Consider the following 72089-nt stretch of genomic DNA (forward strand, 5'->3'; position numbering starts at 1 on the left):
ATTCCTTGATGACGGTCAGAAATAAGACCAATTCCTTGTCGTTCACAAACTACATGTGTCCATAATAACTTGAGAAACCATGACCAAGACTCAAAACTCTCACGTGCAACTAAAGCATATGCAAGTGGAAAAATATTTCCATTCGCATCAATTCCAACCGCAATTAACAATTTGATATCATACAAACCATAAAGATGTGTGCCGTCGATAGAAATGACCGGCCTACAACTTTTGAAACCATCAATGCTCTGTTTAAAAGCCCAAAAAAGAAATTTAAAAATTTTCTCACCTTGCATTGTTGTAGAATGATGCTCCCACTCAATAATAGTGCCTGGATTGAATAATTGTAGTGCAGCCATGTATCGAGGTAATGCCTTAAATGAACTTTCAAAATCACCATAAACCATTCGAAATGCTTTTCTTCGACCTTTTTGAGCTTTTCTGTAACTAGGAGTGTAGTGATGTTTTCCTTTGATAATTTCATGGATCATCTTAATATTTATGTCCGGATTTTGCATAACATATGGTATTAATGAAGTGGCAATCATGTTATCATTCAAATTGAAATGATCCTCCTTATAGTTATCTGTAAGACAAGTATGCGGTTCAATCATTTTTCCTGTCTTCCACATACCGCTTGAAATCTCTCTAAACCGAATCATCCAATCACACCCTAACTCATGACGCTTGCAAATAACTTTCCAACTTTTACTTTTGGATTGATCACAAAGAAATTCTTTTTGAATAGCAAGACTATATGCTCTTACTGCAGATTTCATTTGCATCTTATTCATAAATAACATACCTAGTTGCATATACAAATTAAATTAATCAACATGCAATAAATAAATAAATAAACAACTATAAAATATTTAGTTTTCAACAATCGAACCTGACTGGATATGTTTAGGATTGTTTGAATTCCAAAGTGCCGTTCGAATGGAACCGTCATCTCTCGTGTACATAAAATCTTCTGCATTTTCGTCAGTGTGATCTAAGTATGGAATCGCTGTAGAATGATAATTAATACTTTGATCTTCAACGGATGCATTAGGTGCATTATCCACATTATCATCATCGCCGTCATACATATCATCACTGTCTGTTAATTCATGCTCGGAAGGTTCATCATTGTGCAACTCACCAACTCGTTCATCACCCATAACATTATTATTTACAATTTGTGTACAATAACTCACTGGATTTTGAATTTGATCATACCTATAAAAATAATAATATAAATATATTACATATAAGAAAAATAATTTTTAAGAAATAAGAAAACATTACTTTATTTACCTATTAGTTGAATTCGATGAGAAACAATTCAAATGACTGAAATTTTGGCTAGACTCTCCCATAATATTCAAATGTTTTTACCTAAAATTGTTGGTAGATTGGAAGATTGAAAGTAATATGAATATGAAGGATAAGTTCCAATTTATAGAATTGAAAGTCTCATGTACTATTTACATGTGAACTTCTTCAACTATTTACGATAAAAAAACAAATTTTACTATTGTCACGTGATCCTTTTCACTTTATATATATATATATATATATATATATATATATATATATATATATATATATATATATGTAAAAGTATATATATATATATATATAAAAGTATATAATTTTGTTTTTAAAAAAAAATTAAATAATTTTTCTCATTTAATTTTTTATTTAAAAAAATTAATTATTTAAATTCAAATATTATTTAAATTTAAATTCAATATAATATCTTTTTTTAGAAAGAAAATATATTTACTTATTTTTAATTTTTTAAAAATAATGTATATTTTCTTATAAATTATATACATAAGTTAACATTTTTTTAAAAAAAATTTATTTAAAAAATTGCTCAGCGATTTAATAACAAAAAAAAAAAATTTAAAATAAATCGCTGCCTAGGCAGCGATTTATAAAAAAAAAAAAATTAATATAAATCGCTGCTCTCTAGCAGCGATTTACAAAAAAAAAAATTACTTTTGTAAATCGCTGTTTATATTAAAAAAAAATTTTGTTTTATAAATCGCTGCTAAGGCAGCGATTTATATTGGAAAATATATATATATATTTTTTATAAATCGCTGCACTGGCAGCGATTTTTTTTAAAAAAAAAATTTCTTCATAAATCGCTGTCAAAGCAGCGATATACCTTATTTTTTAAAAAAAAAAAGAAAATTAAAAAATAATGTCAAATGTAAGAAGAAAAATTTTGAAATCGCTGCTTGAGTAGCGATTTCATTTTTTTAATTAAAAAAATTTTTTTTGGCAAAATCGCTGCCTCAGCAGCGATTTTTCTTTTTCAGTTGAAGTAAATCGCTGCGTCGGCAGCGATTTTACCGTTTAGGTTTATATAAAATTTTATATACCGTTTTGGAATTTTTGTTAATATTTTCTACCCTTTGAGTTTCGGACTCCTAAAATATGCAAAAGCTGAGAAATAACAATAATGGGCTAAACTGTTGAAAATAAAATAATCGAAACAATGTCAATAGTGAAAACAACTTACTACTAGTGTCTAAGGAAGTTTATTGGGATGTAATCACACCGGCAAGGACTTTTACTTCTAAATATAAAGAAGAGGTCAGACCAACATTTTACAAGATCGTAGAAGCTGATATTCAACACTCGTATTCTATTTTCCGTTGTTTCTTTTTATAAATATCATAGGAGAAGAAAAAAGTTCACGTAAGTTGAATCCTAGGATAGATAAATGTTATCTGACTTGTATGATTAACTTTGCGTTTAAAATTAAGTGCCCAGAAACGAAATTCACTTGCCAACTAATTCGAGTTTGAATTGGAGAAGAAACGATCTAAATAAGAAAGTAGATCCATGAAGGTATGTAGTTCTTTCAAAACAATTTAGATTGAACTATAAACTATAAATTATAACTAAAGTTTAGTATGCGAGAAGGGCGACTCACTTTAAAAGTTTTCTAAAATTTTGAATTGACTTTAATGATGATTTCAAGTTGATACTTCACATACAAAACTCTTATAACCATCAACTAACACAACTACTTCCAATTCATGAATATAGATCCAAAAAAATTCATATGAAAAACTCATTGATTTCATGAAGTTTTGGCGTTCTTTAGATCCAAAACTCTAATCCAATTTTCTGCTCTAAGCAAATAACAACCAACTCTATTACAACTCAGTGTTTTTCAAGCTTTTAAACTAAATTTCACCATCCAAAAAACATAAAAAAAAAACTAAATTTCACCATCCAAAAAAAAAACTTTTCTTATGACTTTTATAAATTTGCATTTATATATTCAAAGCACACACATGCTAATATTATCTATAGTTTTATCATCATTGTAATTTTTTTTCTTGCTTAGACCTAAAATATAGAAAAGTAGATTAAGTTAATATCAATTAAAATCTATCTATGGGTGGGATCTAGAAGTTGTATAGTTTTACAAGGATATTGCATTAGCTTTTAGACACAAATGTTAAATTAGAAAAATAAGATATATATTGCTGTGGTTAATTTTTCTTTTCAATAATAGTTTAGTAAATTTATACTAGTCAATTAGTTGTTATAGCTTGAGTTTATTTTTATTATTCATCATCATCAATTCTTGGTTATAATTACGTTACTTACCTTTTTGATTTGTATAAGAGTATGTAGCTGTTCCTTTTCCATATCTCTTTCTCATAATCATTTACCTTAATTTCTCCTTAAATCCCTCAACACAAATTGATTTCAAAATTTAACAAATTCAATTTTTCCTTGTCAAATCATACAGTTTCTTCCCTTTTTGTGGTCTCATTCTTTTCCTTTTGGTTTGTATTTGTATATGACTACAATTTCATGTGAATTTTCTGATTTATAATTAGATACAATCAAATTTATGGATGAAGAATCATCCAAAATAGCTTTGGAATATATTATGACAAATATATAAGTACAAATCAGCTGTGAATTATACACATATATATATTTAAGTATAAATCAATTGTCACTTCTCTTTTTATACAATTACAAATAATAATAGCTTATTGACAAAGACAATAATTTTATGTAATCAATTATATATATAAACACTTATTTCGTAATTAAAAAAAATAGAATATGTGACTTATACATATACAAAATATACAAATATAAATCAGACATGTCACTATTCATTTTATACAATTACAAATATAAATAGCTAATTTATACGGACTCTAGTTCCACATAAACTACCATCATCAATCAATTATACATACACAAACACTAATTCCATAAAAAATAAAGCCGACAAATACATATACAAATTCAAACCACCTTTGAAGATCTTTTTATAGAATTATGTAGGAAAATAACTAATTTATATAATCACCAATTCCACATAAACTACACTCTATCAATGAATTGAATCAATCAATAATAATTTATACAATAACAAATAGAAATCAATTTATACATTTACGTAAAGAAAGAAAGTCATATTGGGTGTGAAAGTCTAAAGAGAAATTGTTGTATGAATTAAGAGGTTGTTTATCTTTTCCCAATCGAAGTTACCGTTATTTTCTTTTTAAAAGTTTGAATTTTCATTTTGTATAAAAATAATAGCGAATTATATAAATATATTTATCTATAACCATTAAAATTATAATTACAACATGTAAATATGTAAATTATAGCTAAAAGCCCTAATTAAATTTATTTTTGTGGCTATGTGCAATCTCCTATAAATATAAGGTAGTTTAAGCAAATTTTACATGTTCTAGAGAGGTTATTAATTGACTTTGAAGTTCTAGGTATTAATTAACAAAGAAAGAATTAAGTGAACTTTTTTTATTGTCACGTACCTATTTTTTAGGTTTGACTTTTTAAAGTTTTTCGTTATTTAGATTTTTGTTGTAGGTTATTCAATTTAAAATGTATTTTTGAAGGTTAACAAATAGTTTTTCTAGAAAAATAGGGGAAACTTTCATATATATCCATTTAAAATAATTAATTATTTTCTATAACTATAGTTTGATAATTACAATTTGTAGCTACATGTTATTTGGAGGAGAGAGGCGAGCGAGACTAGGAGAGAGAGAGAGGAGAGAGGAGAGAGGAGAGAGAGAGGGGGAAAAGAGTGAGAGAAATGTGAATTGTATATGTATATTGGTTAGAAAATTGTATATTATACACATGTAATTGTATATATGACAAGAGAGATTGGGAGAGTAAGGAGATAGGCGAGCGAGACTGGGAGAGAGAGGAGAGAAGCGAGCGAGATCGAGAGATGCGAGCGAGAGAGGACAAAGAGTGGGAGAGAGGTGAACTGTATATGCATATAATTGTATATTATACATATACATTTGTATAAAAGGCAAGCGAGATTAGAAGAAGGAGGAGAGCGAGCGAGATTGAGAGAGGGAGGAAAGAGGCGAGCGAGAGAGGGCAGAGAGTGAGAGAGAGGCGAATTATATATGTATATAGACTAAAAAATTATATATTATACATAGTTATTCGTATATCCTGGCGAATTATACATATACAAACATGACTAATTATACAAACTCGAAGTCAGCCCACGTAATTAATGTATAATGTTAGTCGCGGGTGGTAATTATAGCAAATTATAGCTGTGATGAGTAATTAAATAGTATAAGTTTACTTATCCGCGAAATTTTCCCAAAAAATAATCACCATAATTTTGACTTTTGGTGTCACTAACTATTTGTGGCATTTAATTTTGCTTTTAATTAATAGGACCCGTTTGGTAGGTGATAGTATTTAAAATAATTCATAAAATGAAATTTAATTCATCAAATGTATTGTCAATTTACTTATTTAACTAAATTAATGGATTAATTGTACATTATACGAAGTTTTATTTTATTCTAGAAAATAGAGGAAAACTAATTCAAATTTTAAAAATTCCTCAAATCATCTTTCTAAATTTCTCTTGTAATTTGATTTCCTTTTTATGTATACTAATATACGTATCCGCACCTTGTGCGGAAAGTTCAAATATAATAAAGTTTCAATTTAAAAAGAACTAAAAAACATATATTATTGAGTAATGGAATCGATACTTATGCTACTTAATAAAATCATCATTTATAGATGAAATTGAAACCTAAAAATTATAAGAATGACTCTAGTTTTAGCTACTACATATAATTTGCGAAACATTTTGCAATCCTGTAAAATAAAATAATTTTAATTTAATAAAAAATACTTTCATAAAATAAAGATGTATAAAACAATAAATTTCAATGACAAATACTCAACAAAATATTATAATTAAACCTATATATATATATATATATATATATATATATATATATATATATCACATAAAAATAAAATATTTTCAGTGTAATAAAAATATGAGAGATAAGAAGAACAGATCATGTTCTGTTCCTTTTATTTCCTATATACGTCTCTTCTTTTATTTTATAACTTTTTTTATTTTTTTTAGCCTTTTTAAAAATATATTGTAGAGTTTATTATTAATTAATATTATAGCTTAATAGTGACAAATAATGTTAATTAATTGTTTTAAAATTCTTTAAAATTAATTTTAAATAGATGATTAGTATATTATTTTTAATATTAATAGAATTGAAAAGTTATAAGCATTATCAACATGTTATTATTAGTGAAACGTGAAAATATATATGGAAATTGATTGCAAATCAACTCTAATTCAAAATTTTTAAAGTATTCTCTTTTTCTAAAGTTAATTTCATTCAATATATCCCAACATATTTTCGCTATAGAAAATTTTAGGATTCCTTTATGTTATAAGTTTTACATATGAAATAATCTAGCAAACAAGCAAGATTACATTCATTTATTTTTCAGGTTGGAAGTGCTTAAATAGAAATTGATGTTATCAATCAAAAAATGTTGTCAATTTTAAAAAGATTCTAAAATAAACGAACAAACGCTTACAAATATTTTTAATTTTGTATTAGAAGTAAAAAAAACTGAGTTGCATCAAAAGAATTGATAGTGTAGCAATGTTTAAAAATTAAAAGATTAAAACATGTTGATTGGGCACATGTTTGAGCATATGGTTATTAATTGACTCTCCAGTAAAATACTTTAGAACTTCTCTTTCTATAATTATAATTTACATATATAATTTATTACAAACAATGTATAAGGCTTATAATTACAATCATATAATTTAATTAAAATAATAATGTTATTGAAAGTAACTGAAATTTATTTGTTGTTCGTCTTACTCATGTTCTCTTTATTTAACTTGTTGCGCAATTTAATCCAGAACTAAAGAGAGATTCTTTTAGAAAATTTATAGGTTCGTATAATGACAGTTTTATGGACGTGGAAGTAAAAAAGTAATGGAATTATAATATAATCAAATCTAATAGTTTTAATATGAAATTACAATCTATTTCTAACAAGTTTTTAATGATATTAATTTTTTAAATTATAAAAGCCGGATATAATAATTGAAGCTCGGATACATTAAATATTGTCTTGTCTACATTAATATGTAGCTTGGATACATTAAAACTAGCTCGGATTATAATATGTAGCTAAGATGCATTAAATAAAGGCTCAGATACATTAATATGTTGCTCGAATACATTAAAACTAGTTCGGATATATTAAACACTGATTCAAATACATTAATATGCAACTCGGATACATTAAAGAAATAAGAGATTTTGAAAACTTTTAAAAGTAATCAGGGATAGAAATAAGTGAAACAAAATGTGTGTACTTCTGTAATTTGTCCTATAATATATGAACTCCTAATTATTTTAATAATAATAATAATAATAATAATAATAATAATAATAATTAATAATAATAATATTAATATTAAAAATAATTTTTTTAAAAAAAAATAGTTTTGTTTTTCTTTTGCACCCAAGTTGCCTTTTCTATTTCTTTTCTTTTTAATCTGTTTTTTTTTCTAATGTAACATCTCACAAACTGAAATAGTTAGGAAGAAGTTTAAAAGTTGAAATAGTCATTTTTGGAAATGAAAAATTTGGAAAAAATCATTTAAGTTAGGAAAAGTGAGTTTTTGGTCAAATTCAAACGGTCATAACTCCTAGATTAGAATGAGTTAGGTGTATTTCGAAATTTAGTTGAAAAGTTTTTGGAATTATCTTTCCAATGTCGCGTAGCTTACGCAATTCCGAGTTCGTATGAGTAAGTTATGCCTTTTGAAAGTTGGGTTGTTGGATTAAGAAAAGTCTAAATCCGAAAATTGAAAGGGTAATTTAATTTTTCCTACCTAATCTAATTCATTTTTAGGAGTTTAATTGGGGTAAAGTCAAATTTTAGTTAGTTTTAGAAAAAGTTAACTTCACGCTAGGGCTTGGAGAGAAAGGAGAAGAGGAAGAAAGAACATTCAAGATTCATCGAGATTAACTTGTGGATTTCGTCAGGGATGATCCCTACAAGGTATGTGAGATCAATAGCGTTGGGTTAGTTCACACCACGCTCCAATCATGATATATTCCAACGAATTTAAGTTCTTGAAAGCTTAAAATTGAGTTCTTGATGGGTTTGTTGATGTTCCATTAAATTCTTGTTGTGTCAAATTCGTTAAGGAGTTGTTTCATCCTAATCCATTATTTTAGGTTCGATTTCAAGTATAATCTGATGCATATTGAGGGTTTATACGATTCTTAGTGTTTGGGGAAAGAACCAATGGAGTTAGGGGGTTTATAGCTGAAAAACAAAGAAGAAATTTCGTTTGTCGAAATTTGGATATGCCTCCACGTGGCGCTCCCACTTTCCATATTTGAAAATTTATGTTTTGCATCGCGGAGCTGACACGGAGTTTCCTACCTCAAAAACTGTTTTCGAAATCAAATTTTAACTATTTCTCCGCGTCGCGGACCCATCTTCAGATTTTGATTTTTCGGTCTTTTCTCATGTTTAGTTATCTAATTTATTTCTAAATAACATGAGATCTTTCCAATCACAAATAACAATTCTTGAATCCATATTCAATTCAAGAATCAGCTAAGAATCAAGTCAAGAGAAATCAAAAGTCAAGTTAAGGAAAGTTCATAAAGCTTTTCAAAAGTCTTATACAACGTTTTAACTTTGTTTTAATTTTTGAGTTCAGTAAAGAGTAAAGTTGAAGTTCATTCTTCAAAAGTACATGGGGACTAAGTACTCCCAAAGAGATTTAAAATGTTTTAACATTTAAGTAAGACGGGAAGCTGAGATTTCCAAAGAACTCTGAGGCTAGTTTTCAGAAAAGATTAAATCGCTTTCTAAATGAAGCAAGAGAGAAAACCTTGATTTCCACTATTTTTTGAGCACTAATCTTAAATCACAAATGAAGTGTATTTTTAAACATAAGAGTGTAACGACCTGTTTAGTCGTTTTGAGCAGCAGATTTTATTTCTGGAAAAACTGGCTGAGACGACGGAACCCACGACGGAACGTCATGGACACGACGGACCGTCGAGGGTGTCTCGTTCCAAAATACTTAGAATTCTGGAAATTGGGTACTGAAATCGACTCTCTGAACTTCGTAACGGAATGGAAGGACGAACCGTCGTGGGCACGACGGACCGTCACAGACGCTTTAATGGAATGGAGTCTCTGAACTCTGTGACGGAGCAGTAGGACGGCCCGTCGCAGGCACGATGGCCTGTCACAGGCTGCATAATCCCAGGCGGGGTCGGATTTCTTTAAATGTTTTAAGGGACGTTTTGGACTATTCCTGCTATAATTATAAATTTAGTGGGTTAATGTTAATAATTTAACTACTTGAGGATTAAAAGAGATAACCTTGAATTAATTAATGGGTTAATTCACCATCTTTTATACTTAATTATATGCTAATTAGGGTAAAAGAAAGAGAGTTTGAATAAGAAAAAGAAAAGAACAGAAAGAGAGGGAGAAACGATCTAGAGAGAGAGAGAGGAGAAACGAAGAAGAAAGCAAAGATTTTGAGGATTAGCTTGCTTGATCACAATTCTTCGGTGGAGGTAGGTTATGGTTTTTATACTATTCGTAGTAAACTCTTAATAGCGAATGATATGTATTGGGTAGTGTTGTAAACCCTTCTATATGCTTAATTATGTGTTTGCATGTTATGATTATATAATTGTGATAAAATAAGCATGATGAAGCTATTGAATCCTAAATCTTGAAAAAGAAACCCTAATCTACTTTGTTAATGATGATGCCTTGGTATAAAAGAAGGCTTGATGAACGAAAGTAGTGAGATTAGGGGATCGGGTGCCACGTTCCGGTACCAGGATAGTATATGAGGATCGGAGTGTCACGTTCCGACACCAGGATAGTATATGGATTGGGTGCCACGTTCCGGTACAAGGATAGTATATGGATCGGGTGCCACGTTCCGGTACCAGGATAGTATATGAGGATCGGAGTGTCACGTTCTGACACCAGGATAGTATATGGATCGGGTGCCACGTTCCGGTACCAGGATAGTATATGAGAATCGGAGTATCACATTCTGACACCAGGATAGAATATGGATCGGGTGTCACGTTCCGACATCAGGATAATATGATGAGGATCGGAGTGTCACGTTCCGACACCAGGATTAGTAAAGAGAATGAATCTTGAAACATGTTAATATACTCAATTTAATGAACCTAATTCCCAAATGAGTATGATGGGGAGGCGTGAGTCCTCATTGATGAGCTTGGTGTTGCGACCAAGGGTTATGGTAATTGTAAATGCCGCATGTTGAGTACTGTAGTTGATTTTATGATATTATCTGATATATACTGTTTTCTATTTTGAGTTGGCCGATGATATCTACTCAGTACCTGTGTTTTGTACTGACCCCTACTTGTATGTTTTCTTTTTGATTATTTGTGGAGTGCAGCAAACGTGCCGTCGTCTTCAACTCAACCGCAACTCTAGCCAGTCTACATTATTCCGGATTTCAGGGTGAGCTAATGCTTCTAGCTTGGACTGGATCTTCCTCTTCATGTCTTGATGTCTTGAAGTTCCGGCATGGACTAGCCTTTTATGTATTTTAGCTTCTTAGATACTCTTAGATTAGTAATTTGAGGATAGATTTTCTTGTGATGATGACTTCCAGATTTTGGGGAATAATAGTTGTTGAGTTTTTAGAAGTTTATTGAATTGATTTTCATTAATGAGTTTAAGTCTTCCGCATTGTATTTTGTTCATTATGTTTGAAATGATGGGGTTTAGATTGGTTGGTTCGCTCACATAGGAGGATAAATGTGGGTGCCAGTCGCGGCCCGATTTGGGTCGTGACAAACTTGGTATCAGAACATTAGGTTCGTTGGTCTCATCACACAAGAATGAGTCTAGTAGAGTCTTAAGGAACGGTAGGGGGACGCCTTTACTTTTCTTTGAGAGGCTATAAGACTTTAGGAAAACTCCATTCTTTCTTTTCTTCTTTCGTGCTATTACTTGGATCCAATTGGTATCTAGGTGATACAAATTGGTATCTGACCATCTTCACTCTATTTCGAAGATGGTTAGAACTAGAGCAACAACGATTGCGCCAACACCAACATCGGCAAGACAAGAAGCGTCTGAGCCAGCCACTGGGGCTGTAGCTCGAAGAGGAGTAGTGATAAGAGGTCGTGGGAGGATGTCCTCTAGAGGAAGAGGACGAGCACCTAGCCCATCTGGTACTAGGGCGGTGACTCCTCCACCAACTGAGGAAGTGGTAAGAGAGGGCGAGGATGGGGAAAATGAACAAGTACAGAATGAGGGATTGTCACCCCAACCTACCCCAGAGATGATCAATAAGGTTCTTGCTTATCTTAGCGGGTTATCTGACCAGGGCCAGACACCTCCAGTGTTTTCTGCACCAGCACCTCAGGTTCCGGAGGTACAACATGCAGCTACTGTGGCTCCCCGCATGGATGCCTCATTGGAAATAGGCACATTTCCTCGTCTGACTACAGGGCCTATAATGACAAATGATCAGCATGAACTTTTCAGTAAGTTCTTGAAATTGAAACCTCCAGTATTCAAGGGTGCTGAATCTGAGGATGCCTATGATTTTCTGGTTGACTGTCATGAGCTACTACACAAGATGGGTATAGTAGAACGGTTTGGTGTTGAGTTTGTGAATTATCAGTTTCAAGGGAACGCCAAAATGTGGTGGCAGTCACATGTTGAGTGTCAACCAACAGAGGCACCACCTATGACTTGGGCATCATTCTCTAGCTTGTTTATGGAGAAGTAGATCCCCCGGACTTTGAGAGATAGTAAAAGAGATGAGTTCTTGAGCCTAGAGCAAGGTAGGATGTCGGTTACTGCATATGAGGCTAAGTTTTGTGCATTATCCAGGTATGCCACCCAACTTTGTTTCAGTCCACAAGAGCAGATTCGCCATTTTGTCAATAGGTTGAGATCAGAGTTGCGAATTTCAGCCTTACAGGTAGCGGCTACAGCGAAATCCTTTCAAGAAGTGGTAGACTTCGTGATAGAGGTAGAGGGAGTGAAGCCAGATGACTTCACCATGGCATCGGCATCAAAAAGGTTTCGTAAGGGAGGTGAGTTTAATGGTTCTTACTCTAGAGGACAGGGTTCAGGAGGTTACTCAGTCCGACCAATTCAGTCTTCACTACAGACTGTAGTTGGGGGTCCACCTCAGACCGGTCAACACTTCTCTGAGAGACCTATGCTTGAATCCAGAGAATGTTATGGATGTGGGGAGACTGGACACATTAAGAGGTATTGTCCAAAACAGAGTTACAGACCTCAAATAGTCAGAGGTAGAGGTGGTCATGGAAGAGGCCGTCATTCTGGAGGGCGTGGTGGCCAAGGTAATGGTGGTCACCAAAACGGCCGGGGTGACGGACAAATGGGAACTACTGCAGCGCAACCTGGAAGAGGCAACGGGCAGACAGGTGATAGGGCCCATTGTTATGCCTTCCCTGGGAGATCTGAAGCGGAGACATCTGATGCTGTCATCACAGGTAATCTTTTGGTTTGTGATTGCATGGCTTTTGTATTATTTGACCCTGGATCCACATTTTCATATGTATCTTCCTCATTTGCTACCGGTCTTAAATTAAATTGTGAATTGCTTGACATGCCTATTCGTGTTTCTACTCCGGTGGGTGAGTCTGTGATAGTTGAGAAGGTGTATAGGTCTTGTCCTGTGACTTTTATGGAGAGCAATACTTATGTAGACTTGGTTATCTTAGAAATGGTTGACTTTGATGTAATTCTGGGTATGACTTGGCTTTCCCCAAATTTTGCAATCTTGGATTGTAATGCAAAAACTGTGACGTTAGCCAAGCCTGGGACAGATCCGTTAGTGTGGGAGGGTGACTACACTTCCAATCCGGTTCGTATCATCTCCTTTCTTCGTGCTAAGAAAATGGTTAGTAAGGGTTGTTTAGCATTCTTGGCACATCTCAGGGATGATACTACCCAAGTACCTCCAATTGAGTCGGTCTCGATAGTTCGCGAGTTTTTAGATGTGTTTCCTGCAGACCTTCCTGGTATGCCACCGGATAGAGATATTGATTTTTGCATCGATCTGGAACCGGGTACTCGCCCCATTTCTATACCCCCTTATAGAATGGCTCCCGCGGAGTTAAGAGAGTTAAAAGCCCAACTTCAAGAGTTGTTGAGCAAAGGCTTCATTAGACCAAGTGCATCTCCTTGGGGTGCTCTGGTGTTGTTTGTGAAGAAGAAGGATGGGAGTTTTCGGATGTGCATAGAATATCGGCAGTTGAACAAGGTAACTATTAAGAACAAGTATCCCATTCCTCGCATTAATGACTTGTTCGATCAGTTACAAGGTGCTTGTGTCTTCTCTAAGATTGACTTGAGATCCGGTTATCATCAATTGAAAATACGGGCAACGGATGTGCCAAAGACTGCTTTTCGAACTAGGTATGGGCATTACGAATTTGTAGTAATGTCTTTTGGTCTTACGAATGCCCATGCTGCTTTCATGAGCTTGATGAACGGGATTTTTAAGCCATATCTGGATCTCTTTGTGATCGTATTTATTGATGATATATTGGTATACTCAAAGAGCAAGAAGGAACATGAGGAGCATTTGAGAATGGTATTGGAAATGTTGAGGGAGAAAAAGCTTTATGCAAAGTTCTTTAAGTGTGAGTTTTGGATAGATGCAGTGTCCTTCTTGGGGCACGTGGTTTCTAAGGATGGAGTGATGGTGGATCCTTCTAAGATTGAGACAGTGAAGAATTGGGTAAGACCTACTAATGTGTCAGAAATAAGGAGCTTTGTCGGTTTAGCTAGCTACTACCGTCGATTTGTCAAGGGATTCTCTTCCATTGCTTCCCAATTGACGAACTTGACTAAACAGAATGTTCCATTCGTATGGTCGAACGAGTGCGAAGAAAGCTTTCAAAAACTCAAGACTTTGTTGACTACTGCACCAATCCTTACCCTGCCAGTGGAAGGTAAGAATTTCATTGTCTATTGTGATGCATCCTATTCGGGTTTGGGTGCAGTGCTAATGCAAGAGAAGAACGTAATTGCTTATGCTTCAAGGCAATTAAAGGTGCACGAACGTAATTATCTGACCCATGATTTGGAATTGGCTGCGTTAGTGTTTGCCTTAAAGCAATGGAGACACTATCTATATGGAGTTAAGTGTGAAGTATACACGGATCATCGTAGCCTACAGTATGTCTTTACTAAAAAAGATTTGAATTTGAGACAGAGGAGATGGATGGAACTACTGAAGGATTATGATGTTACCATCTTGTATCATCCAGGAAAGGCTAATGTTGTGGCAGACGCCTTAAGTAGAAAGGCAGGGAGCATGGGAAGCCTAGCTCACTTACAAGTTTCTAGACGCCCATTAGCTAGAGAGGTTCAGACTCTGGCTAACGAATTTATGAGGTTAGAAGTAAATGAGAAGGGAGGATTTTTGGCTTGTGTGGAGGCGAGATCTTCTTTTCTTGACAAGATCAAGGGAAAACAGTTTGATGATGAGAAACTAAGCCGAATTCGGGATATGGTGTTACGAGGAGAGGCTAAAGAAGCAGTAATGGATGAGGAAGGTGTTTTGAGAATTAAGGAAAGGGTATGTGTGCCCCGTGTTGATGATTTGATCCACACTATTCTTACAGAGGCTCATAGCTCCGGATATTCTATACATCCTGGTGCAACCAAGATGTATCGTGACCTAAAACAACACTTTTGGTGGAGTAGAATGAAGCGCGACATTGTTGATTTTGTTGCCAAATGTCCAAATTGTCAGCAAGTAAAGTATGAAAACCAGAGGCCCGGAGGAACACTTTAGAGAATGCCCATTCCTGAATGGAAGTGGGAAAGGATTGCAATGGACTTCGTGGTTGGTCTTCCAAAGACATTGGGGAAGTTTGACTCCATTTGGGTGATTGTTGATAGGTTAACTAAGTCTGCTCACTTCATTCCGGTCAAGGTGACTTACAATGCAAAGAAGTTAACCAAACTTTACATCTCGGAAGTGGTGCGATTGCATGGGGTTCCACTCTCCATTATATCAGATAGAGGTACGCAGTTTACTTCTAAGTTTTGGAAAACATTGCATGCGGAATTGGGTACTAGGTTGGACCTTAGTACTGCGTTCCATCCTCAGACCGATGGTCAGTCTGAGAGAACGATTCAAGTGTTGGAGAATATGCTTCGCGCATGTGTGATAGAATTTGGTGGTCATTGGGATAAATTCTTACCCTTAGCGGAGTTCTCCTACAACAATAGCTATTACTCAAGTATTGATATGGCCCCATTTGAAGCATTGTATGGGAGGAGATGTAGGTCTCCCATTGGTTGGTTTGATGCATTCGAGGTTAGACCTTGGGATACTGACCTTTTGAGGGATTCATTAGAGAAGGTGAAGTCTATTCAAGAAAAGCTATTAGTGGCTCAAAGCAGGCAAAAAGAATATGCCGATCGAAAGGTTAGAGACTTGGAGTTTATGGAGGGTGAGCAAGTCTTGCTGAAGGTGTCGCCCATGAAAGGGTTGATGCGGTTTGGTAAGCGAGGTAAGCTAAGCCCAAGGTATATTGGTTCATTTGAAGTTCTGAAGCGCGTGGGGGAGGTAGCTTATGAATTAGACTTGCCCCCAGGATTGTCAGGGGTGCATCCGGTATTCCATGTGTCTATGTTGAAAAGATACCATGGAGATGGAAACTACATCATTCGTTGGGATTCAGTTCTGCTTGATGAAAATTTGTCTTATGAGGAGGAGCCTGTTGCTATTTTAGATAGAGAAGTTCGCAAGTTGAGGTCAAGGGAAATTGCATCTATCAAAGTTCAATGGAAGAATCGACCCGTTGAAGAAGCCACTTGGGAGAAAGAGGTTGACATGCAAGAAAGATACCCACATCTGTTTACAGATTCAGGTACTCCTTTTCGCCCTTATTTTTCTTCTTGTGATCGTTCGGGGACGAACGGTGGGTAAATTGGTATCTATTGTAACGACCTGTTTAGTCGTTTTGAGCAGCAGATTGTATTTCTGGAAAAACTGGCTGAGACGACGGAACCCACGACGAAACGTCGAGGGTGTCTCGTTCCAAAATACTTAGAATTTTGAAAATTGGGTACTGAAATCGACTCTCTAAACTTCGTAACGGAATGGCAGGACAGACCGTCGTGGGCACGACGGACCGTCACAGACCCTTTAATGGAATGGAGTCTCTGAACTTTGTGACGGAGCAGCAGGATGGACCGTTGCAGGCACGACGGCCCGTCACAGGCTGCGTAATCCCAGGCGGGGTCGGATTTCTTTAAATGTTTTAAGGGACGTTTTGGACTATTCCTGCTATAATTATAAATTTAGTGGGTTAATGTTAATAATTTAACTACTTGAGGGTTAAAAGAGATAACCTTGAATTAATTAATGGGTTAATTCACCATCTTTTATACTTAATTATATGCTAATTAGGGTAAAAGAAAGAGGGTGTGAATAAGAAAAAGAAAAGAACAGAAAGAGAGGGAGAAACAATCGAGAGAGAGAGAAGAAACGAAGAAGAAAGCAAAGATTTTGAGGATTAGCTTGCTTGATCGAAATTCTTCGGTGGAGGTAGGTTATGATTTTTATACTATTCGTAGTAAACTCTTAATAGCGAATGATATGTATTGGGTAGTGTTGTAAATCCTTCTATATGCTTAATTATGTGTTTGCATGTTGTGATTATATAATTGTGATAAAATAAGCATGATGAAGCTATTGAATCCTAAATCTTGAAAAAGAAACCCTAATCTACTTTGTTAATGATGATGCCTTGGTATAAAAGAAGGCTTGATGAACGAAAGTAGTGAGATTAGGGGATCGGGTGCCACGTTCCGGTACCAGGATAGTATATGAGGATCGGAGTGTCACGTTCCGACACTAGGATAGTATATGGATCGGGTGCCACGTTCCGGTACCAGGATAGTATATGGATCGGGTGCCACGTTCCAGTACCAGGATAGTATATGAGGATCGGAGTGTCACGTTCCGACACCAGGATAGTATATGGATCGGGTGCCACGTTCCGGTACCAGGATAGTATATGAGGATCGGAGTGTCACGTTCTGACACCAGGATAGAATATGGATCGGGTGTCACGTTCCGACACCAGGATAGTATGATGAGGATCGGAGTGTCACGTTCTGACACCAGGATTAGTAAAGAGAATGAATCTTGAAACATGTTAATATACTCAATTTAATGAAACTAATTCCCAAATGAGTATGATGGCGAGGCGTGAGTCCTCATTGATGAGCTTGGTGTTGCGACCAAGGGTTATGGTAATTGTAAATGCCGCATGTTGAGTACTGTAGTTGATATTATGATATTATCTGATATATATTGTTTTCTATTTTGAGTTGGCCGATGATATCTACTCAGTACCTGTGTTTTGTACTGGCCCCTACTTGTATGTTTTCTTTTTGATTATTTGTGGAGTGCAGCAAACGTGCCGTCGTCTTCAACTCAACCGCAACTCTAGCCAGTCTTCATTATTCCAGATTTCAGGGTGAGCTAATGCTTCTCGCTTGGACTGGATCTTTCTCTTCATGTCTTGATGTCTTGAAGTTCCGGCATGGACTAGCCTTTTATGTATTTTAGCTTCTTAGATACTCTTAGATTAGTAATTTGAGGATAGATGTTCTTGTGATGATGACTTCCAGATTTAGGGGAATAATAGTTGTTGAGTTTTTAGAAGTTTACTGAATTGATTTTCATTAATGAGTTTAAGTCTTCCGCATTGTATTTTGTTCATTATGTTTGAAATGATGGGGTTTAGATTGGTTGGTTCGCTCACATAGGAGGATAAATGTGGGTGCCAGTCGCGGCCCGATTTGGGTCGTGACAAAGAGCTAATATATTTATAATATTTTTGGGAGTAGTAGTGAGCACCGATATGGGATGAGCTTGAGTTCAGATAACTCATGTCTCTATAAATCATGTAGCCCCCATGGGTAGAAAAGTGTCATACTTTTTAGATGATTCCTTTACTGTTTTTTAGCATATATTAGTGGATCCACTTTGTAGTTCAAGTTCTATACTGATGGCAAGGCAACATGAAGTAAAACGTTGTTTCATCACTATAGCTCTTAAGTGATGATTGTTAGTTAGTCCTATAACAATATTTTGTATTCTTATATACATCCTTTTATTTCTATTTTTATGTATAAACAGAGCTATCATTGTATTTCTAAATAGACTTTTCTTTATACTGCATTTATTTAAATTGCTTTATTTTGAGATAAGTTCAATCATGTAAAGTTGAATTGAGCAAAGTAAGTTCTTCATTTTCTTTCAAGCCTATATTTGTGTTTTAGCATTTCAATTCGCATACTCGTACATTCAATGTACTGATGTCAGTTGACATGCATCGTATTATGATACAAACACAAGTAAGTAGGATCAGCATTCGACACACAGTTGATCTAGTGAGCAGTTCAAAGTCAGTTGGTGAGCCTCCTTGCATTCTGGAGGATCCATTTTCATTGCTTTCTAGTTTTAGTTCATAAGGATGTTGTGGAGCTTGTCCCAACATCCATCTTAGTTGTTTTAGAGGTTTCATAGACAAATAGTTATAGTTCTTTAGTCTTATTTATTTCATTTGTATCATTTGAGACTTGAGTTGCCATTTTGGGTTAGATATTATTTTATTAAGTTATTACATGAACTTATCTTTGTTGAGGTTAAGTCTTCCACTAAGTAAGTAAGTCAGACCAAGGGTTCACTTGGGTCAACAATGGTTCTCGAGTGAAAGTCACGTCCGTGGTGTAGGCTCGGAGTGTGGCATTTAATTTATTTCATTTTATATAGGTAAAAAAATAAATATCTAATTAAAATAAAAATAAATGCAAACGTAAAAGCCACACTAACGCAATTTGCGGAGAAAAATTGAATTGTGTAATCTTAATTTATATATATATATATATATATATATATATATATATATTGATTATTCTTTATCTTTTTTAAGTGCTTAAAAAGTAATGTTTATTATATATTATTTCCTTTTGAATTAGTTATGTTTTGTCAAAAATGATTATGTAGGAGAATTTATGATTAAATATATTTTTTTCTTATTTTTTATGCGATATAATATTTTATTTTGTTAAGTTTGAGATTCGTTTTAGGACTAGTAATTTATTTGTTATTATTTTTCTTAACTCTTGTCTATAGGATGAAATGAAAATATCCAGAGATGGAGATAAATGAATTTTGAGCTACATATATTGATTGTTCTTTATATTTTAGGTGTTTAAGAAGTAATGTTTCTATTAGAGCTGTCAATATGGGCTAGCCCACCCCCATCCGGGTTAACCCATACAGGTGTTGACATTTTACGGGCCAGGTCGAGCTAGCCCATTTTTTGTGTGGGTCAGAAAATGACAGACCCAGCCCTAAATTACGTGGGCTACAGGCTTGCCGGGCCAGCCCACTTTTTAAAAAATTATATTTTTTTATAATTATTAAATTAAATTATAAATTATGATTTAAAAATATTATCATAAATATCGAAACAATATTATAGTATGTTAGGCCTCATTTATTTGCACTTAATGTGTCACGACCCAAAATGAGCCGCGAGTGGCAACCACACTTATCCTCCTATGTGAGCGAACCAACAAATCTAAACTCCAACATTTACCGGTATATCAATTGTAATGAACAAAAAATATAATGCGGAAGACCCAAAACTTAATAATATAACCAATAATAAGCTTCTAAAATTTATCACTTATTATCCCCAAAATCTGGAAGTCATCACACCAAGAACATCTATCCTCAAATTTCTAAATCTAAGAGTATTTAAGAAGCTAAAATAAGTAAAAGAGATGGTCCATGTCCGAACTTCAAGACATCAAGACGTGAAGGAGACAATCCAGTCCGATCTAGGAATAATAGCTCACCCTGAAATCTGATATGTTGAAGACTGACTAGAGTTGAGGACGAGTCGAAGTCGATGGCATGCTTGCTGCACTCCACAAATAACAAAGAAGAAAATTACAAGTAGGGGTCAGTACAAGGAACACGTACTGAGTAGGTATCATCGGCCAACTCAAAATAGAAAGCAATATATACTGAATAATAGTATAAAATCAACCACAATACTTAACCGGTGACAACAACAAGTACAAGAACCATTGGCAACAACACCAAGCACGCCCATGAGGACTCAAGCCTCCACACCATACTCATTTGGGAAATAGGTTCTTCGAATTGAGTATATTAACATAAATCAAGATTACTTCTCTTTATTATTATCGTGTCGGAACGTGACACTCGATCCCCTAATACTACGTGTCGGAACGTGACACCCGATCCCCTAATACTACGTGTCGGAACGTGACACCCGATCCATTTATCTCATTATTTTAGTTTCATCAAGCCTCTTTTATGTCAAGGCGTCATCTTAATAGAGAGGGCTAAGATTGAAGATTCCACAATCACAACATACAAACACACAATCAAGCATATAGAAGACTTTACAATACCACCCAATACATATCAATCGCTATTTAGAGTTTATCTATCACATAGAAATAAACCATAACCTACCTCCACCGAAGAATCGTGATCAAGCAAGTTACTTCCCAATGCCTTTGCTTTCCTCTTCGTTCTCTCTCTCTCACTCGTTCGTTCCTTCTGTTCTCTTTATTTTTCTTGTGCAGATTCTTTTTCTTTTACCCTAATTATCATATAATCAATTATAAAAGATGATAAAAATAACCCACTATTTATTTCAAGGTTATCTCCTTTAACCCCCAAGTAAATAAATTATTAAACTTACCCCACTAATTTCATAATTATAATCATGAATAGTCCAAAACACCCCTTTAAAACTTTTAGCAGAAATTCGACCCAGTTGGGGTTACGTAACTTGTGACGGCCCATCGTATCTGCGACGGTCCGTCCTGCAGATCCGTCACAAAGTTCAGAGAGTCAAATTCAGTAAAGAGGTTTGTGACGGTCCGTCGTACCTACGACGGTCCGTGCTGCAGTTCCGTCGTGAAGTTCAGAGAGTTGATCCAGTACCCAAATTTCCAAGTTGAAGTGTTTTGGAACGGAAATGCTCGACGGACCGTTGTGCCTATTACGGTTCGTCCTACCTATCGTCGAGGGTAATGAGGAGACCAGCAGAAGAAATTATACAAGTATGGGACGACGGAGTCCATCACGGTCCGTCGTTCATGACGGTCTGTCGCGTGATCAGTCGACCCAGTCAGTTTTTATCAAAATAATTCTACTGCTCGAACCGACTAAACAGGTTGTTACATAATGGGGTTTGAATGTTAATCATTCATATTTGCCTCATTTACTGTATTTGTTTTTAAGAACTGAATCTTAATTAGTCATATTCAGTTCATTAAATTCGTTTGTTTTATTTTCTTATAAGCCTCTTAATGGGTCTAGATATATCTGAATGAATCAGATCTGTAATACACCCTTAACACTATTCATACTAAAAAATAAGACTCCTATCTTAATTCAACTAAATCACAACAACTCATAAAAGTTGTTTTCTTATTTAATTAATATTTAATTACATATTTGCCATAATAATTTCTTTTATTCATATTAACTTAATATACATCTTTTACTTTCATAAATTAATCAATATATTTGAATTGATAAGCACTCTCATAATATAATATTTAGCATGGTTTCAAAAAAAAAAAGTATTAGTTATTTGATCGATAACAATAATAAATTTCTAAAATAAAATATTTTTCTAAACTATATATTTACTACTCTATATAAACTATTTTAAATTGCATTATATTAGATTCTTAAAGTATTTGAGTGTAAAAAATAATCATATTAATGATGTAACTTGATGAGTTCTTAAAAGATAAATCATATTATTTTGTTACGGTAAAAAAAGTTCAAATTATTATTTTATATGAAAAAAAACTATTTTACTAACAAGGTTTTGATAATATTTTATTGATATAACGTTTAATTTCATATGTGCATTCATATGTTGATTTTAAATTGTCCCAATAATTTAGTGTTTAAATTCAGAGACAATATTTTAATATTCAGATTTACACATTTAGATCTTAATGCACATCCTAATATTTAAATGCGTATTCAAATTCAGACGTCTTAATCTTAATAGAAACAAATGAGACCTTAATGTCACTACTTGTTAATCAAATTCACAAATAAAATTATATTTATAATATTTAGGAAAAATGCACAAGTACCCCTAGACTATGACCGAAATTCCAAAGACACAACTTATTAAGGTCGTATTACCCCCCTAATTTTTATTTTTATTTTATAATTTTGTGTATCTCTTTGGCTTACGTGACATCCAAATATCTGTGACGCGCCTCAATTGCATGGAGTCACATAGAGTGCCACATAAGACAAAAGGTGTATAAAATTATAAAAAAAAGTTCAGGGGGTAATAGGATCTTAGTTTAGTTAAGGTGTGTCTCTGAAAATTTGGTCATAGTCTAGGGGGTACTTGTGCATTTTTCTTGATATTTATTAATTCTTTTTCAACTAAAAGTATAAATATCTAAATAGAAATATTAAACCTAATTGTTTTGATTTTGGACTCTCTTTATTTTTAAATTTTAATATTATATTATATTTTAATTAATTTTTATTAGCCCACGGGCTTGCCCTACCGATATTTCTCAAGCCCCCCAAATGAGCAGACTTATTCTGGCCGGGCTAAAAAGTCCTTTTCTTAAATGGGCTCCAAAAATCTTAGCACAGCCCTATTAAATCCTGGGTTAGGCCAGACCGACCCAACGGAGCTAGCCCATATTGATGACTCTAGTTTCTATATATCATTTCCTTTTGAAATATTTATGTTTAGTCAAAAATAATTATATGTGTTTAAATGCAATTTTCTCCTTATTCTTTATCTTTTTCTTCTACTGGTAGATAATTTTTTAACTTATTTAATTAGTTTTTGCTGATTATAGGAGATATATTTACAATGAAAATGGTTAAACATTCTTGCATAATTTGAATTTACAAGGAAAATAATTTGATATGTCTAGTATAATTACAATTCTTTCTTTGTTGAAATCATACATTTAGTTTTATTTGTTTGTGTTCATGAAGATAGAAATCCAATTTTTTTTTTAAGAAAAATATTTAGTTTATTCTCTTTAGTCCTCTATATGATTCTTAGATAATTTGTTTATATTATACCGAGGAGTTCTCAAGTTATTTCAAAATTGCGATTAATTTATAATTTTAAAAATATAGTTGGTTTCCTTCCTTTCTATTTACTTATAATAAAATATTTTTCTCAATAACTCTAAGTTGTTTTTCTTTTTATTTTCTATAATTAATATTCTTTATTAGTGTAATAATGTAAAAATATTAATTTTATTATGTTACAAACAAGTTCAAAGCCATATTATTAATCCTCTTAATTACCATGACTCTTTATTCTTAGAAATTTATTATAGTAAAAGTAATATTCATTTAAAATGTGAAATATACTTTTTAATATTTTTGTGTTTAAGTCAAACGAAATTAAGAGAAACAGGAATTTTTTATGTATCATTTTTTTGAATCTTTTTGCATAATTAATTTTCTCTTTTGTTCTCTTTTGCGTTATTTTTAAAATTTACATTTTTTCCCCAATATATCCCAAAAAATTTTTGGATATCTAAACCTAAGTATAATGATAATAATGATAATCATATATGGAATTTAACTAATTAACATTGTTATTTTTCATCATTTAAATATGTAAAATTTTTTTAATTTAAAATTTAATTAGTAAAAAGTTATTAATACAAATATTAGATTAATTTAATATTGTACAATAAAATAATTAAAACATGTGATGATTGGGTGATGACGAGGACAAGTAATAGTAATTGTGGATAATGATTAATAATATTGTTGGCTAACTATATTCATAAATACTAACTATTAATAGAAATCCGAGTTATACATTGTCAAAAAATTATACTAAGTGTCGCGCCCCATTTTCGCAGAAAACGGGTTTTGTGCACGACCTAACAACTCTTTTGGGATTTTTGAGTTTGGAGTCGCCACCTAACGAATTAAGGCGCGTTAGGGCACCTATCTAACCTAATTAAGTCTAACTAAGGTCAACGAGCCAGAGATTAGGGTAAGGGTTCTAATTACCTCGAGGGGAAGGCGTTAAGCATCCCTCGAGGTCCACAAGTGTGGGTCCCGGCCGTATCTCATGCAATCTATGTGGGGATTACAAGTAGCAAATAGGTCACTTCATTTATTAATTTATTTAAACTCGCTAAGTGATAACAAATACAAAAAAATTAATACTATTTTCATTAATTTGAGCATGCAAGGTAGGTGATAGCAATAAATAAACAATCAAGTTTTATTTTTATTTAAGCATGTGATACTATGTTATAAACTAAGTTTGTAATATTAGGCAATTAATATGTGAGAAAGTAAAGTTTTGAAAATTGAGCAAGTTTTGAATATGAAATTTTTTATTTAAAAAAAAATGTTTGTTTCTTTGTACGGATGACGCCACGATATGGTTGATCGCGCTCCTCCACCATAGAAACAATTTTGATTTGAGGTCGGTCTAAAAAAAATAGTTTATGTTTTTGAAAAATGATTTAAAAGATTTAGTTTACACGTAGGCACATAAACATTTACATATAAATGCACATAATTTCTTTTGAAATTCATGGGTAGGTGGTACTTCCGGAGACGCGTCAGGTTTAAAAAATTGGAACTAGACCTCGTAGTTCCTTTGACTTTTCCACTAACGATAGGTTAGGAGATAGTGCTTATAATTTATTTTTTAAAATAAACAAAGTCATAATCAATCCAAAATTTTAAAGGAAGATTGAATAATGACTTTTTTTTTTAAAGAAAATTATGTTGCAAGGTTTTGATATGAAATATTTTTAAAATCTAAGTAATTTGCTAAATGCATAAAATGATTCTAATTTAGTAAAAAAAAACATGTTGCATAATGAATGCGGAAATCTTCAAGAAGACAAATAGGATTTCTAATGATATTAACTAATTTTAGGGGGAGGGCACAAATATGCACAAACAAATTTTGTTAAAGATTATTTACAAGCCTATAGACATGATTTCTAGGTGTTCAAAAGAAGGAGTAACACATATGCATGCTTTTTGTGAATCTAAATGATATGAACAAATTAATCCTTATTCTACAAAATGATGCTAAAAGTTATAACATTGTTAATATTTTATCGAAAAAAATGATTTTCGAAAAGAGTTCGTTTTATTTTAAAGGTATTTTTGACTTTTAGGAGTCGCCACTTAATTTTTAAGAAAAATCAAGAAAACTTTGTTTCTAAACAACTTAAACAGAAAAATTGTTTTGAAACATTTTAAGGGTTCGAGATTCCTATTAGTATCTTAGGAAGGTGTTTAAGGCACCTAAGATACTCCGCTAACTTACGGTTTCCGGCGATTAACTTATTTGACTATTTTGTTTTAACTTTTACAATTTTGAAATTGAACTTATTAAAGATTTCAAATAGACGAACTTTACTAATTTGCAATTTGTTTTTGAAATTTAAATTTTACATGAACCCTTTAAACTTAAGCAACTTTCAAGTTTAAATCTTTAATCATTTTGAAGTTTCAATTTTTATTTTGTTGATAAAGCAAAAGGCGTTCGATGGGGTTTGGAGTTTTTCTAACCCTAAACTAACGGCGTTCAAGCAAACACGTCAACAAATAGTAAAGAGAGAGAGGGAAAGAGATTTGGGTCCAATTTCGGTTCTGTTCGCCTTGACCGAAGTTTGGACCCACCGGCTTTTGGGTTTTCACCCCATTTTTACCTGTCCTAGTCTAATCATACAAGAATAACTACAAGGAAATAAAACGACAAGGGCTTAGGCCCATTACAAATAAAAAAATACAAGAAAATAAACATAAACAAATTCTTCGAATTCGCCTTCTGTGACTTTCTCCCAATCTTCATGGCATTTGACCGTCTGTCTTGATAGTTGACTCGAAATAAGGAACTTTGAGCCTTTATGGCTCTTTCGAATGCATAGAGGAAGAGGAATCTCAAATGGACTCGAGATGATGTCACACACAAAAAAAGAACAAGAATAACATTAGTAGGATGAATGGCAGCCTAAAGAGATATAAAAAGAAAATGCATTTTGAGATTATGATATTTACTCAATCGAATGAACCAAACAACACATAAAAGGAAGCACACTCATATTGAAGCATATAAGTCTTGGGCATACAAGCAACAAACTATCATGAAGGAAAACAAATGACAACCCATGGGTTGATACTCCCTCCATTTACTTTTCCATAACCTCACACGTATCTTATGGATGAAATAACTGGCAGCAAACTTTAGACAGCAACAATAATATGTGCATACACTTATGAAAAACAGCCTAACAAAGTATCTAAATGAACGATAACAAATAAGATACAATAACTCCCTTAACAGTGGCAAAAATAATCGCTCAAACAAGATATTGACCTCTTATTCCATCTATTCAACTCGAAATGCACAACATTACTCATATCCAGAACAAACAGAAGATAAATTAAGACGAGGGAGACGACTTGAGAGCTAAATGAGCTATAACCGCAAAATATGGAGAAGAACAAACAAATAACAATCTTGGATTAAAATACAACGTCCAAAGGCATCCATTACCCTCACACATATTTAACACATGTTTAAGGCTAAAACAGAAGAAGAGTAATCGATCTAACTCTTACTAATGAAAAAAAAGGACAAATAAGAACAAACATTTTTTTATCACACGAGTTTTAAAACAGTCGCGAATATACTGACAAAGAGAGGATCTATTTGAGAAGCTTAATAGATAAATATATGAATCCAAATCAATAGAGAGAATCAGATTTTACAACACTAAGAGATTAACCAGAAAGTGAAACCATTTATCGACTGAACCCCAAATCATTTCTTGTGGAAACAAGGTCATGGGTCGGCTGGTTATAGAGATACAGAACCAAAATAACTAGACATAACAATCAATATCAAACTTCGAAGATGAACATTCACAAACGTCGCACTTATGCTTATTGTCTAAAACCAAAACTCAGCAGAGAACAAGATTAAAACAAGTGTTCGAACCAAAGAACCAAACATTTTTACTAATAGACCCTGTATCGAGTGTTGGACAAACACAACATGCCACAGTGAAATCGGATATGAGAGGAGGCAAGATTACCTTTCTTAGAGCAGCGAAGTGGGACGACGATGAGCAGCGGGAGACTTCAACACCGGAAGGCGGTCTTAAGGATTCCCACGAGCAGAAACAGGGGTGACGGAAAGCAGGAAAACCGAGCAAACCTAAATCCTTCCATTGTTTTGGAGCTTCTCAACCAGAACCCAAAAGAGAAAACAAAGAAAAACCCTTGTGTTGTTATGAAAATGAGCTTGGAAGCAGATGAAATCTTTAGGAAGGAAGAAAACTCCGCTGTATTTATCGATACTATAGGAACAGAAATCCAGCCAAGTTTCTTCTTTCACCACAATTTTCCCCACCCAGATTTCCAACCCAAAACTTTTTAGATACGAAATTTCCCTTCTGTGCTTCTATAACAGACGGAAAAGCAAAAATTTCTCTCCTCAAGATTTTTCCCAACTAAATCGTCCCCCCTTTGTTTGAAGGAAGATGGGGTTTAAATAGGAAAACAATTAGGGTTTCGAAGGGAAAGCGGGGCATGCAAAATTCGGCCCATTTTGAAATTCAAACATCGAATCCCTTTCAACAGAAACGGCTATGCCTTTGTGTGTAGTTATTTGATTACTTTGACAGGTTTCAAACTTGAAGTTCAAGTTGAATACTAAAGATCATATATATAAATTTATTTGGGGGATCGTCTAGGGGAGGGGGATTTATATTGCTTACTTGTTCATTAAATTTTTAGAAATCATGCCTATAGGTTTGTCTTTAATCACCTAGAATTATTGTTTGTAGGTGTTATAATCCAATCAATTGTTTGATGCTTTGTTAATAAGTCTAAAAAATAATAAACTAGATTCCATTAATTTTTAATGTTAAAATAAAATCATAATAATTTAGTAGGCTGATTAGGTGTTTTAACAACTTGAACTTCAAGTTTGAAACCTGTCAAAGTAATCAAATAACTACACAAGTAATCACACTTATTAGTCAAGGTGAGACAATATGCAATTATTTAATGACGAATTCTGCATATAAAAAAACCAGACAATAGCTTACACAAATGTGTGAATGTAAAGATAGTATAAATGTTAAAAATACTAACCGGTTAAGCAAAACAAATTGATTCAACTTTTAAAGTAGCAAAATAGCAAAGAAGAACACTTGAATATTTACCGGATTCTCAATGTATTGTTAAAGTAGCAAGAGAGCAATGAGAGAAGGGAGAGTGATGAGAGAAATTTTGATTGAGAGTGAATAAGTGTGTGAGTTCATGACATAATGAAGGGAGGGGGTCTTATTTATATAGCAAGGAGGGGGAAACAAATAAGGAAAATAAATATTTAAAGGAGTCAATTAAATATATTGTTTTCCTTATTGAAAAAGAGGGCCAAAATCAGATTTTAAAAAAAAATATTTCATTACCAAATATAAACAAGTAAGAATAAATTAATAGAGTAATATATTTTTTTCCTTAAATAAAGAAGAGCCAAACCAATATTATTCTACCATATATAAGCAAGTAAGAAATCAGTCAATTTTGAAGTAAGGAAAGGAGGATCAATCAATGATATTTCCTTATTTCAAAGGAGCCAAAATCATTTTTATCTTACCCAAACAAAATTTTTAATAAAGACGAATGAAGTAACAATCAATACACATAAATAAGGAGATATGTTTACGGAAAGACAATATCACAACTCAAATCAAGAACGGATACAATTCGTCATTTTTTTTTAAAAAAAAAAATTTACAATATAAAAACAAATAACAAATTAAACAGATCCTAAATACATTAACAACTTAATTAAGCGGAGACAAGTCACAAGCCATGAAATTCCATTTTAACATTCTTGAATCAGAGTCACCAAAAAATTAGCTAAGGGAACAATTTTATCATTCCAAATTATCAACCTTAAATCAAGAACCAACTAAATCGATATCATAAAACCATAACACAGTAACGACAGAAGCATGTAACATAGATATATATTGACATTCCAAGTCACAATGAATACTATTTTGAAAACACACAATATCATAAAATTTGCGGAGTAAGATTAAGATAAGATAGTAACTAAAATTGAGACTGAACTATGCATAGCCAACTTACAAAATAAAAGAAGAACAAAGACAAAAAAATGAGGTATAATTTAAAAGAAATGTACCCGGACGGATCTTGTTAAAAATCCGTCTTTTAATCCCCTTGAAACTTTCGAAAACATCGCTGGAGTTCACTTATTTGCTAGCTGGTTTTCCTGCTCATCTTTGCCGGAGCTGCTGTCGCTAGTGGCTGCTGTCCGGTCGAAGATGCTGCCTGTCTCTGCAAAAAAAAGAAGAGGAAAAGAAAAGGAGAAGAGGAAGGGGAAAACGGGAAGGAGAGAAGGAGCGAGAGGGAGAGGAGAAGAGGGAGGAGGGGATTGACGGGAGAGGGGAGACGGGTGAAGGAAGAGGAACGAAAGGGAGAGAGACACGCTGCCAGTGACTTTGGGCTGGTGGTTGACGCCGCTCGCTGCTCGTCTGGTGGCTGTCGCCGGCCAGAGCTGCAGCTGTTGGCTGCTGCTGGTTCACGCCGATGGAGCCTGTCTTCGTCGGAGATGAGAAGAGGAGAGAAGGGGAGAGGGAAGAGAGGAAGAGCGACGGGAAGCTGCTGCTTCCGGCGGCTGTTGGTTGGTCGGAGAAGAGGGGGAAAGAAGACGAGGGAGGTGGAGAGAGGGAGAAAGGAGGGAGTGGAGGCTGCCAAGGAGAGGGGGGAAGAGAGAGGAGGGTTGGCGGCTTGGAGAGAGGGGGGGAGGAAGAGAATGAATTAAAATTTTAGGTTTTAGGGTCTTTTGGTGTTGAAGAAAGAGAATGGGAGATTTAATCACAACCATCGGTTTAGATAGAGACGAAGGGTTAGGATTCGATCTAGGATTTATTAATTAAATAGACGGATGAGATCAAAAGATGATTTCTTGAAATTAGATGAGTTAGATACGGAGTGGCTAAAATTGCAATTAAAATTGGCTAGAATTGAAAGGAAGAGATGGCTATGATTGTAATAAAATTTAATTGGAGTGGCTAGAATTGAAAGAAATTAGAATAAAATAGGCTAGAACTTAAATAATTTCTAAAATATTTTGTATAATTGAAAATCATTTAAATTTTAAAACATTTGAAATTCATTAATAATTTTAATAATATAATAATATTTACAATAATTTTATAAAGTAAATGATACTAAAATATATAATTTTGAGAAAAAATTGACTAAAACTTTAAAACTTTAAGTAAATTTTAAAATACGTATTTAGTCGAATATAATCCTAAAAATGGTTAAAGATCGGTCAAAATTGGGTGTCAACACTAAGAATATAATTAAAAAGATTACAAATAAGCATAAAAGAACGATCAAATTTCAAGTTTACATAAATATATATATTAAAAAATTTCAAATAAAAAAAGAAAAAAATGATCACAAGTTTACATTTTAGTAGTTCTAATATTACCTAATTCTTATTACCTTCTCTTTTTTCTCTATGAAATTTAATTTTAATATTTAACTTTTCGAAGTTCACATACATTTATTTCTTATGAATTTCATATTTAATATAAATATTTTTCATAGCTTCTCTTCTAAAGTTATTAACAAAAAAATCCTTTTATTTAAGTACTTATTGATATTGATATGTAATTTCATTTTAATTCTTTTCATAACCGCGCAAAGAGCGGCTAAGTACACTAGTTCAATATAATTGAAAAACTTAAGAGGGAAAATCCTCCCCCCCCCTCCAAAAAATTAATAATAATAGTAAATGTGATTCCTGACCTATGAAGGGTGTCACATCAGCGGGCTTATGTTCCTGCTTTATATTAATATATATATTTCAAAAATAATTTTAATAATTAATAAATTCTGTTTTTATCGTGTTGACACGTAGGTATTTTTACTTCTCATATTATATATATAGATAAGTTCGAATGATTATAAATATTTTTTTAATTCTCCAAATCCATTTAGTGTAATTTGATGATTTCACTAATATTTATTTTCCATTTTTTGGGGTTTTTCTTATTTAATGTAGTTCGTCGATTGATTACTTGAACTATTTTTTTTAAAAAAAAAGATTAAGGTATTTGAACAATTTAACTATCCTTAAATTTAGGTCAAATTTCAAAATATATTTGATCAACAAGAAATTAGAAATAACATCATGACATTAAGGATCTCAATAATGATACATCACACCTCATAATAAATAACAATCCTCAAATATTAGTATTTAGACTTTAACCATTGGTGACCTCTTAAAGTCGACACATATTTTCACTTAGACACCTTAAATAAGTTTTGTTCATTTTAAACACCTTATATCAAGTCTTATTATGTTATTTTAACATTTTTGCTGATATGATATGATGAGTATAATACAATTATAAAAAGTGTGTGAAGGCATTTTAAGCCAATTTTTATTTTTTTCCTTCTTCTTTCCTATTTTTGGGCCACCATTTTCCCTTACCTTAAGGTTCTTCACTGGTGAAAAGTGTTGAGAGTGATTTTAGAGTTTATTTAAACTTCTCTATGTGGATAGTGGATTAAATTTGATGGTCAAATTGGTAAAGAATTTTATTGTTAAATCATAATAGTTCAAATTATATGGTTGAAAGTCATCATTACGACTTCACTAACAATTTTTTTTCTAGATTTGACAATTGATTGAGTATAATTTGACCTCAATTATTATCTCAAATTCTTTATTAAAATGACAGTCCTTAGTTTAGAAGAAGAAAAAATGACCACTTTTTTAGTTTATAATGGAATCATCCTACTAATAAAACTAAAAAGCATAAAGATACGACGGTTGGCGGAGAAGACAAAGAGGGTTGGATTTAATTTGTTAGAGAAGACGACAAGGGTTGGGGTGGGTGGGTGGGGGGAGTTCTGCAAAAGTAATTTTTTTTTAAAAAAAATAATTTAGTCCTCTCTAATAATTATTTGGGCAAAAATGTCAGGTGTCATTGATTCATTGACTAATTTTTAGTTTTATTCAAAATTCATTGTTAAAGATTTGTCTTTGTGTCAAATGATAAATGTCCTTATTTAATTTTGTACTTTGACACGTCATCAACGAATGAGTTACACTCACTTTAAATTTTTTACTTATTGTGAAAAAATGTCAAAATGACACAATAAACTTGAAATAAGGTGTCTAAAATGAATAAAATCTAGTTAATGTGCCCAAGTGAAAGTTTGTGCCAGCTTTAGGGGGCCATCAATGAGTTAGACCTATTATTTAATTCGAATAGTCAAATGAAATAGAAAGTCCTATAAAAAAAAATATCTTTCGAAGGTTATTTATATTGACTCAATTATATAAAATAGAAAATTTCATAATAATTCAAGTATAATACGAAAGAAATCTTTTGTAAAGTTTTAAATCAAACCGAAAATTAGATGAGAATCATGAATCAAACACTTAATAAAAAGTAATATTCACATTACTAATCCTTACTAATTTCTACATTACTAATTTATGCATTACTAATCCCTACATTATTGATATTTGTACAAAACAGCCCCTTAATTTTAAGTACATTTTTTATCTTAATTTTTTTTTCTCAATAATATCTCATTCAGAAGATATGAAGAGGGTAGGAACTTGGGTGAAATTTATTTGAAGGTTCCCCAAAATAGTTTCGAAGTTTCTGAAATGTTCTTTTCTCCATCTTATTTCTGCAATATATATTTTTTCCCCTTAAATTACTCCATTCTTGTTTGAACCCAAACACACCCCTAAAAAATAGGAAAACAGAACACAAGAAGGCGCTCAAAACCCAGTGTCACTCAATTTCTACCATTGTTAAAGAGCTTTTCGGCGATGACCCTTTGATCTTATCCTTCAATGGAGCTTCGTCCCAGACACAGGCAACCATTTTCTGGCTTTACAGAAGCGGAGGTGCTTTACCCATTTCAAAATTTTGTTTTTCTTGGTCCCATTTTATTTTTTCTTAAAAAAACTTTTTTTTAAGTTTGGCCTTACTGGGCATTCGAGACAATTGATCGTTTATATGTATGTAAAATTTTCTGTTGCAGTAGAATAATCAAAATATATACGTCTCCCTTTCCAAAATTGTATTAGAGAGCATGCAGAGTTAAGACATAGTAGTAATATTATTAGAATAGATGAAAGGTTTTTGGATGATGTATGACATAATCAGCAATTTTTTTGTGAACCCTTTTTTTAGAAAAGAGCTTATAGTTGTGTCATGTGTGTTTTGTTAAAAGTGTTTGAAACCCCTATTTCTTTTTTTGGCTTAACTTGAAGATTGTATTTATTTCTCTTTGGGAGTCTTTATAAGCTGTCTTATTAATTGGTTTTATGTATGCGTATTGTCTGGTCTAATTCATGAAGATGGTTGAACATATTCTATACTGTGCTGCACTCAAGGGTGTGGCTTAGTGGTCAAAACTTAGACTAGGCAATTCTTCCTCTATGTCCTGCCCTTGGTAGACAAGAGGTACTTGATACCTGTTACTGGTGGGAGATGACAAGTGTACCGTAGAATTAGTCGAGGTGCGTGAAAGTTGGCCCCGACACCACAATCATAAAGAAATAAAAAACTCTATAGTGCCCTGTGGAACTGAACAAAGATTGATGTAGTTAGGGTTTGTTTGGTAGCTGGTTAGAATTGTGCAGGTATAATTTATCATATTATTAAGTTGCTTCTTAACTAGCTACCAAATGACCTCTTAGTGCTCTACATCACACAGTTGGTTTGGCTTGCGGAAAGGGTTTTTGGTTTTATTGGGGTGTGGTCCTCCTTCCTCTTACCACTAAAATAGAATGCAGGACAGTTGGTTGATAGTATAAATTAGAAGTTGTGTAAAATCTAGGTAAATGCATATTTCCTTCTACTTAATCAAAATTTTAATTTAGAAGTTGTGGTCTATGAAGAGTTGTGCAACCAGCAATACGTTAAGGAAGTTAATGTTGAGCCTTAGAGGTCCAATATATCTACAAGGTGAATGGCGTATTAATATGCATACTTGAAACAGTTTACATTTTTGTACAAGATTGGACAAAATAAAAAATGATCACTTATAACAGCAGATGCGAATAGCAAATAAAATGAGAGAGGTTTACCTCGATGATATCTCTGTTGGCTTCTTTGGGCATTATGAACTAGCTGTTGTTTGAAATTTGCAAAATGATGTGCATCTGCAACTTTAGCAAAACATATTGGAATTAATAATTTTGTTTAGTTACTATTTTGTAAATCGCAATTTTTTCACATATCTTGTTATTCAAGCAGATTGAGAAAATGGAGAACGAACTTAAGCAATCAGAAGAACATGATTTTGACCAACATTTCTGCAAGAAATTGGCAGGGGCTTTCAGGTGAGTTGCACTTTCTACATCATGTTTTGTTTCTTGTTGAATGATCAACAACAATATTTTATATAAATTTGTCATCAACATATTCTTTTACATTTTTGCAGTCACTCTAAAGGTCGTGCAGGAAAACCAATCGTGAAATGGACTGAGGTTCATAGTTCAATGTACTTATTCCCGTATCTGATATTCTTGGTTGAATGTCCTTATAGAACTAAGTCCTACTATTTCTCTTGAATTTAGGTCCAAACTTGGCTCCAGAATAGGCAGAAAAGCTGTCTCTCAAAGTATAATTCAGCAGAGGCTAAGAGGAAACTGCCTGATGTGACAAAAGAATGTTCTTTAGAAGAAGAAAAACAAAGATTTCATATGCCTGAAGGTGTCAGTTGATCTATGTTTGTTATGAAAGTAAATTATCTGACATAATAGTTTTTAATGGAACATTGTTTTGCGGGTGCAGAAATTCCCTTCTACCTCTTCTTTCTTCCCTGGCTGACCATTTGAAAAGTTTAGAGTTGAGACTAAAGCACTACAAATGTTACTCTACCGCAAGAATATAATAATGTATATAAATTAAGGATATCTCATGCCTTCATGTTTAATAATCACTATTTCAAAAAAATAATTGTTTTGTTCTTAGTTCAGAAATTTTGTTAGAGTTATGCATTAGTTGATATTGTATAGTTTATTTTTGGATCAGTTGTCAAATTAACTTTTGCAATGTTACTCTATGCGGAGCCTTTTGACATCTCTAAAGCTCCAAGTACATTCAGCAATTTAACATCCCCGATATTAAACTGATTGTAAATATTTGGTCTTTCATTCAGTTATCCATGTTAGATTTTCCTCTACGCATTTGCCTCCAAGTTCTTAATCTCTCTTAGTATAACTGGATTTGTTCCTCTATCTCATTTGTATGGTGACTTATCCTTGAAAGATGCTCAAAGTTACTTCTCGTGAATAGTACCTCAAACACCAAGCACGGAATTCAAAAGTTTCACTTGCAAAAAGAATTTCTGTCAGTTGTATGATCTGTGATAATTCTGCGTGAGACTGATCTTCTTACAGGATGAGATGGAAATATACCATGCCTTCTATCCTTTGCTATCAATTCATAATCCTCCCTGTATTGCTGTTGTTTCACAAGTTCACTCAAATGACAAAATTGTTTCATTTCCTTTTGGGTCCTGTTCTGTATGCCATACTTTTTTCGTAGTTTTCTTTGTTCATTAAGCTACAGAGAGTCAAACTATTTTGTCTGTTGTGCTCATTCTGCCTTACTTTTGTCTCCTATTCTTGCCAATCACTTTTATCAACTCTAATGGAAGTCTTAAGATTTATTTAAAGGTACATTCTACTTGTCCTTGTCAAAAAAAAAAAGTTACATTCTACTCGCATTGAATGTCAATGGTGAAGGAGAGACTGTTTGTTGGTTTCCTCCATCTGAAAAAGTATACTTCTTTAAGGATCCAGTTTGTGAAAATCTTGTCAGTAATTGCTAAATAAGGAATTACCTAAGGACATATTTCATTGTTTTGAACCACTCTCTTTTGCCAAGTAATTAGTTCTACTTATGCTCCCTTCACTTCTAAACCTGCTAATTTTGTCACTTACATAGTACAACAAATTCTTTTCCAGGTAAGAAGATTCCAGATCTGTCAGACTTACAATTTGAGGCTAGGTCTTCAGTAGATGGGGCGTGGTAAGCCTACATTAGCAAGCCAGAACGTCTCAACTTTTTTCTTATCAATAAAGATGATTACTGGCTACACGACCACTTTAGCATTAACTTTGGATGCATTTTCAACTTTTCTGCATTAAGCCATTAAAATGAAATGCAAGAATGGAATGCTGTTTGGATATTTCTGTTTCTAGACTCTCTTCTTTGACCTGTAAAAAGAATCTAAAAATAAAGAAAAAGAAATGATAGAAAAGAAGAAAGTTTCTCTTTACTGCTGAGCAACTACACTGGCACCATTGTGAAGTCAATATCTCAAAGGGTTCCATCGGAATGATGTTATTGTAAATTAACATCTATTCACTATCTTAATTTTCTATTGTTTATTTTTAGGAGTTTTCTCTAAATTTTTGGTGCTTTTCCTTGTGAGAATTGTGGTCAATGATTGTTGGTTGTAAAATATTTTACGTTTTAGAGCGCAGCTGTATTACGATCCTCCCTTCCTGTAAACATGCAATATGGTGAATGTTAAAGGAAATGTATTTTGAAGTTCTTACTCTTTGGTCCTTGATAGCTAGAATTATCCAAGCCCTTCTATCACCATTTACGGCTTAGGTCATTAAATTTTGTAGGGCTACCCAACATATTGTTCCTTCAGAGCTGATGCTTGACAATAACCATCTAGTGTCATGTGGCACATAAGGTATGGAGGTCGCGGGTAAGGATAGATGGTTAGTAGGTAGTTAGGGGTTTTCTCATTACTAGCCTTTTCATATAGTCTTTGGCTTTTTGTACCTGTTATCACATGGTGTTATTGTAGTCTTATTTTTAATACCGTACATCGTCAGTTGTTTACAGTGCTTCAATCATTGCACTATTGTTGGTTCACCTTGTTAGTTGCTATATTCTCTACACTGTATTTACTCTACTCGAACCCGGGGTGTTTCGGAAACAACCTCTCCTCCTCTATGAGAGGTAAGGTCTGCATACACTCTACCCACGGGTGTTGTTTCTTAAGAGGCTTTTGCTCCAGAATAATTACTCACGAAACCAATGTTTTTAGATTAAAATTGGAGCTTAAGTCCCTTTTATTTTGGAGCTGTTTCATGAATTTCTTAGCAGACAACAACCACGAAATGTAGCTTGATTCATACCTGTCAATTCAAAACTGAAATTCAAGAATTTTGGAAGAATTTTTCTTCATCAAACCTTAACCCTCAACAGACAGGCCCACATTATCCCGTTTACAAAGAAAGGAGCAAAAGAAGGGAAGGAGATATCCATGTCCTAAACGCTGTATTTCTTGTGTGTTTGAACTGAAAGTTGATTCACAGTGGTGACAATCTGCTCTTACTCTCATGAAAGGCTAATGATTTTTTTGTTAATGCTTTAGTACTACCTAGTATTTTTCACTTTAATGAATGCATCTGTTGGTGGGGTTAATGAAGTAAGATGCTTATGGTGTTTGACAGGTACGATGTTGATACATTTACCTCACACCGGTTTCTTGAATCAGGAGAACCTGTAAGTAGTGCAAATTGATCGAATTTGCTGCATACTTGAAGGAGATGTTAGAAATAACACTAGTCAAAATAGAATCCAGGAAGTGAATGCTGCTTGACATTTTGTGAAATATTATGTGCTGCAGGAAGTTCTTGTGAGATATGTGGGATTTGGACCAGAGGAGGACGAGTGGATAAATGTAAGGAAGTCAGTCCGTGAACGATCTGTAGCTCTTGAAAATAAAGAATGTATCAAAGTCAGGGTTGGGGATTCTGCTTTGTGCTTCCAGGTACCCCTGTTCTTCCATCCACGGAAATCTCTTTTCCTATTGTTCTAGGAAAAGAGATCAACTAGAAAAGCGAATAACTTCTTGGGCTAGTGTTGTTGATAGAGTGTAAAATGAGACTATAAATTCACCATTGTGGCCTCTAGGAGGAAGATAATATTTACTCGTTACAGTATGGGTTTTTCGTATTTTGATTTAATCAGGAGGGGAAGGACAATGCTAGATATGTTGAAGCTCGTATTCTAGAAATTCAAAAGAAATTTCATGACATAAGGGGCTGCAGATGTCTCTTTGTGATTCAATATGATCATGATAACACACAGGTGCGTATTCATAACTCGAGAATATCTCCACATTAATTATCATGTTTCATTGGAGATGATTTTATGTTGTTACATTTTGTTCTTTCTTGCTTCAGGAAATTGTCAATTTGAGGAGACTGTGTTTCCGGCCAAGCATATTAAGGCGTTTGTCACAGATTTAGTTTTTGAGTATGTTTGGTGCAGCCCACATGTTTTGCCTTGGCGTTGCACATATATTATATTATTTTGCTCCTTGCGGCCATATTTAATCTTAGACCAATATATATATGCTTAGTTCATAATGTAGCTGGAGATCATATGCCTATTATATCGTATATCCGTGTTCTGGAGGTTGAACAGTTGTGTGTGTCAAACCGTTTCGTATAACTCTTCTAGGTGGTCAGTGCAGTTTCAAGTTTTGGAAGAAATGATATATAAAAGTGCATTTGTTCAAGTGTATATTGAGTATTTAAGCACTCATACAACCATGCCTAATGCACTTATTTTTTGTTCTTATTACTAGGAATTATTTTCTTCTTGTTCCTCAATTTTATTACTCTCTTGGCTATTTTGATGTCAATGTTTCTCTGTTCTTACCATTTTCGTTTGAACCTCTTTCACTTTATATATTTTAAATCTGTTTTGAAATATTGTTCTTGGCCGGAGGGTCTATCAGAAATAATTTCACAGGTTAGATTTGTGGTATTGTTACTACTAGGAACAAATATTAAGATATTCAGATCTTGAAAGCAAACGAACTTGATTACTAAAATTACAATGATTAAGATTAAAGACTTTCATTAAGTATAAACAGATGAGGCTAACTTTGATCATATTATGACATTAACTGCCACATAAAACAAGGTGGGTTAACATTCCAATTTGTAATTCTTCGATGTGAAATCAAATGAAAAGTAAATAAAAACAGAATTGCTAATTAGAAGGAAGACAATGCAAAACCTTGTTGCTAAAAAGAATCACAATATTTTAGATATATGTAGAATGAACATAATTGGTTTATATTGGGGTGATTTAGAGAGTTTTATTGAGAGTTGTGTGAATCGTACATGATTTTGTGAAGAATTTGTTAATATTTGACAATTTTTAACAAAAGAAATAATGTTGTCAAATTTTAAATAATCGAGAGATGTTTTTTCTGTTAAGAAAAATAATTCAAGTATGTATTTCAAATTATGGTATAATTTAAGAATATCTTTGACGAATCAAAATAGTATGCAATTCAAATTGGTCAATTTATCATGAGAAGCTAAGTATTTTAATTTCTTATGTTTTGCTAAGAAGATCTACCTTAAGTAGCAAAAATGCTCATTGAACTCAATTTATCTATTTTAGAATCTAGGTGAATAATACTAACTATTCAACAAATTTGATTGATTGATACAAGTTATGGTAAACTGATGAAAAATAATAGCCAATTTTTTTAAAGGTATTTATTGTGAAATAAGATAAATAAAAATTCTGGAAAGAATGGGATATTTTTTAGTATGAATAGTTATGCAGAATAGCAAAGATTTAGGATATATTAGGTTAGTGCTATATAGTGTAAGAAAATATAGTTCGCGATTCTTCCTATTGGCCTGACTTGTATAGTTGGATTGATTTGTATAAATTCAGAGCACAATTCAATTTGTGATTGTATAATCTAGAATTTTGTATATGTTTTACTTTAGTTATTTGTATATTATTTATATAAAAATCACCTTGAACAAAATTCTGAGAAATTCTTAAATTGAGCTACATTCACTGCAGAAAGCATGTGAAATCAAACAAAGTTTTACATTGTAGCTAGTGCTTCTGTTAGAAGATTGAGATTGAAGTATTTTTGAAATTGAATTTGTAGATTGATGGTTAAGAGTCAGTTGGTCCATAACAAAGGGCTGAAATGTAAAGGTTGTTATCCCACTTCTCCTGCAAACAGTAAGATGGATACGTATAGTTAGGTCCAGAAAGAGGGAGGGAAAATGATTGTAAAGGAAAATAGGACCTTGAGATGAGTGATTGTAAAAGCACTCGTACGAACTGTCTCTTGCGCCACATTCACACCTTCCTTTGTTGGAAGACTTAGAACTACAGCAGTTTGATCCATGGTTGCCGCAGTTGATGTGATACGGTAACCAGCATTCCACCTCTTATGAATCCCTTCACTAGGATACACAAAATCTAATTCCACTACCTGATACACACACAATTAATCATCACACCATTACACAAACAGGATTATATTTGTAACATAACAATTGCATGCCCATCTACTTTCTCCATCCATATAATAATACCTGGTGAGAGAAGCCAACCCCACGTGACATAACAACTGCCCATCTACCTCTTCCTGCAGTTGCCATAGACGTAACATAATACCCATCCTTCCATCTTTTAGCGATCCAATCGAAAGGAAATGACTCCGTCACTTTGTACGTCTGTTGCACATATGGACCACCTGTGATCACATCAATTATTTACTTCAGTCATATAACAACTGCGTACCTTGATTGTTCAAAATTACACTCACCCTTTGACATCACTATTAAGCACCTCTCATCATGAGCTCCTGCAATGGAGCTAATAAAATACTTCTTCTCCCATTGCTCAAAAATCCACTCCTATATATATTCACACATATTAGAAATGATTATTTTAACTGAAAACAACGGGAATGCTATTCAATACCTTGGGAATAAAAGAAGGTGACAAGTAATGAATTTGGGATCGGAACCCAGTCCCTTCATCCAAAACTAAGAACCAAGAGTCAAAACAACAAGCAACACCACTGATGAACAGTCCGTCCCTATGTCCTATCGCAACGTGCTGAGACACCCTCGTATCATCAACATTACAATGATACCTATATATAATTGCAATGCACTTGTTGTATTAATTACACCAGCTAATGAAACACCAACAAATATCAGGAACAAGTATATATACAAACCTTTGCTTCATAGGGCGACGGGCACTGAAAACAGTAATCCATTGTCTTGCACGCATTCCAATCCGTACTTTCTTCTTTGTTTCTTCATCCTCATCGACTGCTATACTAACTCGTCCTCTCTTCTGTCCGACTTGATAAACAAGCTTCAATAACATAAAATGGGTTACAAGATTCTTCGAATTCAAGATAACATGAGGGTTTTGAAGATGTCAAGTATACCTTCTGTGCACCATCAGTGTTGATTGGTCTGGTGTCCGGATTTGGACCTACTATCTCGTCGAACAATGAGATATACTTCGCATAATTAGGCTCCTCATCAAACTTTAGGTTCACAACATATTCCACAAACTGTTTAAATGCAGCAGGGCAGAAGCAGCAAAGTGTTTCTGGAGAAGTTGACATCTTTTTCTTACAGACAAGGAAATCTTTATTATCACCCTACAAAGATCACAATCATGTGTCACCAAACAAGCTATTAAAAGTAATACAACATTCAAGAGGTGGTTCAAGAAACTCTATGCGTTCGACCTTTAAGTTTCTTTAACCACATAACCTAGCACTTCTGTTTAATGTAAAATCAGTGGGTTTTATATAAAAACTTTATGCCCCGCATGAAACATATCGGGTTCATATGGACCGAATTGTAACGACCTGTTCACGTCGTTATAGAAATCCAACGGGGAAAGAATTGGGATCTGAAAATTTTTTGATAGTAACTTGAAATTTCCTAGCCCAGTCTAGATTTGGACGAAGTCGGAGTAAGTGAGGTCTAAAGAAATCTGGTAAAAAAAACGAGAGATCTAATAATGAATTTGATTGCATGAGCGGATATCTAAGGCGTTAAGGAACCCATACGACCTTACAGAATTGAATTCGGGTGTTCGAAACTGATCCTAGCGTGAACGGGTTGTTTTTGAATGTCAAAAGTTGAGGTTGTATTGTGAAATGGGGGTTTGGAAATTAAATTTAGCTCTCTGTTTCCGTGCAAGCCACATCGGCGGGACCGCTGTGGTGGGATGGGGGCCACCATAGTGGGACAACCGTGACTTAAGTTGGAAATAATCACCAAAAAACGTTATTTTATGAAAGTTTCATTTTTGAGAACTAGGAGACGGCCCCAGGTGATTTCTTGATAGTTTTCCACGACTTTTGGTGCTATAGGTAAGGTTTTAACTCTCCAAATCCATTTTTTGATCCGTAGAATGTTGATTCTTGGTTAAATATTGTTGGGAAGGGTTTAGACTGAATTTAATGGTGGAAAAAAGCCCTAGCTGCACCTTAGGATCATGAGTTGGGTCTTTGGTTATTGGATTTGTTATAATCCGGTTAATAAGACCTTTGATTGTTTATCCTTGCATATATTAATTGTTTGTAGACCTAGAACAAGCGATAAGAATCCGAAAAGCGAAGATTCAAGTGCTTTAGGGGATTCAAGCTTAGATTCGAGGATAGGTAATAGTTTGATTTCATGTTTTGCGTGATGTATGTTAGTAATTGCTCATTGTAATGCATGTATTTGTGAATGAAGCCTGTTGATCAAACCTAATATAAATGAGTACGAATAAATGATCGTATGCCATGAACCAACACTTGATTATATGATTATGAGAATGTGCATAGTGATTGTGGTATGATGATTGGATCGGGTGCCACGTTTCAACGCATATATTGGATTGGGTGTCACGTTTCTATATACAAATTTGGATCGGGTGCCACGTTCTGGTGCATATATTGGATCGGGTGTCACGTTCCGACATACTAATTGGGATTGGGTAGCATATTCCAGTATACTAACTGTTTGGGTATGAGTTCCATGAGAGGATCATGAATTGGGTTTCATGAGAGGACCATTGAATCTTGTTGTATATCTACTTGTGATGATTATATTTATATCTAGTAATGATTGATGTTGGAAGTTTCTATATTGCTCTAAACTGATACCAAATGTGTATATATATTCTGTACATGTCATGTTTACCTTGTTGTGATTCTTATATATGTTGTGCTTACTGGGATAGCAGCGTGATCCTACCAGTACATTATGGTTATGTAATGATACTACACTTGCTCTTTCTTTGTTGAGCATAGGGCATATTCAGGAGACTAGTGTCAGGCCACAATTAGGTGACTATTGAGCATGACCAGATTCAAGGGAAAGTTAATTCTTTTAGGCTGCCACAAATCTCTCTTATTTAAGTACACTCTTTTCGGACTTAGACTAGTTCTTTAGATATTGTTATATTTTAGCTTTCGGGATTGTATCCCTATTTCTTGGACTTGCGAATTGTTAGAGTTTTCGTACAATGAGTCAATGACTTTCAGGTTCTAAAGTTTGAAATTTTTCATTAGTTATGGTTCGTTGTTTTTAGTTGAACCCTTGGAGTTTATGGGAACTCCATTTTAATTTTCATTTAAACCTACTTTTATATCCTTAAATGCCTTAGTTTCTACTCCTTTCGTGCTATGACTTGAATCCAATTGGTATCTAGGTGATATAAATTGGTATCCAAATTTCTTCATTCTATTTTGCATCTAGTAGTTATTGAGTTGTAAAGGTGGAAACAACATCACCAACAATAGAAAACGTGTCCTTGGAAATAGGTGTGTTCTCTGGCTCACTGTGGGCATATGATCACTACATACAATCATGAGTTTATTATTATGGTATTAAGGTTGTCTTTATTCTTCTTGGGTACTGAATCTCATTCTTAGGGTTTCCTTGTTGACTGTCATGAGCTGCTTGTAAGATGGATAAGAGAGAGTGATTGGGGTTGAGTTTGTGACATATCAATTCAAGAGAGACACCGATTTTGGTGGTCAAGATCCCTCTTACTAACTGGAATCAAAGAATTAGTAGATTTGTTCCGCCCAAAATGGGAATGGACTAGGGTTGTGAACTTATAATCTGTGATCTCATCTTGAGTATCGACTAGTAAATGCACTACTCATGACTTGTGAAACATTTTATAACTTATTGTATGGAGAATTATGCATCCTGAACTTTGAGGGATAGGAGGAGAGATGAGTTCATGTATATAAAGCAACATAATGTAATTGTTGCAACCTTTAAGGCAAATTTTTGTTTAATCCAAATGTGGTACTCTACTTTTCTTTAGTCCAGAAGAGCAGATTCGTCGTGTAGTGAAGGGATTAAAGTCAGATTTGTAGATTTAATCTTATTGGTAGCTGTTTTAGCAAATATCTTTTCAGGAAGTGGTTTATTTGGTGACGAAGGTAGAAGGGAGTGAAGTTAGAAGACTTTTCTAAGGTGAGAACATTAATGAAGTTTTGTAAGGAATCACTAGATAATGAACACCATTACATGAAAAATGCATTTAGTATTGTTATCGTATCATTTATGGGTTGCTTAGTAGATAATGAAATTATGTTTCATGAATTAAGGTTAGTATCTCTACTGTGATTTCTTAATTGAGTATATATCAAAGAGGGTCATGATATGACTACTACAATAGCAATACTATTTACTTGGTTAAGTTATCAAGTGTGTTAAAATTGTAGAAAACCTGGGCATGTGAGAGGAAATCTGCAAGGCCATGGAGACCGGGAAAATGGTAATTTAGGTAGGGGAGCAGTGCTGCTAGGTTAGTAGGTTTCCCGTCAAGATGACAGGGCTTAGTTTTTTATGCCTTTTTGGGCAAGACCAACAATGAGGTGTCTGATGTAGTGGTCACAAGTGCTACTCTTGTTAGTGCCTGGATGTCTATTTTTTTATTTGATTCGATATCTACTTATTCTTATATGTCTGTTCAGTTTGCTTTGGATTTGATATTATTTGTGATGTACTTGATGCCCCTATCCATGTTTCTACCCTAGTTGAGAGTGTCATAACCACCCATGTCTATCGTGTTTGTCCTATCTTGTTTATACATTTTCAGACTTAGGTTGATTTGGTGATTTTGGATATGATTAACTTTGATATAATCTTAAGCATGACTTGGTTGTCTCTATACTATGATGTGTTAAATGTTAATTCTAAATTTGTTGACTCTAGAGATCCCTGGTAGGGAAAGGTTAGAGTCAGAAGGGTTGTACAAGCCTAAGCTAGCTAAGATCACATCCTCTATTTGGGCTAAGAAACTGGTATGACAGAGTTGTTAGGCTTATTTTTCTTATGTTCGAGATGTTGAGGTTGAGTCTCCCTCTATTAAGTCTATTCATGTAGTGTTTGAGTTTAAGGAAGTGTTTCCTATCGATTTGTCTAGTATGCCTTCGGATAGAGATATAGATTTCTCCATTGATTTGGAACAAGAAACTCGGCCCATTTCCTTCCCTCCTTATCACACGACTCCAGTAGAATTGAGAGAGCTTAACACTCAAATCCAGGAGCTTCTTGATAAAGGTTTTATTTTTTTAGTGCTTACCTGTGGAATGTTCATGTCTTGTTGTTAAGAAGAATGACGGTAGTATGAGGACTGATGATTTCATTTTAACCTATAAAGGAGTTAATTGATACCAGAATGACAAACTTATGTATAAAGAAAGTTTTTTATTGAGTATATTTGGGCGAAGGAAATTGAAAATTTTAGTAAGAAAACATGTATAAAAATTGGATTAGTCCTTTGAATTTGATGAGTATACCTAAGTTTAATGTCTCATGTTGATAAAAGTCTAACTGGCATAATGGTATTTAGAGTTCATGATGGATTGTGATGGGATTCAACTATATAGTAAGATTGTTGGTTAAGCCATTTTGTATAGTTACTACGACTTGCGATTATCTAAGTTTGTGGTATTCTAATATTTGGTGAGTAACGTGGTTGTATGAAAAGTTTTAAGAGATGGTGTGATACCACTCGAATCGAATTTAGAAGAGCGAGAGTCATAATGAAAAAAATAGTGAAATATATTACAACCTCTAGAGAGAGGCGAGAGAAAGTATATTTTATTTGATTACAAAGGCTAAAAAAGTATTTCAGAAGGGTAGATAATTGGGTTCAGAGACGTGTGATTTCCTTTGTTTTATTGTGGCTATGGTGATAGTGTCATGGGTCTATCAAATTCGTTAAAACTATTGAAAAGAAAATGAGAAATGAGTGTATATACATGCATTAGCTCGAGTGTGATGATAAGTGCTTGTTTTGTTTTGAGATTAGTAGTGAGTGCGATTGAACTTTTAGCGAATGATACTGTAAGATCGATGGAGATACGATCAATGATAAGTGAAGATCCATGAATTCATAAAAATCTTTAACGTACAAGCTAATGATTATAGATAAGGGGATTGGGTTATATAATTGAATTTACACTTTATATTTTTCATTGTAAGTCTACATCTATGGTGATATATGTTGTCAAGTTATGAATTCGTAAGATGAGAAATGATCAGTTGTATTAGGTATTGAGAATTTGAAAAGACTTACACCTAGGTTGAGTAGTAAAATTTATTACTTTTGATTGTTAAAGTACCTAATGAAAGTTTCATTTAAAAGTGTTGGGTAATAATAAGGTAAATGGTTGGAGCGTTTATGATGGTTGTGAGTATGATCCTCTAGCTATGCCCACGTGTGTCTTTATTTTTGTGGGTGGATCCCTAGTTGTATGAGAGATTACCAATCTTGCGATATTCTTTTGGTTGAGTGGGAATATAGGGAAGATTTGGTTATTTTAATGACATATTTGGTGTTATCTTAGAGTTGTCAAAGTATTTTTGTGGTTCTACATGTACCACCTTGATTATGAGAATTTATAGAACAACTACAATGCGTAGTTATGTTTGTTAATATTCATGTTGTCATCGAGGTCATGTATCCATTATGTGTGATTGAATGTGGGGATCATTAGGACCAGTTCTAATGTTCATAAGGGTAATCTACAATTAGAATTACTAAATCTAGCATTTTGATAGTGTTGTTAGAGGGTTTGTATACTTAGACATATCCCTCAATGAGTATATGATGTCTAAAGGTCAATTTCTTATAAATTAAGATCATGGGAATTTATGTGGTGAGATAGAGATGTTAATAAGAACTATGATTGTTTTGGTATTATGAGTGTGTGTTGGTTTGTTCATCCTCACTTCTAATCGTAGCGACTATGAATTCGGAATTTTATCATGTTTAAATGTGAAAGGATTCATCCCAATGATTGTGTCAAGGTCCTTGATAACATGTTACATACATGTGTATGATCAACTGTAGTGGTTGTTTGGAATCGCTTTTTTTGGTAGTTAAGTTTACTTACAACAATATTCATCACTTGACTATTGAGATGACTTTATTGAGACATTGTATGAAAGGATGTGTAGATTACCCATATAGTGGTTTGGTCGTGAAGGTGTAAAATCTTTGGGAGTTTATTTGGTGAAAGATGATCATGATAAGGTGAGAAGTATCCAAGGTAAGCTTCTAGCAGCCCAAAGTCGATAGAAAAAGAGTGTGTGACAAGTATCCTCAATTATTCGACGATTCATATACTAATCTACTCTTGCTTTAACTCTTTTCTTCCTAGTTTGTCACACGCGGACGAGTGATGGGTAAATTGATGTCTATTGTAATGACTTGTTCTCGTTGTTATAAAAAACCAACAGGAAAGAATTGGGACCAAAAAATTTTTTTTGGTTGTAACTTGAAATTACCTAGCCTAGTACAGATTTGGAAAAAATCAGACTTAGTGAGGTCTAGGAAAATTTGGTAACAAATATTAGATCTAATAATTAATTTGATCGCATGAGTCATATAGCTAAGACGTTAGGGAACCAGTATGATCACAAAATTGAATTCGGGGGAAAAAGAACTCCCAAAACTGATCTTAGGGTGAAGGAGTAGTTTATGAATGTCAACGGTTGAAGGTGTGTTGTGAAATGGGGGTTTGAAAATCTAAATTTAGCTATTTGTTTCCGTGCAAGGTGCCATGGCGGAATAGGACCGCCATAGTGGGATAGTCTAACTCGGAAATAAATCCCAAAAATATTATTTATGCAAGTTTTGTTTTTGAGAGCTAAGAGACAACCGCAGGTGATTTCTTGACAGTTTTCCATGACTTTTGGTGCTGAAGGTAAGGTTTTCACTTACGAATCCATTTTTTGATCCGTAAAACATAAATTTTTGTTTAGATATTGTTGGGTGAGGGTTTTGGACTGAATTGGATGGTGGAAAGAAGACCTAGATGCATCTTAGGATCATGAGTTGGGTCTTGAGTTATTGGGTTTGTTATAATCCGATTAATTAGACCTTTCATTGTTGATCCTTGCGTATATTAATTGTTTGTAGAACTAGAACAAACAGGAAAAATCCAAAAAAGGGAAGATATTAGTGCCTTAGGGGATTCAAATTTTGATTCGAGGTAGGTGATGGTTTGATTTTAGTTTTTCCATGATGTATATTAGTAATTGCTTCATTATAATGCATGTGAATGAAGCCTATTATTCAAACCTAATGTCAATGAGTATAAAAATATTATTGTATGCAATTAATTAACACTTGATTGTATGATTATGAGAATATACATTGTGATTGTGATTGTGATTCTGATATGATGATTGGATCGGGTGTCACGTTTCAACACACTAACTTGGATTGAGTGTCATGTTCTAACATACTAACTTGGATCGGGTTCTACATTTCGACGCATATATTAAATAGGTTGTCACGTTCCAAAATATTAATTGGGATCAGGTATCACATTTTGGTACACTAACAGTTTGGGTGTGAATTCCATTAGAGGACCATTTAATTGTGTTCCGTGCGAGGACCTTTTAATTGTGTTGTGAATCTACTTGTGATGATTACTTTCATATTTGATGATTATTGATATTGGAAGACTATATGTTACTCTAAAATGATAACTAATGTGTAGATATGTTATGTACTTGTCATGTTACCTCATTGTAATTCTAATATATATTGTGCTTAATGTGATAGTCGTGTGATCCTACCAATATATTATGGTTGTGTATTATACTGCACTTGCTCTTTCTTTGTTGAGTGCAGGACATATATATGCGGCTAATGATAGGCCTCAGTTAGGTGACTACTGATCGTGACTGGATTCAAGGGTGAATCAATTCTTTCAAGATGCCATAGATCTCTCTTGTTTAAGTCCACTCTTTTTGGACTTAGATTAGTTCTTTAAATATTGTTATGTTTTAGGATACGAGATTGTATCATTATCTCTTACACTTAGGAATAGTGTTTTAGTACAATGATATTCAGGTTTTAGGGGTTGAATTTCCATATTCGTTATAGTTCGTTCGTTTAGTTGAACCCTTGGAATTTATGGGAAATCCATTTTTATTGTCATTTAAGCCTTCTTTCGTATCTTTAAATGTCTTGTTTTGAATAAATTATGTAGTTCTTGGTTATTTAATTAGTATGAATGGGTATCCCACCGAAGAATTAGTGTGGATATCAATCACGATGGTGTGAGTCGTAACACGAGTGTTAACATTATATCTACCTTTGTTGCGTTCCAAGTTAAGAAAATGCTAACCTGATATCCCTGCCAAGGCAGTCTACCCTGGAGCAGAAATATGAGTGTGTAAGCCAACGATTCTAGGTCATTCCTCCGACTTCCAGTTCTTCCGAGGTGAGCATGCACACTAGCATACCTTAAAGTTCCCCTTAAGCAATAATTTTTTTACTAGTCAGTGAATGCAGTTCAAAATTGCAAACCAAGACATGCATATAAAGAATAATTGTTAACTACTGTACCTAAATATATCAGGCCTCTGGTCATATTTAACATGAAGACCACTAAAAGTATCACGCCACTTAGTTGCTGCAACGCTCGAACACGTAAACACTTAAATTGTTGTAAAATAATAAAACATGATCATAATTGCATAATTTTAATGTAAAGAAATGTCTAATAGTTGTTGAATTCATTTTCTTTAATGATATAAGCCTATTTATCCATGTCATACCTAATCCAAGGTCAACCAGAAATAGTTTTTTCTCATCAGGAGTTCCAGGTTTTCCAAGAACAAAATTTTCAGGTTTCACATCTCCATGTATATACCTGCAGAACAATAGCACCATCATTACAATATTATTTCAGGATAGAAAATTTTTGCCTAAGATGAATGATAAATTTCAGTCTGTAGTAGGATGATAATTAGAAATTCATACTTACTCCCTAGAGTGCAACTTTTCAAGTATGGATATCGCTTCAATGGCAATGCATGCTACCATTTCAATAGACATCCTGAAATGGACATTGTAAGAATCAACAGAATGAATTTCAGGGACCATCTCCTCAGGATATTTCTTTATCAAGGCCCCGTGATTTTATAAATATATAATGGAGCTTACATATGAGCATTGTTGTTCCACACATCCAACAAACTAGGACCAAGCATATCCATGACCTGCACTTATTGAAAGCATTGTTGTAATTTCATAGAGATTGAAAATGAAATTTAAAGTAAGACAATCATAAAGTACTTTATAGTACAATAAGAAAATCACATACCATAATGTAGTAATCATCTTGACGCCCCTTGTAATATACACGGGGTATCCCATGACAACCACCAAGAGTACTATCACAAACACCAAATGCCATCAATCACATGACAATATATACAAAATAACAAAGGGAGTAAAAAGACTTACTCATAGACTTGCCACTCATAAGGAGGTCCATAGTTGCAACCTTTGCTACTTTTATGCTCAAATTTTAAGGCAACCTAAAACCAAATATAATAAATCAATCAACAGCAGTATCAAAGAGATCTTCATCCTATTGGAAGTCGAGGGGTATAGAGGTACCTCTATAGCTCCGGCACCATTTCTTTCGTGTGGATGTGGTGGACTTAATCGACGACCTACATATACTTGACCAAATCCTCCTTCACCAAGCTTTCTGTCAATCTTATAAGGTGGTGATTCACCAACTTGGATCTGTTATAATAAAAGGAAATACCATAATTGCAATGTTCAATATGAATCTTTCAACACGAAAGTAAATATATAGACAATTAGACACAACCTTCATTGCTTATCAGAGAGCACATCAATGGAAAAATAACAAAAAAATTGTATTTATTTCCGTACACAATAATACAGGAAATCATACTCATTTCCCCTATGCACAATCTTATCAGAGACCACATCAATGAGAAACAAAAAATAAAATCATACTAATTTCACCACGCATAACCGTATCAAAGACAATGTCAACGAAAAACAACAAGGGAAATCGTACTCACTTCCCCTGCGCATAACCTTATCAGAGATCATGTCAACAAGAAAATAATAAAAAAGTCATGCTAATTTCCCCTACGCATAAACTTGCCCCCAAACCTCCCCCTCCAAAAAAACATACCCTACTACATATCAAAACATAAGAAATTCAACTTTTCATTATCATAAAAAATAAGATCACAGAACAAAGAACAGAGGGAAAATAGAAAAAATGAAACAATATAATACCAGGAGGCCTAAGCATGGTGTAAAAGAACATATGCACCTAAACAATACAAATTTTCAAGCATTGTTGAATTAAATGAGGAAAAACTGAAATAGTATGCATATACTACATTATCAGAGACAAAGACACAAAAAGAAGAGAGAAGAAAATTGTACCCTTTTTGGAAGTCGTACAAGGCTTCCTTCCTCCTTATCTCCTAAACCCTTATCACCGCTCCGACTACCATTTTCATCTTCATCCATTCTCTTTTCTCCGACCTCGTCTTTCAAAACCCCTACTCCTTCCTCTACTTCTTTCTTATCTGGTTCACTCATTTTCTTCACAACATTCTCCTCCTCATTAATATCTACCAATACTACCTCTTTGTTCTTCTTGTTCCTTTCTCCAAGCGTGCTATTTCCTCCACATTCTATCCTCATCCTCGTTTTTCTACTGGCAATCCTATTCTTCTGTTAAAACAATTGATCAACAACCTCTGCGCGCACCGCTACACATTTGATGTATATTGATCATCCATCAACTTGTGAAAACCCTAAGTCTACCTTTATCAATCAAGAGTTTTCTTTTTATCTAGACTCTTCCGCTTGCTAAAACTCAGGAGATTCTCAAGAATAGAATTAGAAATTAAAGAAATTTGAGCAATCGACAAATAATCATTCACCGATGACTCAGAATTTTTATAGAATTAGGGTTTGGATCTGTGGAGAAAAAATGGAAGAAACATAGAAATTCCAATTTAATAAGAGTGAAAAACAGGGAGACGAAGAAACAGAAAAAGAGTGAAAATACAGAAGACAATAGGATAGAAGTGATATTCTTTTATGTTTTTTTTATAATAAAAGGTGGAAAATGCTTATCAAATACCTACTTTATTTTATTTATTACAATCTTAGAGGATTTCCTTACTTAAAACCTTCTCTCGACCCAATTTAAGTGATTTATTTTCCTTTTAAAATTTTAAAAATAATTTTACACATATCCTGGACAATTTCTTGTCAAATACTAAAGATAAGGACATTTAAGTTCTCGATTAAATCAATAATTCGAATGGATAAATGAGTAATTAGGTTAATAGCTCGAGTTATTGCTTTATAGTTTGGTCTCCGTGACCACTTTTTGTTATCGGGTGAATTGATAATCTACAGTAATTTTTTATATATATTATACTTTTATTAATTAATTTTCTATGTATACATACATTTGGGATAATCTCTTATCAAATATTGAAGATAAAGACGTACAAATTTCCGATCGAATCGATAATTAGGTTAATGACTTGAGCTATAGGTTAATAGCTCGGTTGATTCATTATTTTATAGTAATCGAATGATTGATTTGAATCTCAATTTAGTCATATTTTGATTCTGTCACGACCCAGACCATCGTTATTGACACACACACTAACTCTCCAGTGGAAGAATTATCACAACAACCCAAACTGACAAATTTTATGAAAACTAAGGCCTTTAGAGATACGAAAGTAGGTTTGAATGACAATAAAAATACAAAGTTTACATAATCTCCAAAGATTTAAACAAATTACTAACCAAACTAATGCGGAAGAACAACGCTAGAACCTGTAAATCATTGTACCAAAACTCTATTAACGATAATTCTAAGAGCAAGGGATACAACCTCGAAACTTAACAAAACCTTAAACAAATAGTTTGAGTCCGAAAAGAGTGGACATAAACAAGAAAAATCCATGGCAGCCAGAAAGAACTGGCTCACCTTTGAATCTGGTCACTGTCAATAGAAACCTAGTTGAGGTATATTAATAGCTGCCTAAAGATGCCCTGTGCTCAACAAAGATCAAGCAAGTGGCGTGTAAGTATACAACCACAATATACTGGTAGGATCACACGTCTATTCCAGTAGTCACAACATACAATAGAATTACAACAAGGTAAACACTTACGAACAAGTACAATTTCACAATTCTCAAAATATAAAGTTACATCAAGTGAATGTCTCTCATGGAATGCAATTTAATGGTTCTCTCATGGAATCCATATCCAAACTGTTATCATATCGAAACGTGATATCCAATTTAATATTTATGTCAGAACGTGGCAATCGATCCCATATTTATGCCAACATGTGGAAATTGATCTCATATTTATGCCAGACCGTGGCAATGGAGTCAAGTTAGTATGTCAGTATGCAACACCTGATCAATTCAAGAAACCACAATCAGAATCTCAATGTATATTCTCATAATCATACAACAAGAGATAATTCATGTTATGTAGGTCCTCATTCATACTTAGTTACATTAGGTGTGATCAATAGACTTCATCAACATACATACATGCATTACAATGAAGCAATTACTAACATATATCACACAAAACATGAAATCACAACTATCACCAATCTCGAATCCAACCTTAAATTCCCTATGGCATTTGAATCACCCCTTTTTGAATTCTTTCCGATTGTTCTACGTCTACAAACAATAATTTATATGCAAAGATCAACAATCAAAGGTATAATTATCCGGATTATAACGACTCAAGACCAAACTCATGATCCCATACCCATATTAGGGGCTTTTTTCTCCATAATTCCTTATCAAAATCCTCCCCACCGATAATTATCCAAGAAACTAAGTTCTACAGATCGAAACATGGATTCGAGGTGTTAAAACCTTACTTTTAGCCTTAAGAATGTTTCAAAAACCGTCAAGAACACACCTAGGATCGTTCCTTATCTCACAAAGTCGAAAAGTACAGAATAAAATACTTTTAAGGTTTTATTCCCGACTTAAATCGCGCATGTCTAGCTATGGAGGCCTCAATCGTCCATTGTGGCCCCACCCTGGAAGGAATAATCCCGCCAAAGTGTCTTGTACGGAAATAGTAAGCAAATTTAAAATTTCCCTAAGATCATTTTCGGGTGTTCTACTCACTCAAATTCAATTCTGTAAAGTCGCATGGGTTCCTTAATGTCTTAGGTATCCACTCATGTAATCAAATTTATTAATAGATCTCTCATTTGTTACCAGATTTACCTAGACCTCACTGATTCCAATTTTGTCCAAATCTATACTATGCTGAAAATATCAAGCCACTACGAAAAAGTTCTTTTGGCCCCAATTATTTTGCCGTTGGAATTTCTCTAATGGTAGAGTAGTATCTAAAACGTCGAATTACTGGGGATACTTGTCTTGCATTTGCTTAAATTTCGAACATCGTGATCAAGAATTTCAACTGGTTGTTCCTCATACTGATGTCTTGTTTAACAACACTGTCTCACTTTATGATATAATCCTCGTCCCCAACCAACAATTGAATACCTATACATATTCACATACAATGCCTAAACAAAGCCATCACAATATTCGAGTGATAATTATTGTTGTATGTACACTTAGCTAACCACAAAGTTATTCCCAATAATCACCGAAGTTGATCGTACACATGTCTGGAACTTTTTATCAAGAAATTTGACACAAACATCAAGATGAATCATTTCTCATATAACCATGATAAAATTCTAAATCAAACTCACCAAAATTAGTGGTGAACCTGAACCAACCAACACATAATTATAATACCCAAACAACTATAGTTCTTATCAACATCTCCTCACAACACAATTTCCCATGAGTTTAAATTGTAATAGTTTGGTCTTTAGAAATCAGATACTCATCACGGGATATGTCTAAGCATACAAACCCTCCATCACCACTATTGAAATGCTAGATTTAGTAATTATAGATTACCTCTTAAGAACAGTATAATTGGATCCAATGATCTTCACGATCAACCACACATAATAAATACATGACCACGACAACAATATGAAACATTAGATTGTCGAATAACCATAAATATGCATGGTAGCTCTTCTATAAATTCTTATAAGCAATGTGGTCCATGTAGAACCGTTAGCATATTTTAATAAGTCAAAAAAAAATCAATTATGTCATTCGAAATAACCAAATCTTCCGAATCTTTCCACCCAACCAAGAGAATATCACAGGATTTGGTACCCTTGATCCACTACCAGATATCCACCGACTGAAGTGAAAACACACGAGAGCATAGATAGTGAATCATACTCACAATACTAACAACAATCATAAGCACTCCAACCATTTACTTTATTACAATTCAATACTTTTTTAAAGAAACCTTTCTTAGGTACTTAACAATCAATACTAATAAACTTTATGACTTTACTAAGGTGTAAGTCCTTTTAAGGATATAATTTCTGATACAGTTGATCATTTCTCACCTTGTCAATTCATACCTTGAAAAAATATATCACCACGAATGCAGACTTACAATGAAAAATATCAATTGTAAACTCTTTTGTCAAGTCCTTACCAATAGTTTTTAATCAATTTGACAGACTTGTAACACTATTACCATAAACACAACAAAACGAATGAAATCACGAGTTTGTGAACCTAATTGTCTACCCTTATGAATATATCTCTTTTGACTTTGCAATCAAATAAAACATTCTTTCTCTCGCTTCTCTCTAAAAGTTGTACTATATCCCCCTATTTTTCTTTATTATGACTCTAGCTCTTTAATGTCAATTCGAATAGTGTTCCACCATCTCTTAAAAGTTTTCATACAAGCACATACTCACCAAATATTAGAAAACCACAACCTTAGATACTCGCAAGTCGTAATTATTATACAAAAAATTGCTTAACCAACAATTTTATTACATAGTTACATCCCATCACAAACTCTTATTACCATTATGCTTAGTCAGCCCTTGCGATCACTATAAAGTCAACCTTTTCATCAACAGGACACCTCAAACTCAGGTATACTCATCCAACTAAAGAACTACCCTAATTTTTATACACACTTTCTAACTAAAATCTTCAATTTCTTTCGCCAAGTATACTCAATGGAACTTTCTTTATCTATAAGCTTGTCATTCTTGTATTCATTCACTCTTTTATGGCTCAAGATAAAATCGTCAGTCCTCATACTACCTTCTTTCTTCTTAACAAACAACACATAAACACCCCATGAGGAAGCACTTGGACGGATGAAACCTTTATCAAGAAGCACTTAGACTTAAGCCTTAAGCTTTCTTAATTATGTTTGAGTCATACAATACGGAGGGATGAAAATGGAGTGAGTACTACTTTCAAGTCAATAGACATACTCTACCCGGAGGCACACCAGGCAATCTGTAGGAAACACTTCCTTAAACTCAGACATCACATGAATAGACTCAATAGAGGGAGACTCAACCTCAACATTCCAAACATGAGTCAAATATGCCAAACAACCCTGCACTACCAAATTCTTAGCCCGAATGAAGAATATGATCCCTTCCCACTTTATTCTATCCCTACCAAGGATCTCTAGAGTTACTGACTTGGTATTAAAATTAAGCCTGATATATAGGGGGAACAACCAAGTCATTCCTAAATTTTATCAAGTCAGCATATCCAGCTTAATCAAATCAATCCATATCTGAAAATCCATAAACACAAAAGGACAACATGATATACATGGGTGATTATGACTGACTCTTCAACTAGGTAGACATATGGATTAGGGCGTCAAGTATATCACAAACCACATCAAATCCAAAGGAAATTTGAACTGACACATATGAATAAGTAGAACCCGAATCAAACAAAACAATAGCCATTCAGGCACAGATAAGAGTAGCACTTGTGACCACCGCATCACACAATTAAAACTCAGTCTTGCCCGAAAAAGCATCTAATTGAGCCCTCTCATCTTGACGGGGAACCTGCTTACCTGGATATACTGCTCCTCTACCCCATTACCATTTATCGGACCTCTAAAACCTTGTCAATTTTCTCCCCATATGATGCTCAAGTTCTCCACAATTGCAACACATTTAATAACTTAGCCAAGTAAGCATTGTTGCTATTGGAGCAGTCGTACCCTGCCCCTTGAAACTACATTCCCCAAAAGGCAACCGAAGTCAACCAAAATTCACACATAGAACATACACCTCTTATGATTTTGTAAGCACGTGGATGATAGTTTTTTGTTGTGTTTGACAACATTATATTTATTATAAGATTTTATAGTCTATCCTTGATTATTGAACATTAATTGGATTTTTTAGGGGTTAGTTCGGATTCGATTAGGATTTTATGATAAAACTTGGGATAAATAAAAGAGACAAGGTTGAGATTCTTCGCGCTCTGGCGGGAAATGCACTCTAGCGGCCTTGCGTTGGCTGAAAAATCTCGCCCTAGCGACTTAGACGAAAACAGTACCCATGCAACAAAATTTACTGAGCAAATTAAGAAAATCCTCTAAACTATAATAATCATTGTCTACCCCGAGTCAATCCAATGATACACAATCTAACTCATTTTCATTAAATCAACACCGTAATCCATACATCATATGGTACACAAAGACACTCACACAGTTATTACTCAAGCACAAGGCACGTCTAGATTTTTCTTACGAATCACCTTGTACATTATCTAGTCCCTTGCATCAAACTTATTTGAGACCTTCTTTTCACATTCACTGTTAATTCAAGCAATAAGGAACACACATTCATAGTTTTCAAGTTACAACTCACAAATAAGCTCAATTTTTAAATTAATTTGTTCCATAAATGATCATTACCACTCTCCAAGTACAACAGAAAATGTAAACTGATGCACCCTGCAACTGGTCAAAAGATAATTTATCTGAGGCAGTGGGTACTTGTTCCGAATGGTGACCCTATTCAACTGTCGTTCTCTATACACACCGTCTTTTATAGTGATGGTGTTACCACTTTTGTTGCTCTAATTCAAACTATAGAGTGAAGAAGGAAAATACTAATTCTTATAATCCAATACCAATTAGATTCAAGTCATAGCATGAATGAGTAGAAAAAAGTGACTTTTTTCCAAAAGTCCTAAAGCTTCTAGAAGAAAAGTACGAACATTCTTGTAATACTCCACAAGACTCTATTATACTTATTTTGGTACAATGAAATTAACAAAACTAGGGATCTAATATTAATTTTATCACGATCCAGACTATAATGATTGATACCCTCACTAACTCTCCAATGTGAGAACCATTACAACAATCCAAACTAACAATTTTATGAAAACTAAGACATTTAAAGATACAAAAGTAGGTTTGATGACAATAAAAAAATACAGAGTTCCCATAAACTCAAAAGATTTAAACAAATAACTAACCAAACTAATGCGGAAACAACCCCTAGAACCTGAATGTCATTGTACCAAAACTCTACTAATGATAAGTATAAGAGCAAATGGTATGACATTAAAACTAAACTACACCTTACATAAATAGTATGAGTCTGAAAAGAGTGGACTTAAACAAGAAGATCCATGGCAGCCTGAAAGAACTGGATTACCCTTGAATCTGGTCACGCTCAATAGTCTCCTAGTTAAGGTCTATTAATGGCCGCCTGAAGATGTCATGTACTGAACAAAGAACAAGCAAGTGGAGTATCATTATACAATCACAGTGTACAGATAGGATCACGCGACTATTCCAGTAAGCACAACATATATCAAAATTACAACAATCTAAACACATACATGCATAGAATATATACGCACACAATGATTTATCACTTACAAACAAGTATAATTTCACAATTCTCAAGATATAAAGTCATGTCAAGTCGATGGTTCTCTCATAGAACCCAATTCAATGGTCCGCTCATGCAACCCATGCCCAAACTAATAGCATACCAATACGTAGTACCCAATTTAATGTTTATGCTAGAATATAGCAATCGATCTAATATTTATGCCGAAATGTGGCAACCGATTTCATATTTATGTCGAAATGTGACAACCGATCAGAAATCAACACCCGATCCATTCAACAAACCACAATCACAATGTATACAATCATAAAATAAGAGGTTATTCATGGAAAGTAGTTCTTAGTTCATATTTAGTTACATTAGGTGTGATTAATAGACTTCATTCACATGCATGCATTACAATGAAGCAATCACTAACATACATCATTCAAAACATGATATCACAGTCATCACCTACCTCGAATCAGAGCTTGAATCCCTTAAGGCATTTGAATCTTCCCTTTTTGAATTCTTTTCGCTTGTTCTAGGTCTACTAATGACAATTTATAATAATCAACAATCAAAGGTCTAATTATCCAGATTATAAAGAACTCAATAATCCTAGACCAAATCCATGATCCCAATACCTAGATTAGGGATTTTTCCACCATAATTCTCATATCAAAACCCTCCCACGTCAATAATTACCCAAGGAACTAAGTTCTATGAATTGAAACATGAATTCGGCGAATAAAAACCTTACCTTTAGCCTTAAGTATGGTGAAAAAACCTTCAAGAACACACTTGGGGTCGTTCCTTAGCTATCAAAGTTCAGAAGTGTATAATAAAACATTTTTGAGGTTTTAAGTTGGGAGTTAAATAGTGTTTGTCCCGCTATGGCGACCCCAACCCGCCACAGCGGCTTCGCCCTAGCAGAAATAATCCAGCTACAACGGCTTGCACAGAAACAGTGAGCAAAATTAATAATTCCAAACCCCCATTTCACAACACACCATTATCCCATGACACACAAAAAATACACATTCACGCTAAGATCAATTCGGGAGTTCTACTCACCTAAATTCAATTAAGTAAAAAGTCGTACTAGATCCTTAAAATCTTGCCTATCCACTCATGTAATCAAATTCATTTATAGATCTCTCATTTGTTATCATATTTTCTGATTTTGTCCAAATCTAATACTAGAGTAGAAAATCTCAAGTTACTACAAAAAAAATTTTGGCCCCAATTCTTTCCCCGTTGGCTTTTTCCTAACGACGGAAATCAGGTCGCTATAGATTCACTATTTATAATTATTGATTTATTGATTTAGATCTTGATTTGACTATTTTCTTATCGAGTGAATGAATATATATAATAAACATATATATATATATATATATATATATATATATAAAATTTTAGTTTATTATTGCAATTACCGTTTAAGAAAAGGTTTGGTAATGTCATTACTTCAACCACATCATTATTATTTTTTTATAATAAAAACAAAATTCTAAATAAAAATTGGATTAAAATAACTCACCCAAGTAAAGACCCGCCCAAAATTCCTATAACCCATTAGTAATCCAATACTTTCATTCCCAATTTTGTTACGGGTGATAATGTTGTTTGTACTATTCACAGATAGTAATTATTGAAAAATTCTTTTTGCGGTCGTAAAGCCACTACTGAGGAATTGGAAGGGAGGGATAAACAAGCTTTTGCAAAAACATTAGACGTGATGAAGTTTAGTTTTATTTACGAAGCCCTACTGTTTAAAAGTGATGATATTATGCATTAGTTCACAAATATCAAATAGCAAATTCAAATTAGTTCACAACTTTTGAAGTAATGCCAGAACATTAAACTCATGTAACGACCTGTTAGTCGTTTTGAGCAGTAGAGTTTATTTCTGGTAATAACTGTCTGGGTTGACGGATCCCACGACGGACCGTCATGGGCACGACGGACCGTCGAGGGGGTCTCGTTCCAAAATACTTAGTTTCTGAAAAATTGGGTACTGAGAACAACTCTCTGAACTTCGCAACGGAAGAGCAGGACGGACCGTCGTAGGCACGACGGACCGTCACATGGTCTTAAATAAAAATTGAGTCTCTGAACTCTGTAACGACTTAGCAGGACGGACTATCGCAGGCACGACGGACCGTCACAGACTGAGTAACCCTGACTGGGTCGGATTTCTGTTAAAATTTTTTAAGGGGTGTTTTGGACTATTCCTGCTTATGATTATAAGGTTAGTGGTTTAATGTTAATAATTCAATTTCTTGGGGGTTAAAGAAGACAACCTTGGAATAAGTAATGGGTTACTTTTAGCATCTTTTATACTTAATTATATGATAAATAGGGTAAAACAAAGGGATTTTGAAAGAGGAGAAAATTAAAAAAAAAAGAAAAAGAAGGGAGAACGAGTGAGAGGGAGAGAAGAACGAAGAGGAAAGCAAAGAACTTGAGGAGTAGCTTGCGTGATCACGAATTCTTCGCTGGAGGTAGGTTATGGTTTATGCTATTTCATAGTAAACTCTTAATAGCGAATGATATGTGTTGGGTAGTATTGTAAAGTCTTCTATATGCTTAATTGTGTGCTTGCATGACGTGATTATATAATTGTGATAAAATAAGCATGATGAGGCTATTGAATCTTAAACCTTAAGACCTCTTTGTTAATGATGATGCCTTGGTATAAAAGAAGGCTTGATGAACTGAAAGAATGAGAATTAGGGGATCGGAGTGTCACGTTCCGACACCAGGATAGTATGGATCGGGTGTCACGTTCCGACACCAGGATAGTATAGATCGGGTGTCACGTTCCGACACCAGGATAGTATGGATCGGGTGTCACGTTTTGACACCAGGATAGTAAAGAGAATGAATCTTGAATTATGCTAATATACTCAGATTTAATGAACCTGTTTCCCAAATGAGTATGGTGTGGAGGCTTGAGTCCTCATAGATGTGCTTGGGTTGTGCCCAATGGTTATGGTACTTGTTGTTGTCACCTGTTTAGTATTGTAGTTGATTTTATGTTATTATCTGATATATATTGCTTTCTATTTTGAGTTGGCCGATGATACCTACTCAGTACTTGTGCCTTGTACTGACCCCTACTTGTATGTTTCTTTCTTTGTTATTTGTGGAGTGCAGCAAACGTGCCACAACTTCGACTCAACCGCAACTCTAGCCAGACTTCAGCATAATCAGATTTCAGGTGAACTATTGTTCCTAGCTCGGACTGGATTCTTTCTTTCAGGTCTTGATGTCTTGAAGTTCGGACATGGACCATCTCTTTTATTTATTTTAGCTTCTTAGATACTCTTAGATTTAGTAATTTGAGGATAGATGTTCTTGTGATGATGACTTCCAGATTTTGGGGATAATGATAAGTTTTGAGTTTTAGAAGTTAATTATTGATTTCGTTAATGAGTTTTAAGTTTTCCGCATTATATTCTGTTTATTATGGTTGAAATGTTGGGGTTTAGATTGGTTGGTTCGCTCACATAGGAGGGTAAGTGTGGGTGCCACTCACGGCTCGTTTTGGGTCGTGACAAACTTGGTATCAGAGCATTAGGTTCGTTGGTCTCATCACACAAGAACAAGTCTAGTAGAGTCTTGAGGAATGGTAGGGGGACGCCTTTACTTTTCTTTGAGAGGCTATAAGACTTAAGGAAAATTCCATTCTTTCTTTCTTTCGTGCTATTACTTGGATCCAATTGGTATCTAGGTGATACAAATTGGTATCTGACCATCTTCACTCTATTTCGCAGATGGTTAGAACTAGAGCAACAGCTGCGCCGACACCAACACCGGCAAAACAAGATGCGTCTGAACCAGCCACTGAGGCTGTAGCTCGAAGAGGAGCAGTGGCAAGAGGCCGCGGTAGAGGGTACTAGGGCGGTGACTCCTCCACCGACTGAGGAAGTATTAAGAGAGGGTGAGGAAGGGGGAAATGAACAAGTGCAGAACGAGGAATTACCACCCCAACCTACCCTAGAGATGATTAATCAGGTTCTTGCTTATCTTAGCGGGTTATCTGATCAAGGCCAGACACCTCCAGTGTTTTCTGCACCAGTACCTCAGGTTCCGGGAGTACAACATACAGCTGCTGTGGCTCCCCGCATGGATGCCTCATTGGAAATAGGCACGTTTCCTCGGTTGACTACAGGGCCTATAATGACAAGTGACCAGCACGAACTTTTCAGTAAGTTCTTGAAGTTGAAACCTCCAGTTTTCAAGGGTGCTGAATCTGAGGATGCCTATGACTTTCTGGTTGATTGTCATGAGTTGCTACATAAGATGCGCATAGTGGAACGATTTGGCGTTGAGTTTGTGACCTATCAGTTTTAGGGGAACGCCAAAATGTGGTGGCGGTCATATGTTGAGTGTCAACCAGCACAGTCACCACCTATGACTTGGGCATCATTCTCTAGCTTGTTTATGGAGAATTATATACCTCGGACTTTGAGGGATAGGAGGAGAGATAAGTTCCTGAGCTTAGAGCAAGGCAGGATGTCGGTTACTGCTTATGAGGCTAAGTTTTGTGCACTATCCAGGTATGCCACCCAGCTTTGCTTCAGTCCACAAGAGCGGATTCGTCGTTTCGTGAAAGGGTTGAGGTCAGATTTGCGGATTTCAGCCTTACAGGTAGCTGCTGCAGCAAAATCCTTTCAGGAGGTGGTAGATTTTGTAATAGAAGTGGAGGGAGTGAAGCCAGACGACTTCACCATGGCATCAATATCTAAGAAGTTTCATAAAGGAGGTGATTTTAATGGTTTTTAATCCAGAGGGCAGAGTTCAGGAGGTTATCCAGCCCGACCTATTCAGTCTTCACTACAAGCTGTAGCTGGGGGTCCACCGCAGACCGGTCAACATTTCTCTGAGTTTGGAGGTTATCCCCAGACTCTGTCGTTCTCATAGAGACCTATGCTTTAATTAAGAGAGTGTTATGGATGTGGAGAGACTGGACATATTAAGAGGTATTGTCCAAAACAGAGTTACAGACCCCCAATAGTCAGAGGTAGAGGTGGTCATAGGAGAGGTCGCTATTCTGGAGGACGTGGTGGCCGAGGTAATGGTGGTCACCAAAACGGCCGGGGTGACAGGCAAACTGGAACTTCTGTAGCTCAACATTGTAGGGGCAACGGGCAGACCGGTGATAGGGCCCATTGTTATGCTTTCCCTGGGAGGTCTGAAGCGGAGACATCTGATGCCGTCATCACAGGTAATCTTTTGGTTTGTGATTGCATGGCTTCTGTATTGTTTGATCCTGGATCCACATTTTCATATGTATCTTCCTCATTTGCTACTGGTCTTAATTTACATTATGAATTGCTTGACATACCTATTCGTGTTTCTACTCCGGTGGGTGAGTCTGTGATAGTTGAAAAAGTGTATAGGTCTTGTCTTGTGACTTTTGTGGGGAACAATACTCATGTAGACTTGGTTATCTTAGAAATGGTTGACTTCGATGTAATTCTGGGTATGACTTGGCTGTCTCCAAATTTTGCAATCTTAGATTGTAATGCTAAAACTGTAACGTCGGCCAAGCCTGGGACAGATCCGTTAGTGTGGGAGGGTGACTACACTTCCACTCCATTTCGTATTATCTCCTTTCTTCGTGCTAAGAGAATGGTTAGTAAGGGTTGTTTAGCTTTCTTGACACACCTCTAGGATGATACTACCCAAGTACCTTCAATTGAGTCGGTTTCGATAGTCCGTGAGTTTCTAGATGTGTTTCCTGCAGACCTTCCTCGTATGCCACCGAATAGAGATATTTATTTCTGTATTGATCTGGAGCCGGGTACTCGCCCCATTTCCATACCCCATTATAGGATGGCTCCCGCTGAGTTAAGAGAGTTAAAGGCCCAACTTCAAGAGTTGTTAAGCAAAGGCTTTATTAGACCAAGTGCATCCCCTTGGGGTGCTCCTATTTTATTTGTGAAGAAGAAGGATGGAAGTTTTCGGATGTGCATAGACTATAGGCAACTGAATAAGGTAATCATTAAGAACAATTATCCTCTTCCTCGCATCGATGATTTGTTCGATCAGTTACAAGGTGCTTGTACCTTCTAAAAAATTGATTTGAGATCTGGTTATCATCAATTAAAAATACGGGCAACGGATGTGCCCAAGACTGCTTTTTGGACCACGTATGGGCATTATGAGTTCCTAGTAATGTCTTTTGGGCTTACGAATTCCCCTGCTGCTTTCATGAGCTTAATGAGCGGGATTTTTAAGCCATATCTGGATCTCTTCGTCATTGTATTCATCGATGACATACTGGTATACTCAAAGAGCAAGAAAGAACATGAGGAGCACTTGAGAATGGTATTGGAAATGTTGAGGGAGAAAGAGCTTTATGCCAAATTCTCTAAGTGTGAGTTTTGGCTAGATTCAGTGTCCTTCTTGGGGCGTGTGGTTTATAAGGATGAAGTGATGGTGGATCCTTCTAAGGTCGAAGCAGTGAAGAGTTGGGTAAGACCTACTAATGTTACAGAGGTAAGGAGCTTCGTTGGTTTAGCTAGCTACTACCGTCGATTTGTCAAGGGATTTTCTTCTGTTGCTTCTCAATTGACAAACTTGACTAAGCAGAGTGTTCCATTTGTATGGTCGGACGAGTGTGAAGAAAGCTTTCAAAAGCTCAAGACCTTGTTGACTACTGCACCAATTCTTACCCTGCTAGTGGAAGGTAAGAATTTCATTGTTTATTGTGATGCATCCTATTTTGGTTTGGGTGCAGGGTTAATGCAAGAGAAGAATGTAATTGCTTATGCTTCGAGGCAATTAAAGGTGCATGAACGTAATTATCCAACCCATGATTTGGAGTTGGCTGCGGTAGTGTTTGCATTAAAGCAATGGAGACATTATCTATATGGGGTTAAGTGTGAAGTCTATACGGATCATCGTAGTTTACAGTATATCTTTACTCAGAAAGATTTGAATTTGAGACAGAGGAGATGGATGGAACTACTGAAGGACTATGATATCACTATCTTGTATCATCCGGAAAAAGCTAATGTTGTGGCAGATGTTTTAAGTAGAAAGGCAGGGAACATGGGAAGTCTAGCCCACTTGCAGGTTTCTAGACGCCCATTGGCTAGAGAGGTTCAGACTCTGGATAATGACCTTATGAGGCTAGAAGTAAATGAGAAGGGAGGATTTTTGGTCTGTGTGGAGGCAAGATCTTCCTTTCTTGATAAGATTAAAGGAAAGCAGTTTACCGATGAGAAACTGATCTGGATCCGAGATAAGGTGTTGCGAGGAGAGGTTAAAGAAGCAAAAATCGATGAGGAAGGTGTTTTGAGGATTAAGGGAAGGGTACGTGTACCCCGCGTCGATGACTTGATTCACACTGTTCTTACAGACGCTCATAGTTCAAGGTATTCTATACATCCTGGTGCAACCAAGATGTATCGTGATCTAAAGCAACATTTTTGGTGAAGTAGGATGAAGCGTGACATTGTTAATTTTGTTGCTCAATGCCCGAATTGTCTGCAGGTAAAGTATGAACACCAGAGGCCTGGAGGGACACTTCAGAGAATGCCCATTCCTGAATGGAAGTGGGAGAGAATTGCAATGGACTTCGTGGTTAGTCTTCCAAAGACAACGGGTAAGTATGACTCCATTTGGGTAATTGTTGACAGATTAACTAAGTCTGCTCATTTCATTCCGGTCAAGGTGACTTATAATGCAGAGAAGTTAGCCAAACTTTACATCTCAGAAATTGTTCGATTGCATGGAGTTCCACTTTCCATTATATCAGATAGAGGTACGCAGTTTACTTCTAAATTTTGGAGAATATTGCATGCCGAATTAGGTACTAGGTTGGATCTTAGTACTGCATTTCACCCTCAGACTGATGGTCAGTCTGAGCGAACGATTCAGGTTTTGGAGGATATGCTTCATGCATGTGTGATAGGGTTTGGTGGTCATTGGTATAACTTCTTACCCTTAGCAGAGTTTTCATACAACAATAGCTATCACTCAAGTATTGATGTGGCCCCATTTGAGGCACTGTATGGGAGAAGATGTAGGTCTCCCATTGGTGGTTTGATGCATTTGAGGTTAGACCTTGGGGTACTGACCTTCTGAGGGAATCGCTAGATAAAGTGAAATGCATTCAAGAAAAGCTTTTAGCGGCTCAAAGTAGACAAAAAGAATATGCAGATCGAAAGGTTAGAGACTTGGAGTTTATGGAGGGTGAGCAAGTTTTGCTGAAGGTTTCACCCATGAAAGGGGTGATGCGGTTTGGTAAGCGAGGTAAGCTTAGTCCGAGGTATATTGGTCCATTTGAAGTTCTGAAGCGCGTGGGGGAGGTAGCGTATGAATTAGCCTTGCCCCCAGGACTGTCAGGATTGCACCCGGTATTTCATGTGTCTATGTTGAAAAGATACCATGGGGATGGAAACTACATCATTCGTTGGGATTCAGTTCTTCTTGATGAGAATTTGTCTTATGAGGAGGAGCCTGTTGCTATCTTAGATAGAGAAGTACGCAAGCTGAGGTCAAGGGAGATTGCATCCATCAAGGTTCAATGGAAGAATCGACCAATTGAAGAGTCCACTTGGGAGAAGGAGGCTGATATGCAAGAAAAATACCCACACCTGTTTACAGATTCAGGTACTCCTTTTCGCCCTTGTTTTTCTTCTTGTGATCGTTCAAGGACGAACGATGGGTAAATTGGTGTCTATTGTAACGACCTGTTAGTCGTTTTGAGCAGTAGAGTTTATTTCTGTTAATAACTGTCTGGGTCGATGGATACCACGACGGACCGTCGAGGGGGTCTCGTTCCAAAACACTTAGTTTCTGAAAAATTGGGTACTGAGAACAACTCTCTGAACTTCGCAATGGAAGAGCAGGACGGACCGTCGTAGGCACGACGGACCGTCACATGGTCTTAAATAAAAATTGAGTCTCTAAACTCTGTGACGACTTAGCAGGACGACCGTCGCAGGCACGAAGGACCGTCACAGACTGCGTAACCCTGACTGGGTCGGATTTCTGTTAAAAGTTTTTAAGGGGTGTTTTGGATTATTCCTGCTTATGATTATAAAGTTAGTGGTTTAATGTTAATAATTCAATTTCTTGGGGGTTAAAGGAGACAACCTTGGAATAAGTAATGGGTTACTTTTAGCATCTTTTATACTTAATTATATGGTAATTAAGGTAAAACAAAGGGATTTTGAAAGAGGAGAAAATTAAAAAAGAAAAAGAAAAAGAAGGGAGAACGAGCGAGAGGGAGAGAAGAACGAAGAGGAAAGCAAAGACCTTGAGGAGTAGCTTGCGTGATCACGAATTCTTCGGTGGAGGTAGGTTATGGATTATGCTATAGTAAACTCTTAATAGCGAATGATATGTGTTGGGTAGTATTGTAAAGTCTTCTATATGCTTAATTGTGTGCTTGCATGACGTGATTATATAATTGTGATAAAATAAGCATGATGAGGCTGTTGAATCTTAAACCTTAAAACCTCTTTGTTAATGATGATACCTTGGTATAAAAGAAGGCTTGATGAACTGAAAGAATGAGAATTAGGGGATCGGAGTGTCACATTCCGACACCAGGATAGTATGGATCGGGTGTCACGTTCCGACACCAGGATAGTATGGATCGGGTGTCACGTTCCGACACCAGGATAGTATGGATCGGGTGTCACGTTCGACACCAGGATAGTATGGATCGAGTATCACGTTCCGACACCAGGATAGTAGAGGATCAGAGTGTCACGTTCCGACACCAGGATAGTATGGATCGGGTGTCACGTTTTGACACCAGGATAGTAAAAAGAATGAATCTTGAATTATGCTAATATACTCAAATTTAATGAACCTGTTTCCCAAATGAGTATGGTGTGGAGGCTTGAGTCCTCATAGATGTGCTTGGGTTGTGCCCAATGGTTATGGTACTTGTTGTTGTCACCTGTTGAGTATTGTAGTTGATTTTATGTTATTATCTGATGTATATTGTTTTCTATTTTGAGTTGGCCGATGATACCTACTCAGTACTTGTGCCTTGTACTGACCCCTACTTGTATGTTTCTTTCTTTGTTATTTGTGGAGTGCAACAAACGTGCCAACAACTTCGACTCAACCACAACTCTAGCCAGACTTCAGCATAATCAGATTTCAGGGTGAGCTATTGTTCCTAGCTCGGACTGGATTCTTTCTTTCAGGTCTTGATGTCTTGAAGTTCGGACATGGACCATCTCTTTTATTTATTTTAGCTTCTTAGATACTCTTAGATTTAGTAATTTGAGGATAGATGTTCTTGTGATGATGACTTCCAGATTTTGGGGATAATGATAAGTTCTGAGTTTTAGAAGTTAATTATTGATTTCGTTAATGAGTTTTAAGTTTTCCGCATTATATTCTGTTTAATATTGTTGAAATGTTGGGGTTTAGATTGGTTGGTTCTCTCACATAGGAGGGTAAGTGTGGGTGCCACTCACGGCTCGTTTTGGGTCGTGACAACTCATCTATGCCCTACCATTTAAAATAACCCAGTAGAAAGTGGCAAAGATTATTTGTTCATTTTTTACATGTAAAATTGAATTTTATTTCGGAGGTTCTTTACTTGGGTGTGTTATTTTTATTTCAAAATTTTATTTTTTTAAATTAAAATATAGTGATGTGGTCAAAATATAATTGACCACGTGTAAAAAAATAATTTTACAACATCAGTGTTAAAAAATAATGGTATGAATGAGCCTTTTCTTAAACGGTAATGGCATTAATGAGTCAAACTTTTAACAAATGATATAAATAAGTTGTTTCTGAAATTCAATGGCATATTTGAGATTTTCACTTAATTTAATAAAAGAAAAATTGCATGTAATTTCTGCAAGTTTTTGACTAGTCATTTCATTTTAGGTTTGACTTTAGTCATGATTGAATTTTATTTTATTCAAATATAATACAAAAGAAAAAGAAAATAGGAGTATAGTAAAGTGTAGTTGTCTTTTGTGACTTTGGTCCGCCCACCTGCTGCTTATTCCCTCCGAGCCATGATAATAATAATATGCGAAGTTTAAAAGCCCCCTCAACCTATACCCGAAATTCCAACTACACACTCTAACTTCACGGGTGTCGCATTACCCATCTAAGCTATATTTTTATTTATTTTTTACCCACCTAAGTGCTGACCTATCATTGGAGGTGTTATCACCGCCTCTAGGCGCGTTTGAAGCAAAATTTGATGAAAATTTTCCCCCTTCTCCTATAGTCATCTTCCCCACTTTTAAATACTCATTACTTCTTCTTCGCCCACCATTAATCCTTGTTTCTTTAGTAAAAAATTCACGAATTCCTCTCAAAATGAAGTAGGGTTTAGTTGTTAATGTTCATTTGTACTTCAAATCTTGAATTTAAGGTTTGTAATCTGATCTAATTTCTTATTTAGATTTCTAATTAGAAGTTTGAATTTTCTCGAAATTCATTAAAAATGACAAATGAAAACTTGAATACGCTTTATATGGATGAATCAGACCCAATGCCCAACGTTGTAGTGAGATGCAAACACGAAATTTTTGTTGAATTTGCAAACTTCTTGGTCGAAATTAAATCCGGAAAGAAGATTTGGTGATATCACTTGATAATGCAGAATCGTCTGATGTAAATGCTCTTACTTTTGATGATGCAGAATCGTTTAATGATAACCAAAAGTGGAGTAGGAGATGAAAAGAGGGTTTTTGAAATTTTCTTGCTTCCTTTGTTCTTCTTTCAGTTTAGGGAGAAATGGGGGGGGGGGGGGTAGCAAGAAAATGGAGAAAAAAAGCAGGAGTTTCTAGTTGTGGGTCCCATCGCGTGGAATCACGCAGCTTGACTTATTTGGTTTATGTGTTGAGGTCAGCACTCAGATGCGTAGAAAATAGATAAAAATATAGCTTAGGTGGGTAATGAAACACCCGTGAAGTTGGAGTGTGTAGTTGGGATTGAGGGTATAGGTTGGGGGGCTATTGATCATTTTCTGTAAGTAAAGCTTAGGAAGATTCAATATACACAAATTATATTATTACTTGTGGAAGGTAGAGAGGTTTTCAAAAAACCTTTGGTTCAAATGTAGCAAATTCAGAATTATTTTCCTAAAATAAAGAAAAAATAATCCAAAGTCTATCAAAAGAAAGTAACAACAACAATAAAATAATATAATTATCGGTACACAATAAAAAACATATAATAGGATAAATTATTGAAAAAATGATAAACAATGACAAATCTCAAAAAGAAGAACTAAGTAATACAACTAATGCAATAACATACACCAGTCACTTTAAGAGCATCTCCAATTCAAACACCAAATTTTACATTAAATTTGGTGTCAACATCAAATTTAGTGTAATCAACTTTGACCCACTGCACTAAATTTTACACTAAAAAAGACTATTATTAATTTATTATTTCTTGTTTCATTTAAATTTTCTTTTTTCATAAAACAAATTAATTATTTCTAAAACATTCACTATATATAATTCATATTATTTCCTCTTATAATGGTTTAGTATAAAATTATTTT

The 72089-nt window shown here is 34.6% G+C and overlaps 3 protein-coding genes across 3 annotated transcripts in view; 1 reads left to right on the top strand and 2 right to left on the bottom strand.

The window, feature by feature from the left end:
• LOC101249112 (uncharacterized) overlaps positions 1-1492 on the bottom strand; it is a 2508-nt gene extending 1016 nt beyond the window's left edge. Inside the window, exons 1-2 of the mRNA XM_004245343.4 lie at positions 893-1492; positions 1-805 (exon numbers count right to left, since the gene is read on the bottom strand). The exon at positions 1-805 is cut by the window's left edge and continues 1016 nt beyond it. Of these exons, the coding sequence (XP_004245391.1) occupies positions 1-805; positions 893-1163 (1076 nt within the window). The 5' untranslated portion in view covers positions 1164-1492. The remainder of the gene's footprint in view (positions 806-892) is intronic.
• Positions 1493-33108: 31616 nt separating this feature from the next.
• On the top strand, positions 33109-39204 carry LOC101249746 (protein SAWADEE HOMEODOMAIN HOMOLOG 2-like). The gene is made up of 9 exons (XM_004245102.5): positions 33109-33482; positions 34840-34925; positions 35027-35072; positions 35163-35298; positions 36558-36621; positions 38070-38121; positions 38246-38389; positions 38590-38709; positions 38805-39204. Exons 1-9 carry the CDS (start codon positions 33429-33431, stop codon positions 38868-38870), a joined length of 768 nt encoding a protein of 255 aa, XP_004245150.1. The 5' UTR covers positions 33109-33428; the 3' UTR covers positions 38871-39204.
• Positions 39205-40430: 1226 nt separating this feature from the next.
• On the bottom strand, positions 40431-52802 carry LOC101249392 (casein kinase 1-like protein HD16). The gene is made up of 16 exons (XM_004245344.4): positions 52183-52802; positions 51367-51498; positions 51211-51284; positions 51068-51137; positions 50908-50963; positions 50729-50800; positions 50520-50614; positions 50308-50374; positions 50087-50216; positions 41858-42076; positions 41639-41781; positions 41377-41551; positions 41219-41309; positions 40986-41146; positions 40694-40882; positions 40431-40617 (listed from the first exon to the last, which is right to left on the bottom strand). Exons 1-16 carry the CDS (start codon positions 52444-52446, stop codon positions 40558-40560), a joined length of 1998 nt encoding a protein of 665 aa, XP_004245392.1. The 5' UTR covers positions 52447-52802; the 3' UTR covers positions 40431-40557.
• Positions 52803-72089: the final 19287 nt, after the last annotated feature.

Source organism: Solanum lycopersicum, chromosome 8 (genome assembly GCF_036512215.1).
Source record: "Solanum lycopersicum chromosome 8, SLM_r2.1".
Taxonomy (NCBI): Eukaryota; Viridiplantae; Streptophyta; class Magnoliopsida; order Solanales; family Solanaceae; genus Solanum; species Solanum lycopersicum.

Coding starts and splice junctions, on each gene's coding strand:
- LOC101249746 (XM_004245102.5), top strand. CDS start 33,429: ATGGAGCTTCGTCCCAGACACAGGCAACCATTTTCTGGCTTTACAGAA. Junction 33,483..34,839: donor CTGGCTTTACAGAAGCGGAG/GTGCTTTACCCA, acceptor TTATTCAAGCAG/ATTGAGAAAATGGAGAACGA. Junction 34,926..35,026: donor AAATTGGCAGGGGCTTTCAG/GTGAGTTGCACT, acceptor ACATTTTTGCAG/TCACTCTAAAGGTCGTGCAG.
- LOC101249392 (XM_004245344.4), bottom strand. CDS start 52,446: ATGAGGATAGAATGTGGAGGAAATAGCACGCTTGGAGAAAGGAACAAG. Junction 51,499..52,182: donor TTGTACGACTTCCAAAAAGG/GTACAATTTTCT, acceptor TTATTATAACAG/ATCCAAGTTGGTGAATCACC. Junction 40,883..40,985: donor GGGTTGGCTTCTCTCACCAG/GTATTATTATAT, acceptor TGTGTGTATCAG/GTAGTGGAATTAGATTTTGT.